This window comes from Petaurus breviceps, unplaced genomic scaffold (assembly GCF_028583685.1).
Source record: "Petaurus breviceps papuanus isolate PSGF00001 unplaced genomic scaffold, PetGlider_PUasm1.0 140, whole genome shotgun sequence".
Taxonomy (NCBI): domain Eukaryota; kingdom Metazoa; phylum Chordata; class Mammalia; order Diprotodontia; family Petauridae; genus Petaurus; species Petaurus breviceps.
This window is the reverse complement of record NW_027185698.1, coordinates 41,032,904-41,104,992: the sequence shown is the minus strand read 5'-3', so window position 1 is coordinate 41,104,992 and position 72,089 is coordinate 41,032,904. Positions and strand designations below refer to the sequence as shown.

At 42.3% G+C, this 72,089-nt stretch overlaps 1 protein-coding gene and 1 long non-coding RNA gene across 2 annotated transcripts; both read right to left on the bottom strand.

Moving 5' to 3' along the window:
- Positions 1 to 11,908: 11,908 nt before the first annotated feature.
- LRPAP1 (LDL receptor related protein associated protein 1) lies at positions 11,909 to 56,655 on the bottom strand. Its single transcript, XM_069070649.1, has 8 exons — positions 56,368 to 56,655; positions 42,180 to 42,324; positions 29,953 to 30,077; positions 27,912 to 28,032; positions 23,420 to 23,578; positions 18,125 to 18,207; positions 16,145 to 16,321; positions 11,909 to 12,439 (listed from the first exon to the last, which is right to left on the bottom strand). The coding sequence occupies exons 1-8, from the start codon at positions 56,638 to 56,640 to the stop codon at positions 12,374 to 12,376; spliced, it is 1,149 nt and encodes a 382-aa protein (XP_068926750.1). The 5' UTR covers positions 56,641 to 56,655; the 3' UTR covers positions 11,909 to 12,373.
- Positions 42,938 to 51,018, bottom strand: LOC138148031 (uncharacterized). The gene is made up of 2 exons (XR_011164969.1): positions 46,783 to 51,018; positions 42,938 to 43,304 (listed from the first exon to the last, which is right to left on the bottom strand). It is a non-coding gene; the product is annotated as an uncharacterized lncRNA (long non-coding RNA).
- Positions 56,656 to 72,089: the final 15,434 nt, after the last annotated feature.

Sequence of the window (72,089 nt, the reverse complement as noted above, 5' to 3'; positions counted from 1 at the left end):
GGTTAACTGATTTACCAAAGTCATACAGGCAAATCAGTTTGTCAATCAGTAATCATTTGTGAAGAAACCACAATGTGCCAGCCCCTGAACTAGATGCTGGGGATGGAAAGAAAGGTAAAAGACAGACTCTGTTCTTGAGGAGCTCCCAGTCTAATGGAGGAGACAAGCTAAAGACAGGAAGAATCTGAAATCATCAGCAGAGGTAAGGCCCTAGAGTTAAGGGGATTGGGAAATGCTTGCTAGAGAAGTTGGCTAGGATTCCATTCGAGGTCATCTCACTCCAAATCCTGCTCCCTCTCCACTGAGCTGCACTGTTGGGGAAATCACAGGGCCAGGGTGGTTAGAGCAGAGAGTGAATAATCAGCAAGGGAAAGACAGGCTGGCGTCAGATGGTGATGGGTTCTAAATGCCAAAACAGAAGTTTTTCTTTTATCGGAGGCAACGGGGAGCCTCTGAAGCTTCCTGCATAGGGAATAACATGGTCAGATCTATGCTTTAGGAATATCAATTTGGCAGAAAACACTGGTGAGGGGAGAGGCTGGATACAGGGAACCCAATTAGGAGCCTACTGCAGAGGTCTGGGTAATGAGGGCCTCCTCCAGGGTGGCTGTGGTCTGCATGGCGATAAGGGGGTGGGGGTGAGAAGTATTAAGAGGGGGAAAGCAAGACTTGGTAACTAACTGGAGAGGGGGCACGAATGTGAAGAATTAAGGAGAGTTCTGAGGCTGCAAAGCTGGGTAATTGGAAGCAGAAAGAAGTGGAAGGGTGAGTTTGTGGGGATGACTGCTGGCTGCTTCAGCAGAGGAAGGAGACCCATAATGAAGAAATCCCGCATCCCTCTAAGTGTCAACACAGTTACTGAATACCTACTATGTGCATAGCCCTGTACTTCAAAACAGAAAAAAAAATACCCATGATCAAGATTCACAAGGGAAATGTTTGTCAAGCTGGACATATCTTGTGGCCATTTATACATTTTTTCATATGCGTCAGGGACAGATTTGTTTTTGAACTGGATGCCTTGTTTCCTGCTTGTCAGTACTCAAAGAATTATCTACTCTTTTTTCCCCTGAAAAAACAGCAATTTCTGAACGCTGTGCCTGGTGAACATCTCAAGCACCATGTGTTGGTTTGGGGAGGGCTCGTCTCGATTCTCCTGGGGACGGTGCTGAAGACTGAGATGCAATGCTTGGGAATAGGGTATAGCTATACATTGTGTGTTCCAATATCCAGAATATTCCTGACTTTAACATTGAAGCAATTTTGGGTTTGCTTTTTCTTTCATTTATTTTATGTATTTATTCATGCAGAAGAAAAGATGGATATAGTGGAGGAAGCATGTCTATTACTGAGATTGAAATTGACATCAGGCAGTATTTTCCATAAAGTAAGGTAGGCCTCAGTTGTGCTCTGGGGGAGGGAAGGTACTTTGATGGAAAAAGAACCTAGATTAGGCAAGTATTTGAATTCTGTCAAAATTGTACTCATGAGAGGCAGCCTGCTTCAATGGAGATGACTGAACTGAGAGGCTGGAGAACCAGGAATTGGGAGACCTACTTTGCTATGTAACCTTGGGCATATGAGCTCTCCGAGTCTCAGTTTCCTCACCTAACTAGGGATAATCATTAATCCCTTTTCCTGCCTTATTCATAAAGTTCTTTTTCCCCCCGTGAGGCATTTGGGGTTAAGTGACTTGCCCAGGGTCACATAGCTAATAAGTGTCAAGTGTCTGAGGCTGGATTTGAACTCAGTACTTCCTGTCTCCAGGTCCAGAGCTCAACTATGCCAACCTCTTTGTCTTTGATATTTTTAGGCCTTAGATATTTGGCCCTACCAGATGCTCAGGCCAGAATAAGGGAGTGATCTCTTTGCATTTCTCTGAATACTCGTCCCCTGCATTAACAGTGTCTTTACTTGGGCACCAGACTCACTTCAACTTGACTCATGAATGCAAAATGCAGCCTGACATTATGACATCATAATGATGTGCTTTTGCTACCTGTGTGCGAATGCCTGGTAGGTAGTACGGTGGCAAGAATGCTGGGCCTGGAGTCAGGAAGTCTGGAGTTCAAACCCTGACTTCAACACTTATCAGCTGTGTGACCCTGGGCAAGTCACTTAACCTGTCTGCCTCAGTATCCTCACTAGTAAAGTGTGGATCATAATAGCATCCATCTCCCAAAGTTGTTTTAAGGATCTAATAAGATAGTATTTGAAAAGTGTTTAGCACATAGTAGGTACTTAATACTTGTTCCCTTCCCTTTCCCTTAAATGGCAAAATTAGTACATTGGATTTAGAGTCAAAGGACCTGGGTTCAAATCCCAGATCTCCTATTTTAAAGCCATGTGATTTTAGGTGTCACTTTCTCTCTTTAATTCTTGGTCTCCTTATCTATAAAATGACATGGATGGGCAAGATGGTTTCTCCATTCTCTACCAACTCTAAATATCATGATTCAATGTATCCTCGTCTGTTCCAAATTTCTGTCCACTTAGGACAATCTCTTAGGCAGATAACAGTGCATAAGAATTTGAGGACAGTGTGTTACAAAAGAGATAGCACTGAACCTGAGGTCAGAAGGTCTGTGTTCCAGCAGGTCTTTTTGATGGGTCATTCTCCTCTCTCTCGAGACTCAGTGTCTTCAGCTGTAAAATCAGGGGATTGGTTTAGTCAGCCACTAGGGTTTTTCCCAAGCTTTGGCAATCTTGGAGTCCATTTATACAAGCCTTTCCTACTATGCACTGAAGATAAGTCACTTTTGCGGTCTCCCTGGCATTTTGTGGTGAATGGTGTCTATGCTGTGTTCATTCTACTTGCTGAATCAATCCAGTCTAAGCTATCAGTTCTCTGCAGTCTGCAATGACTTGAATCACTTGGGTTTTGCTTCAAAGTAGAAAAATTCCAATCTCCTACAAAAGTTTCCTGAGTCAGCTAGAGATGTGTTAAAAAAATAAAAGTGTCCTGTCTTCCCAAATGATGAGTTTTAGGGAGGGTGAGGATACAGTAAGGTGTTCTAACAAGCTCACAGAAATGTTCTTTGAACAGAAACATGCTCTCTTTTCCCTCACTATTAGCTCTTTCTCATAAACCAGTGTGCAATCATGGACTTGGAAAATCTCACACCTCAGAGAGCATCTAGTCCAACAAGCATTTGAGAAGGAAGCCCTCTATAGCGTCCAAAGGGACCATTTGTGCAGCCATCCATGGCAGACCTTCACAGACGGGGAGCTTGTTACCACTGGAGGTAGCCCAATTCACTTCTTGTCAGGATTCTTTCCTGACAGTGAGCCCATCTCCCTGAAACTTCCCTCCCTCTTCTAGCCCTGTCTTCTGGGGCCAAGTGGACCAAGTTATCCTTGCTGCTTTCCACATGGCAGTCCTTCAGAGACTTGAAGTCTATGCTTCCCTGTCAAGTCTTTCCTCCTCCAGGCTAAGCATCCCCAAATCCTTCATTCAAAGCTGATAGAGAATTTCTTTCCATTAGCCTGAGTTCTTCCCACTAGCAACAAACAAGAAAGGATCAGGAAATGAATGATCATTATCTACTAACATACAAATATAGAGAAAGGACCACACATTCTTTCCCTGTCTTTCTCTACTGAGTTATCTTGGTTTAAAGATTTGAAATAAAGTGCTAGACTTGCAGGAAGATTCATCTTCATGAATTCAAATCCAGCCTCAGACACTTACTAGTTGTGTGACCCTGGGCAAGTCACTTAACCCTGTTTGCTTTGGTTCCCTCAAATGTACAATGAGCTGGAGAAGCTGGAGAAGGAGATGGCAAACCACTCCAGTAACTTTGCCAAGAAAACCCCCAAATGGAGTCATGACTAAAACAACACAATAAATGTGTGTATTTGTGCATCTGCATATTTGTCCAGATCCATGATTTAACTGTTGTGGGAAATTTCCTATACTAAATAAAGTGGATCACTTCTCCTCTTGAGGCTCCTTCTTGCTCTGGATTTTCCAGACCAGTGGCGGCAAGTTCAAACAGTAATCCCTACACAGTGATCCCTGCAGGTGGCCTACTGACTGCTTTTAAGGTATACTGTTATCTATGTTTTATTGTATTTTTATTCATTTTGTTAACTATTTCCCAGTTACATTTTCATCTTGTTTATCTGCCCAGCTGAATTCCAAGTTCACTGTGTGGATGAGACTGACAAGGCCCACTTATCCCAGAGCGAGAGCAAGAGTTGGACCCTATTGAGGAGGTGCTGGGGTTGAAGGGAGCTGAGACCATTTAGTCAAACCCAACCTACACCCCAAGAATTCACGCTGCCTACAGCTTTTGGTGTGGTCAGCTAGACTCTGGCCCCTCTTTCCTCTCCTCCCCTTGGGGCAGCCCATGCAAAATGAAGGGACCTGAGGCACTCACAAGCACTGAAGGCAGTCTGGCTAACTCTTTGGAGGATATATATATATATTTTTTGTCCTTAACTACTGGAAACCACCCCCTTATTTTCTACATTTCCTTCACACAAGGAGCTTGAACTTTCACCAGTTTTTCTCTCTCAACTAATGAAATTCTATAATGATCATGGAGAGTAAAGAACGATTTTTATTTCATTAAATACTCCCTCTGCCCTCCCATCACCACCTGGCAAGGGCCTTCTACCTAATCTCTTTCATTTCTTTTAAGCTTCATTAGTTTCTAATTCACTTCTCTCTATTTTAATTAAACAATAAACTTTGGCTCATTAATGAAAATTAAAGTGTTGATTAGGAAATGAACAATCAACAACAACTGTAACATAATTGTAGGGAAAAGGCTTCCTGACTCTTTTTCCACCTTCTTTCTCTGAGTGTCATCATTGTTCCTTGTGAAAAAGAAAGTTATAAGGTTCCCACATATTTGGTTAAGAACAGTAGGTGCCAGAGTTAACAGGAGGTCATCACGTGCAAGGTCCCAAGTACAAGTACTTCCTTAGCAGAGAAAATAGTAGGGTACCAGGCCCTGGAGAAAAGGGAGGAAACAGGAGCAGGAAAACAGAGGCTGTGGAGGATAAGACTTTGTACTTAATCCCCGATCAGTTTGAGAGCACAGGATTCAATGCCCTAAGTATGAAATTCATCAGGCCAAATTCAAGTGTTGTAGTGGCAGTAGAAAAAGCACTGGACAGTGGAGTCGGTCCTGAGTTTTATCTTTAAATTAGCTCTGTTTTGACTCTGAAAAAGCCAATTCACCTTTCTGAGCCCCAGTTTTCCCTATCTGTAAAATGTACATATTCTCCATTTCACAGAGGTGTTGTGGGAAAAGAGCTTTGTAAGCTTTAAAACACTTTATAAATAAGGGCAATTATTAGCTTAGCTCTTTTGAAAGCTGAACTACATTCAAATACTGGTTGAATGCGATGAATGCTGGGGTCTTTTCATCTTTATTTTGAGTCATGAATCCTCCTGGCAATCTGAAGCCTATAGGTCCCTTTTAGAAATAAGGGTTTTAAATGTACAAAATAAAATACCTATGTGTTTATAAATGTGATTACAAAGCAAACCAGTTATATTGAAATATAGTTATCAAAATTTTCTTTAAGTGTGTGGGCCCTCTCAAATCTATCTGTAGACCCCAGGTTAACTTGCGCCAGCAGACTGCAAGAACTATCAATTGCTGGTCAGATCTGTACAGCTGATAATGGTTCTGTTTAAATATCTGTGCTTCATAAGGGAAAGAACTCCCCTGAGAATCAGTCCTGTGGTCTGTCCCCTAAATCTGTTCTCCCAGCCTCTTCTGTACATTGTAGTAGACTTTTAAATCGTACATGAGCATGAAGCAATATGAAGGCAAACCGCCAATGTATACAGATCCTCCTTTTTGCTCATTAATTAGAAAAGATATGGAAAGAACAGATACCCCCCTGATAAAGCTCTTGGTTAAGGGAATATTGATACAATGGGCGCAGTCCAGGTAGAGGTATTGACAAGCTGGGTAAAAGAGTAACTTGGTTCATTTCTGCAGCCTTACTGCAAGGACAGTAGCTGAAGTGAAAGAAATTGGTTCCTTGAATTTCTATGATTGGGACATGGAATCTCCTTCTTCCACAGAGCTTGTTCATTTTCAAAGCAGCTATTATGTGGCAGAGAGGGCATTCACTGGTCTGGTGGTCTGTTTAATTTTACTGTGTGTCTTTGAGCCTATTCTCCTGAACATTCTTATCAAAGACTTGGATGAAGGCATATATGTGAGGGTCATCTAATTTACAGACATACAAAGGGAGAAAGGGTCAGTTAAAACACTGGATGAAAAAGTCTGGAGTAAAAAAAGATTTCAAGGGGCTAAAATGTTGGGAAAAAAATCAAGTAAGATGAAATGTAACATGGGTAAATGCAGTGCCACACTTGGGAGAGATATAGCAAGCTACATATGTTTAGGACGGGAGAAATATGGCTAGACAGTTACTTTTGGGAGAAAAAAAGATCTTTAGGATTTTATGGGATTGCAAACTCATGAGGAAGCTAAGAATGACAAGGCCGTTGAGAAAGTTAACTTGCTCTTATGTTTCATCAAATAGAAGGTCTGATGTCTAGAATACAAATAGTTGTCCTAGTCGGACAACAGAACGTTGTGTTTGGTTCTGGGCACATTTGACTAAAGACAGACTGGAGTGTGTCTGGAGTAAGAAAACAAATGATGAAGGGACTGGAGACCAAGCCATGCAAGAACTAACTGAGGGGATTAGAGACATTTAGGTTAAGGAAGAGAAGTCTGGGACAGTAAAATGTGGTCTATAGCCCTTCAGCTATTTGGAGACAGAACAGGCAAGGTGGGTTAGAGAATTGTTTTGCTTGGATTTAGAATGCAGAATTTAGATTTAGAATGCAATGGTGAAGGCTGCAGAGAGGCTGCCCCAAACAGAACTGCTTACCTTGGGTGGTAGTGGGTTCCTTCTCACTGAAAAGTCTTATTTATTTTTAGTTTTCAATATTCACTTTTATAAGAGTTTGAGTTTTACATTTTCTCCCTCTACTCCCCCTCCCCAAGACAGCACGCAATCTGGTACAGGCCATACATGTATAATCATATTGAACATATTGCCACATTAGTCATGTTGCAAAGAATTAGAACCAAAGGGAAAAACAAAAACAAAACAAAGAGAAAAATAGTATGCTTCCAGTTTCCATCATGAGTCTTTTGGAATTGTCTTAGATCATCGCATTGCTGAGAAGAGCCAAGTCTATCAAAGTTGGTCATCGTACAATGTACTGTTACTGTGCACAATGGTCACCTGGTTTTCTGCTCACTTCACTCAGCATCAGTTCATGCAAGTCTTTCCTCACTGGAAAGTCTTTAAGTGAGGGTGAGATGTCCCCTTGTCAGTGATGGTCTATGGGGGACACTAGAGGCCCTCTCTGGTCCAAATCAGAGATGATGGAATGTCAGAATTGGAAGGCACCTCGGAGGCCAGCTAGTTTAATTACTTTTTACAAACGGGAAGCTGAGCCCCAGAGAGGATGAATGACTTGTCCAAGCTCACATAGTAAGTGGCAGAGACAGGATTTGAACCCACGTCTCTTTCCTCTCTTCCAATCCAGTCTGTCATGCTATGAGCTAAATTCTAGTCCCAGTGCTGTATTGACTTGAGCAGTGTGACCATGAGCAAATCACTTCCATTCTGGGTTTGTAGTCTTTTCATCTGTAAAAAGTAGGGGTTGAACTAGATGGTCAGTAAGTTTCCTTCCAGCTTTGACATTCCATTTTTATATGGGCCCTTCCAAAACAGTCTGCCTCATCCCCTTCATCATACAAGACTTCTGTAGGAGGCCTGCTATGCACATGGCTGCTACTTCCTTATTCACTGTTTTAAGTTATAAAGGCATCACCCTCCAGGGATAAGGCTTTAGACCCCACCCATTTTATGGAAACTGCTCTCCCAAATGACCTTCTGACCTCCATATACCTAGTGCCTTTTCTTCTTTTAGTCCTCTGCAGCCTCGGGTATTGTGGCCCCTACCTAAGGGATGCTCTGTCTTCTCCCAGCTGCAGATGCCCCTCTTGGTTCTAGTCTTGCCTAACCATTCTTTCTCCAGTTTGCCATCTTCTTTGGCATCCCAATGCCTTTAAAGAAGGTGCCACCCACAGCTCTGTCCTTGGACCTTTTCTTCTCAGTAAGGTGTGCCATAGTTGTAAGGATGCTGGAGCCAGAAGGCTTGGGTCTGAACTACTGCTGTACCTGTGTGACCCAAGGCAAGTCTCCATCATCTTGGGGCTCAAATTCTCTATCAAATGAGAAAGTCCTTTACAGTTCCAAACCCTGTGGTTCCATGGCTTCAACTAGTACCTCTAGGTGAGTGATTTCCAAATCTTTCTAGACTTCTCTTAATTCACAGCTCCACAGAAGCAGATAACTTTACAAAACAAATCCCCTTAAGAAAAGGATGGTTCTGTAAAACTTGGACTCAAAAGGCCACACCCAAGGACCCAGATGGTCACAAGTGGCCTTAAGGCCACAGGTTCTCCACCCCTGACACACCTTTTATCGAGGCTCCCACATCCGAAACCTTGGGGCTATCTTTGTGTCTCCCTTTCCCCTCATATCTGATTGGGTGGCAAATCCTGTTGAGTCTATCTTCGCTCTATTGCACCCCCAACACCACTATCCTAACGTAGGCCCTTATTAGGATCTTAATCCTTATGGAGATCTCAGAGCTGCCTTGAGACAGCTAGGTGGCCCCATACATCCAGTGCTGGGCCTGGAGTTGGGAAGACTTGACTTGAAATCTGGACTTGGACATTCACTGGTTTGTAACGAACTCTACGCAAGTACACTGGTCTGCCCCAGTTTTCTCAACTACAAAACAGGGATGATAATAACTACTACTTCCCAGGCATGTCAGAATAGAAAAAAATTTGCAAATTGTCCAGCATATAGTAGGTGCTTAATAAATGCCTGTTTCCTTCTTTCTTTAACTCTACTTTTCCCCCAGAAATCCACTTTTATAATGCTTCCAAAATTACCTTTCCTACCTATAGGTCTGTTCGTGTCACTCCTCTATTTAAAAACCTTCAGTCTCATTATTTCTCAACTTCAAATATTTATTTGGCATTCAAGGCTCTCTACAATTTGGTGCTCTCCAATATTTACAACTTTCTCTCTCATTATTGCCTTCTCTCAGTGCTCTATGAACTATTCTGGCCAGAAGCAGCTCTAGAACACGCCCTGTGCTTTCCAGTCTCTACACCTTGGCTCAATGCTCCTTATGCCTGGAATATCCATCTTCTCCCTCCCTTTGCAGGTTGAGTTCTTAACTCATACTTTAAAACCCCAAGTGACATGCCCATTTCTTCACAAAACGTTCCCTGATCATCACAAGCTTCTTGTTTCTACCCGCCAAGATCTCACATCGCACCCTCCTGGAACTTTCTAATATTATATATTGTGGCTACTGGTGTCCTACACCTTTATTAAACCATGATGTGATCCTTGATCCTGTAAGTAAAGACAGTGTGGTCCAAGTACCAGTGTGGATGGCTGGAGATATCCGGGTTCAGATCTACCTCTGATATCAGCGCAGCTGTGGGAACGCTGGCTAATTTCCTCCCCTATCAAACTGGGATAATGACATCCCCGGTACTTACCCCGTAGTATTGTTAAGAGAATTAAATGAGAATATGTGTACAGCATTTTGTATACATGAGGTCACTATATAAATGTTAAGTGCTCTGTGCTAAGTGCTTAATGTTCATTGTATGTATATGTCTTCTATGGATATACATCACCACCCCCAACATATGCCCTAGTTGGCTGCCTTTTTGCTCCTCATTCTCCTGTCTCCTTCCAGATATCTCTCCTATCTCCAATTTTCTTCTGTATCAGAGCTAAGGGGCCACCTTTCCCAAGAAGTTTTAACTTTATCTATTTTGATTAGCATGGCAGCCAAATTCCTGACTTATCTTTTCCCCTTCAGGCAGTTTTGTAATCAACCCACAAGATTTTGTCACTTGCAGATTTTATGGTCTAGCTTCTCCTTTGAAGGTCCTTGATCATTGTAGCTTTGGAATACCCTAACTGATGCCATGCTGTGGCATACATCTGGTGGGTGCTCACAGAGTCTCTGGTAACTGTTATGGACTCACAAAAAGGGATTTCAAGAAGCTGGAGAACATGCAGAGAAGTTGTAACCAGGATATAAAGAGAACCTGAAATTGTGTCGCATAAAGGATCAAAGAATATGGAAAAATTTAGACTGGACAAGAAAAGACTTGGGAGGGAATATCTTGGTCCTCAAATGCTCGAAGCACCATCATATGGAAAAAGAGATCAGACTTATCCCACTTGGCCCAAACAGCAGAACTAAGACCAGTGGGTGCAAATTGCTTGGAGACAGATTTAGCTGAACAGAAGGAGTTCTAATAGGAGCTGACCCCAAATGGAACTGACTGAGGTCCCCATAAGTAGAACTCTTCAAGGAAAGACCAATCAACAGGGCTATTGTAGAATGGATTTTCTCTAGACTGAAGGTTGACATAGATCACCTCAGAGGCTCCCTCCCAGCTCTGGGATCCTATAAGTCAAATATGTGGTAGAGAAGACTGATGGGGTAGCCATCCTAGACACGTAATTCAGTTAAAATGGAGTTAATCAAGCATCTTTATGATTTGATTTCGAAAGTCAAGTTGAGAATTCCATGAAACAAGCAGTTCACAACTGATACTGATCACATGGCCTGTGTTAATAGAGTTCTCTAGCAGGTGCAAAGAAAGCTGTTATTTGGCCTTCTTCCACACAGAAGCTTTATGATACTCCTTTATGGGCTTGGGTCATCTCTACTCATGACCTTCCTGAAATTACTGGAATTTGGATCTCTATGTTACTCAAAACAATGGGCAGGCAGATAGATCTCAAGCCTCTTCATAACTCGAGAGAGATTTGGAATCGTTTTCACTTCCTTTTAACTTGAAGCAGAAAGTCTGTGTGTTGTCAAGAGAATGACTTCCATGGTATTCTCTGAAAATCTTGGTAGAGAAGACCTCTCTCGACTAGGATCTTTTAAATTTGCCTCCTTCCCATGCAGATGATGTATCTTGTGTTCTACAATACAATTCTACAGAGGTACAATAGATTATTGATGGCAGCAATGAAGAAAAGAGAAACAGAAGTCAGAGTGTCTGTCGAAAATACTGGAGTTATCTTGCAGCACAAACTCCGGGTTTCTGTTTCTGATCTTGACCAAGAGAGGCTCTTGGAGTCTATTAATGACGAGGGTCCACATGGTACAATGGAAAGAGCGCTGCCTTCGGAGTTGGGAGGAGTCTGAGGCTGAAGCCCGTCTCTGACATTTCCTACTTGGGCAGATCAATCAAGAAACATGAAGGGCTTACCACGCGCCAGGCACTGTGCTACACACTAGGGATGTGAAGAGGCAAAAGCTAGTTCCTGCCCTCAAGGAGCTTACAATCTGGTGGAGGATCATGAACAAGTTCTTCGATTTTTCTGAACCTGTTTCCTCATCTGTAAAATGGAGATAGTAACTGTAGTACTCGAAAGGGTTGCTGTGAGGCTCAATTAAGATCATGTATATAAAATGCTTTTTAAACTAAAGCAACGTATTCATGTTTTACTTGCTTTCTGCATCTCTACCATCGACCATTCTTTCTTTTTCATTCCATGGCTTACCAACCCCCACTTAAGAGAATACAGAACTCCAGCTCTGTATACAGCAGGCAATCAATTAATGTGTGCATGCACGTGCATGTGTGTGTATGTGTGTGTCTATTTACAAGCTTAAATACAGCAAGGCGAGTCATTGATACAGAGAGGGAAAATGATGGCCAAGGATTTCTTTTCCCTTACACAGATTCTCTAACAAGGTTAAGATGATGGGTGGGACTGGAAGGCGGCTAGAGAATTAGACAGTGAAGGGCAAGGAGGGGAGAGCTTCCAGAGAAAGACAAAGCCATTCACATCTTTTCTATCTTTCAGTTTAATTCAGTACAGTGATAAGATGGATCACAGAAGTCAATGCTGCACATGATGGTTATTTTTAAAAAAAGATCTGGTTTCAAAATAATGAAAAATCTGATAGTTTAAATACTTCAGTAGATTTTAATTTTTTCTACTTTATATAAAATTTCTAGTAATGAGTTCTAGACTTGAGGATGGATGCAAACTAATCAAGCTGCATTTACCTGTATGTACAATGTGAAAAGAACTTACAGAACAACATTCCCACCTCTCAGCTGGATGGCTGGGTAAAGTGGCACCTATGAATGCCTCCCTTAGTGATGGCACTGTGACTTCTCTGCAGAGGTGCCTTTACCTATGTTTTCTATATTAAAAGCACAGCATTTTAACAAATTCTTTTAGGATGAAAAGCTCTAGGAATAAATGTACTGATGCTCAATGTGACGCTGAGGCTCTCCAGGATACCTTAAAGTTCATTGTGTTGAAGACCTCTTGAGATTCTGGTGGACAAGTCTTGCAAGTGCTTCTTTACCTAAAGATGGAACATATTTTTTACTAGTTGGGCAGGCAATTATAAAGTCACTGGAGTGAGATCAGTGTGAGATATGCTGATAGAAACCAAAATGAAAACATATAAACTTTAACACGGATCTTGACTTCCACTCATGCATTTGACCTGAATGTGTTGTCAATATCACAAAAGCATTTCAGTAGAACTAAAAAACATCCACCGAATAATAAAAAACACAAAAGAAAAACAGGAAGCAAGTGAGACTGAGAATGGAAAGTAGAGACTGATGATGTGGAAAGGGCAGTGGTCCTAGAGTTAGGAACCTGGAACTTAGGTCCTTGAACTTAACAGCTGTGTGACTGGGGCCGGAGGGACGGTGGAAGGTGACTTTTCTGAGTCCCACTTTCTCCTTCTCCATAAAATGGAAAGTAATACTCACCCCTCCTTCCTCCTAACATCATTATGGGGAGGAGCCTTTGCAAATTCCAACATATTAGGGAACCGTGAGGTATTTGTACTTGGATCACCAGGCCATTTTGTTATTTTAAAAGCCAGGGAGGGGAATGGAAATGACAAAGTGCTTTCCTTACAACCGCTGTGTAAGTGAGGCGTTCTCACTTTCATTTTATAAAGTATCAAAATCTCGGGGAGCTGACATGACGGGCCTTGTGCTTTGGACTGAGGCCCCTGCTCTTGCCCCAGGGCTCCAAGGATTGGAAACAGTTTAGAGACAATGTCTTTCCTTGTAGATGTAGGGTTTCTTCCATTTAAAAAATGATCTTATAAACCAGTAGATTGCTTCTACTGAAGAGATACTATGATGAACATGTATTATTTAGATCTTCAGTCTCCATGTAGATATGTGGAAAAAGGCTTACTTGACTTAGCTGAAGTGTTTGGTTACCTTACTGCTCCTCTGCTAACATTTGTTAACTTTCATTTTCACAAGAGAACCGCTAAATTCAAGAGATGAATGACAGTAATCTTCAGACTTGTTATTTATAACACTAAATCTCTTTACAGAATAATACTTTGTGGTAACTACCATTAAATGATGGACACGTCCTACTACAATCCTTCAAGGGCCCATGGTTTAATCAATGTGTACCACCTCTACCAAAGCAACTTGCACTGCCTCCAAACTGTCTTGGTGAATTTCTGTGGCTAAAAATGTCATCACCTGGTGGTTGGGGCCAAGTCTCTACTCTTGGCTAAGGTGGTCCTTCAATGATAGGCCTATTATCCACTGCCTAATCTGCACTAAAAGCCTTTCCAGCTCAGTGGGAAGGTCCGGGGTTACTTCCACATCACCATGAGGCATCAGAGGGCTGGGGGTGGGCACAGACATGCTCTATGCAGGAAAGAGCCACTGCCTAATGCAAGAACGATATGGGGCTATCGTTCTTCTGGTGGTTGTCTGAACCCACATTTTCCAGATTGTACTTCCCTAAGCATCACCTATTACTCTTCTATCCATCTCTTTTAAGCTCAAAATGTCAAAGATTTCAATGTCCCCATCTCCATGAAGGCTTCTCTGATGCCCTCACTCAGAAGTGATCTGTCCTTCTTTCACGGGACTAGCATTTCCTCCTCTAGTTCATTTTTAACTTTTTCAATTAAAAATCAATTTTCTTTCCTTCTGCCAATGTGGGGGAGGGAGAGGGCCTCGCAACAAAGACACAGTTAAGTAAAATAAATCCCCACACTGGCCATCCAAGAACACTGTCTGACTGCACTCTGAGTCCACAGCCTCATCAGTCCCCCACAAGGTTCAAACTGTCCTGTGGCTAAATCACTTTGGGGAGTGATGGACTAGATTATCTCTATGGTTCTTTGAGCTCTAAAGTGGTTCTGATTCGGTAATCACCAAATCAATCCACTTCAGTCTCAGATAACCTACACTACATGCTACTGTTCCTAGAGGTAGAATTCTCCTTAATGCTAACATTCTCAGCTCCAGCTTCAGATGGACATGAAAACGATCCTGTCTTCTGCCTTTAGTGGACCTGGCCACCTCGCAGGCCTCAGACTACCAAAGTGGATGGCTAGACCTGCAATCTCATTTCATTCTCTATTTCCTTGAGTTAGTCTACCAGGAGTGGGGAACCTGTTGCTTTAAGGCCACATGGGGCCTTCTAGCAGCCTTTTGACTGAATACTCCTAGTCTACACATTTTCTGCAACAGCGTTCCAGTTTAGGCTCCCATACAGGACTGCAGCAATTGCCACAGCCAATGGGTGTCATGCAGCTCTTGCTGTGGTTCTTCCCTGTGGAGAACACTGGGGAGAAGGCTGATGTGTCTGGACATCTAATTCTTCTCTTGTAAATGTGGCCTTGGCTTCTTCTTTTATTTTTGCTTTTTGGAGGGGGGAAGGCAGGGCAGTTGGGGTTGAGTGACTTGCTCAAGTTCACATGGCTAGCAAGTGTTAAGTGTCTGAGGCCGGATTTGAACTTGGGTCCTCCTGACTCCAGGTTTAGTGCTCTAGTCACTGTGCTGCCCCATGGCCTTGGCTTCTTTTAAGGGTGAAGTCTGAGTTTTCCATTTAATCCAGATCTATCTACAGTAATGAAGCACTAGGGAAATGGGAACTTAGTAGATTCACTCAGTAAACTCTAATACAGGGAAGAAATGAAAATGCTGACATATCTCTAAAGTCAGATATGACCAGGCTCTCATACACACAAGCACATAAAATGTCCATGTGAAGGCCTAAGTCCACTGATCAGTTAATGGCCACCAGTGAAATATAAGTGCTTATACAGACTCATTAATTCTCATTCAGGAAACATTAAGCGCCTGCTGTGTGCACTTCACTGTACTGGGGAAGACACAAAGCATAGCTACTGCCCTCGTGTAACTTCCTAGTCTAATAGAGGGATAAAGTACAAGCTTATGTATCATACTTAGCCTAGTGGTTTCTGTTTGCTCTGCCTAGGGTCTTATTTTTTTAAACAACAGAATGGAAAAATCATTTAATAAGCAAGCCCCACTGTACAATATGCCACTCTGATATGCTGACAGCCCTTACTGAACACTAAGACATCAGGAGATGGCCATATCATTGTAGTAAGAACAGGAGTGTCGGTCAGGCGCAATCCTAGGAATCCAAAGAACAAGATGGCTTTTATGCTTGTTTATGAGTAAAGTGCTGGCCCTGCCTAGGCCCTCCTACTTGTGACTCATGTGCCAAGAGGGTGAAGAAGGCTGAATGTACTGGGAGAAGACCTGGACAGACACATGGCTTGGAAGCTGCGTGACCAGGGCTAAGTCACTTCCCCTTTTTAAAACTCCAGTTTCCTCTCTAATAGGAGAAACATGACTCTGCATGGGGATCATTCTTGCACAATCTACCTCATAGACCTTTTGTGACAAAGGCCCTACGTAAACGTAAGTGATCGTGATGAACAAGCTCTGGGGCAACTAGCAAGCTAATGGGCCTAGTATGTGGGCTCAGAGCATGTCTGCTGCCTGAGGACCAGCCATCAACAACAGGGGAGGGAAGGTGCTAAATTTTCAGTCACAGAAACTCACCAAGACCACTGACTAAAGTATGGGCTGTGATCTGTCCTGGGGAAGAGTATACCCATCGAAACAAAATTAGGAATCCCTGAAGTGCTAAAGAATTAACCCCAGCTGATTTCCAAGGCTTTTTTCCGGTTCCAGCCATCACGATCTTATTAAGTGATTAAACACCTACATCAAGCAGACACATGTGCACCACAAACCTTGTAGCCCAGCTCTTTAGTCTTCTCTTCTAACATGGCATACTTCTCCTTATTCCTGCTCAGATGTTCTTTATCGCCCATTCCCTCCACGTGCTTTAGTTTTTGATGAGAAATTTCCAGCTGTTTCTGATAATGATGATGCTTTTCAATTTTGGCTTCAAAGTGTTTAAGCTCCTCCTACAACACAGAGTTAATAAGAATAAAGAACTTCGTTTTTCTCTATTGCGTTCTTGACGCTAACCTGAGTCCCTGAAAAATGTTCCCAATAAACTTTTTAGCATTTTCCTAAGTAACTATATGCAGTGGCTTTGGATGTAAGACTTGTTCATGCCTGTTGTAGCAGGGGGAGGGTCTTAAGTTTTGGATCACTCAAGACATCACATCCCGTAAAACTGTTAACTCTTTACAGAAAAGACGACAGTGGCAGCTTCTCAAATGGCCAATGAATCTGCCACTCACATTTGTGTAACCTAAGCAAGCCATTAATCTCTCTGGGCTTCAGTGTCCTCATCTGTAAAATGAGAGAACTGGACTAGATGAACTTTCAGCTCTAAATTCACATTTTAAAAATAAAGTGATCAAAACTAACCCACTGGCTGTTTTAAATAAAAAGAAATTATCACTCGACTCTGCTTGAAGCCCAAGAGCACCAATGCCTAGGCACATGGAAGGTACTCAACAATACATACACACGTTCAATACCCGTGATTTTATTTGTGTGGGAATTTCCGCTGCCAATGAAGACTACAAGTCTAATCTACTTTCTGATATGATAAACCCTTGATTCGCCATCACCAGGCAAACAGAGTAACTTCAAGGAACCAGTACTGGGGAAAAAATCTGGAAAGTGACAGTGGAAATCAGCATGAGTCAAGCTGTAGAGAGGAACCCAAAGACAAAGATATAAGAAGTGCCAGAATGTGGTCACTGACCACAAGTCTTAAAAGACTCAGAGGATGCTGAGAACAGAATGACTGGGATGAGAGGGAAAGTAACTAGGGACATAAGATAAGGCGGCCTGAGGAGAGAGGTGCTTCATTCTCTGACCACGGTGGTCAACTATGGATTACTGTCAGGAATTTAAATTTAAATCCACTGAGTTTTTTAGATGAGTAAATTTACCTTCTTAAATCACCAGTTTACCTAATGTTCTTAACGTACATTTGTATTCAGTAGGGACCATGTGTTGGCATGAAAGAATCTATCACAGCAAAGAGGAAAGACCCCTGCAGTGGGAATGGATGAGCAAATTATTTTCCCTCTGTGGGCCTCAGTTTTCTCATTCGTACAACAAGAGGCTGGCCTAGATCAGAGGCTCCCAAATTTATTTGGCCTACCAACCCCTTTAAAAAAAATTACTCAGTGCCTCCCTGGAAATCTACTTTCTTTAACCTTTTTAATGTTTTTTTTTTTTTTTCAATTTGCTTCATTTCAAACTACCAGCACCCCCCAGGGGGTGGTATTGCCCACTTTGGGAACCTATGGTCACTAGATGGTTTCTAAGGCCTTTCCCTAACATTCTATGAAATTACAGAAATGAAGAGGGGTCACCAGATATTCCTTCCTCTCCTCTGTCATAGAAATGAAGGGAGACAAATGTATTTTAACTCATGCTTGCTCAGGAGGTGAGGAGAAGAATCTGGGATCAAGTATCTGTCTGCTATGTTACTTTTGGGGAAAAAAAAAGTTAACTTATCATTTTGGAAAGATACAAGATATGTAAAAAACACTGGGTAGAGTATATCTGGAGTGCTGTGTACAATTATTGGTGCTTCATTTTAGGTTCAATATGAAAAACTTTCTAATAATTACAGCTGTCCCAGGATGGAATGGGCAGTCTAAGAATGAGTAAGTCTCCTGTGAATGGAAGCATTCAAGTAGCAACTTGGGAGGAATTCTTATTGGGGTTGGGCTTGGGCTGGACAGCTTAACTTTGAGAACCCATGATTCTAGGCAAGAATTATTTTGAGCCTTTCTTACCCGGAATGAATCCAGTTCCTTCTGAGTAAAGTTTGCTGTTTTAGCCATGTCCCACAAATCAATTACTCTTGGTTCTTCAAACTCTAAAAGAAAATAAAAAATGTAAAAACTATGGCAGATGCTAACATGTGACTCTAACATTTTCAAATAAAGACATTTAAATGTATGATACAGAATACCTGAATTGATCCTAAAACAATCACATATCCCTTTGATTAAATCAGTGATTCTTCTTCCTTCATAGATTTTAATACATGGTTTTCATAAGAAAGCAAACAGGAATGCATCATTACAGAGTGTTTCCCCAAATAACCCTGTGAAGCAAGGAGTGCAAGTATCCTTTTTCCCCTTTTACAGAGGGGAATCCTTTATGGGTCTCAGTTTTCCCATCTGTAAAATGAGAGGGCTGGATTAAGTGGTCCCAAAGGCCTCGCCAAGCTCTAACATGTTATGAATCTAAATTTCATATGTCACTTAAATGAATCTCGAGTCAATATTTATTAAGTTTAAAGATATGCAATACACTGTGCTAAAAATGACTAAGTTCAGTTCTTAAGAAAATGACAATCCCAAAGTGGGTATGTGATCAGTGAGTAGATTATGCTAAGGGTAGAAAGTGCTAGAGGCCAGTGAGAAAAAGAGACATCACTTCCACCTAACTGGCTCAGGGAAGACTTCAGAGAGGAGGCAGCAATGCTGCCAGTACTAAAGAATAAGAAGGATTTCCCTAGGTAGAAAGGTGTGGAGGGAGTGTATTCGGGTAGGGGAGCAAGAGAAGGCAGCTACTGGTTCAGTTTGGTCTGAATGCAAAGTGGGTGAAGAGGAACAGTATGAAATAAGGCTGGGAAGGAAAAACGGAGGGCCTTAAATGCATTTGTATTTCATCCTAAATGAGCACGGGAGTGACACTGTCACATCTGTGAATCAGAACTATTTTTCTGTACTGGGGAATCTGGAGGCAGGGGGATCACTTAGGCTTCTCTTACTCCTGCAAAAGACAGAGCTGATGTGATGGAGGAGACTGTCAAAGGAGAGAGTGAAAAGAGGAGGGGCAAAGTCAGAACCCAAGGGAAACATCACAGAAATGAAGGAAACAGGAAATTTAGAGCAAAGGAATGTAGAAAACAATGTTAATTGTCAAGGGGGATGAGAAATAGCCATTCCGTTGGTGTTCTGGAAGTCTATGGTGACCTTGAAGAGAATGCTTTTGGTCGAGTCAGAAGATAAAAGGAGTTGGGGAGTGAACGAATCCTGAGAATGCAGAGGCATCAACCTTTTATGCTTCTCATCTAAAACATCTAACAAAAAAATACTTAGGCTTTTATAATAACCAGAGATGCAGGCCAGAAGGTGGCTGCTCAATTTCTTTTCCCTTCCATCCTCCTTTTCATGGATGTTTTTAAGAACTAACCTGCTTACCCTGCTATTTGTTGTTTCTTGTAGCTTACAATCATTAATATCCACCGAATGCCCCGACTTTAACGATGTTCAGTCACTGAGGTACCAGAAAATATCTTAGCTGCTCCATAAGAATAATCTTTATCCTACCACTATCTCATCAATTTTTTTCACCACAAACCTTAAAAAATGACTAAAACTTAAAAATTAGAAAATAATAATTTGGATGGAGCCAAGATGGCAGCATAGAGGAAGCACTCAGGTGAGATCTCCTAACATTCCCCTCCAAACAACTTTAAAATAACACGACAAATCAGCTTCTGGAGGGGCAGAGACAACAAAAGGTCTGGGTGAGACATCTTCCCAGCCCAAGACAACTTAGGAGGCTGGAAGGAGGGTCTGTGGCACTGGGGTAGGGGATGGTCCAGAGCACATATGGTTACAGAGGCAGCAGCAGCTTTGGGAACTCTCAGGCAGGATAAGGAAACTGGGCAACAAGTCATAGAGTACAGAGTACCCCTCTGCTAGTACTGAGCAATGTAGCTGCCCATATGCATTTCCAGGGTAGAGAGTGGGGCTTTTTGTTAAAAGGGAGCAGGAGCCCTTCCTGGGTAAAGACCAGAGTGAGACCAGGAAAGCAGTGACCACACTTCTCCCCAGATCATACATATTAGAAGCACCAGAAACTTCCAAACCCTCATGCTACTGAATAGCAGCAGAAAAAAAGCATGAAGCTTGGGGACACTGGTCTCTCCTCCCCAGGTGAGCAGAGACCAACTTTAACATAAAGTTAAAAGTCAAGAAATAGCATGGAAAATTGAGCAAACAACAACAACAAAAAGAAACTGACCACAGAAGACTATTATGGTGACAGAAAAGATCAAGATACAAACTCAAAGATAACAATATGAAAATTGCTACAAGTAAAGCTTCAAAGAAAAATGAAAGGGGCAGCCAGGTGGCTCAGCAAGTAAGAGCACCAGCTCCAGAGTCAGGAAGACCTGGGATCGAATCCGGGCTCAGATACTTAGCACCACACCCAGAAATAACTGGCCGTGTAACCTCGAGCAAGTTATTTAACCCCAATTGCTTTGAAAAAAAAAAAAAGAAAAATGAAAATTAGACACAAGACCAGTAAGAATGCCTGCAAGAGCTAAAAGGAAAATTTTTTTAAATCAAAAAAGAGAAGTAGAAGAAAACTTGGGAAGAAGAATGAGAGGAACACAAGAAAACTATGAAAAGAAAAGTAACAGCTTGGTAAAAGAGGTACAAAAGCCCACTAAAGAAAATAATTCCTTAAAAATTAGAATTGGACAAGTGGAAGCTAATGACTCTATGAGATACTAGGAAACAAGAAAACAAAGTCAAGAGAATAAAAAGTAGAAGAAAATATGAAATATCTCATTGGAAAAAAAACTGATCTGGAAAATATATCAAAGAGAGATAAATTAAGAATTATTGGGCTACCTGAAAGCCATAATCAAAAAATGACATCATATTTAAAACAAAAATTATCAAGGAAAACTGCCCCTATAGAACAAGAGAGTAAAACAGAAATCGAAAGAATCCACCAATCATTTCCTGAAAGAGATCACAAAACTCCCAGGAATAGTATAGCCAAAATCCAGAGCTACTAGATCAAGGAGAAAATACTGCAAATAGCCAGAAAGAAACTATTCAGATACCATGGAACCATAGTCAGCATCATATAAAATTTAGTAGCTTGCATATTAAAGAAAGGAGTGTAGGGACCTGGAATATGATTTTCCAGAAGACAAAGGAGCTGGGACTACAACTAAGAATAACCTTAACCAGAGGGTATAATCTTTCATGAGAAAAACAGACATTTAATGAAACAGAAGACCTGTGAGCATTCCTGAAGAAAAAAGTTGAACAGAAAATTTGACATTCAAGTACAATATTCAAGAAAAGCATAAAAAGGCAAATATAAGTGAGGAATCATAAAGGACTTATTAAACTTTTCACATTCCTATATGGGAAAATGATACATGTAAATTAGTATGGCAGTTAGAAGCCTACACAGAAAGAGGGCAGATGTGAGTTGACTGTGATGGGAAAATCTCAAAAATAAATATGGAGGGATGAACTGGGAGAAGAAGAATGGGGGAAATTATCTTACATTGAAGCAGCATATAAGGAAGATCTTTTACAGTGGAGGGGAAAATGGGGTTTCAAATGGGCAACACTTGAACAATAACAAGTTGTTCTCACTCTCATCTGAACTGGTTTAAAGAAAGAATATATATACATACTCAGTTTGGTATAGAAATCTATCTTAACTAAATGGGGAATAGGATGGGAAGGGGATAGGGAAGGTAGATTAAGAGAGGTAGCAGTCAGAAGCAAAACAGACTTTTGAGGAGGGTCAGGGCAAAAAGAGAGGACAAACAGAAGAAAAGAGGATGGAGGGAAATGTATAGTAAGCAAAGCTGTGAATATGATAAACTCACCCATAAAACAGAAGTGAATAGCAGGATGGATCAGAAAACAGAATCCAACAATATGTTGTTTACAAGAAACACATTCAAAACAAAGACAAAAAAAAAGTGCTGGAGGAGAATCTATTATGTTTTAGATGAAGAAAAAAAGGCAGGGGTAGCAATTATGATCTCTGACAAAGCAAAAAGACATCTAATTAAAAGAGATAATTAGGGAAACTACATTTTACTAAAAGGTATCATAGACAATGAAATAATATAAACACACACCAAATGGCACAGCAACCAAATTCTTGAAGGAAAAGTTAAATAAGTTATAGGAGGAAATAGGCAGTGTAACTATAATTGTGGTGGACTTCAACTTCCCCCTCTCAGAACTAGATAAATCTAACCATGAAATAAATAAGTTAAGGAGATGACTAGAATATTCTGAGTGATATTCAAGTGAAGAAAGGTTGGGGACCCACATTGGCTGAGACAACAACCACACTGATAAAATCAAAGTTCCTTGGCTCATTTCCTTAATGCTCTATGAACTGTTTTACATAATTTTCTCATCTGATCCTCAGGAAAGTCCTTTGTGGTATACTATTAAGGAAACTAAAGCTACATGAAATTAAGACTCGCAGAAGATCACAAAGCTAATAAACGTCAGAGGCAGAATTCAACCTTAGGTCTCCTAAACTGTACTTTCCATTACACCACACAAAATGCATTTAACCTAAAGTAAAAATTTTCTTGATCCAAAAATAAAATCTTGTTGCACTAACAATTAATTATTCAAAATTCATTATGCATGTTCTGTAAGTCCACTACTGAGCCAGGCACTCTGGGGTATAAATAATAAAAGGCCTAATCCTTGCTCTGGAAAAGATTAAGATCTAGGCAGAGGGACATAGGGTGAATCTAGTAACAGCTCTAAGAGCACTGTGAAACAATTTATTATGAATATAAGTGATGTGGAAGTTTTCAGAAAGCCAAGATGAGGAGAGGGTTATATTTAAAATGGGGAAAGAGGAGAGAAGGTACTCTACATGGGTGCATGGGGCAACCAACAAAGAATGGGAAGAGGGGAGGAAGAAAACACTCCTGCAGCAAGGCTGTGAGTCCAGATTAATTAAAACAGAGATCCTGGGAAGTGAGAGATAAGACCAGACAAATGGTGCAAGGCCATTGATACCAGGCTGAGAACACCAGACTTGCTCTAATACCTGAGAAGAGCCATCAGCTCCAAGTCTATTCTACATTGGCTCTGTGCCCCTGGCCCCTCGCCTGGAGTCCTGCAAACTGAAGGCACCACATAGTGTATTGGCTGTTGATGACGAAGATGATGATAATCATGAATAACTGTTGTACTGATCATTTTAACCTTGTTTGACTTGATACTTTTCTGTCATCACAGTACATTTCTGAGCTGAAATAAAACATGAAAGCTTACCACTATTTGCATCATAACCTTGATGACTGACTTTCCGTAAACGGTCAAACCCTTGGTTGATGCTTCGTAGTTTGTCTTTCAGTTCTGTGTGCTTGTTGTGAAGTACGTCCTCTTTGATGTGGCCCCCATCCAACGGAGTGATTACATTCTTGTGGCTTTCTGTTGAAAAAAACAGTAAAACAACAACTGACTCGGCTAGTTTATAAAGCACCCTCCTCCCAAGGGCTTTGTGAAGGAAACAGGAGGAGAGCTGTCCTCCCCGTGTGACAGAGGAAGGAGCTAAAGCTCAGACAGGTGTCTCTAACAGCCAGCTCTACTGAGCCAGAAGCAGGAATCGAACTTGGGTCTTCGAGTCTTGAGCTCAGTGCTTTACCCACTACAACAGACCAGAAAAACGAAACAAAAAGGAAACAATCTTCTCTCAGAGCTCCAATCACTTTACATGTCCCATCCCCTATCCATAAGGGGACTTCATAATTATTCTGCAGCTATCCTTCTCGGAAAGATGGCTTTATTTCTCCTTCAACAGTCTGCAGAAATCTTTAACAATCATCTTGTTTTGTTTCATACTCTTCATCTAATGGTTTATGGAATAGGACAGCCACCTTAAAATAAAACAGCTGGAAAACGACACTGTTACAAAAACAAATGTCTGCTAACTTTGTACAACTCGATGGTTAACTTTTATTTCAAGGCTGCCCCCCAATCCTTTCTTCAGCCCTGCTTATCAAACTGACCTTCTATCCGTCTGCCAGTGTCTACAATCTGCTCCGTTTGGCAGTTTGCGAGAGTGAAAAAACACAGATCTGTCACGTTGGATAGGCCACGCATCTAATAATAGTCTGGTAACATATAAAATTATGTTGGTCAAAAAATCTGAAAAAGTCTGTAATTTTCCACTTTTGTGAAGCAGAGACATGACCTGTCAAGATGACTAACTATAAAATGTCACAGAATATATCTAATCTGGTTTGTAGTGGAAAGACAGCCGACCAGGCGTCAGAAGGCCTGGATTCCAGCACTAGCTATGTCTTTTCACTTCCACAAACACTAAGCCCCGATTATGTGTGCCAAGTGTTGCATTCAGCACAGCACAAAGCTGGAAATGACAACAATCCCTGTCCTCAAGGAGCTTACACTCTATGAGGGGAGTTAGGGCACGTGCACAAAAAATGACACAAAGTAGAATGTGATATACAAAGAAATATAAGAGAATCCGAGAAGGAAGCAGCGTTTCTGTGCATGAGGTGGGAGGGTGGGGGAAGATTTCATGGAGGAGATCACACCTGCAGAGGGCCTCCACGGAAGGAAAGGAGTTCACTAGAGGCCATAGGGAGTGTAGGAGTTAGTAGGATGAAGTCTCAGGAAACAAGCCTTTGGCTGCAACATACAGCGTAAGAAGCGGAGCAGAGCGAAGTGAAGCTAGGTTAGTCAGGGTGTGGAGGCCCTGAAATGCCAGGCTAAGGACTTTGTATCTTATCCCACAGGCTATAAGGAAACACTAATGGGTTTTGGATGGAGGAGTTGTCTTATTCAAAGTATACATTAGGAGGATGAATTGGGCAACTGCGTGAAGAGAAGATTAGAGAGGCCGAGATGCCAGAGGCAGGAAGACTAGCGGAGGGGAGATTACAATATTCCAGGCAAGAGGTAATGAGGACCTGGACTGAGGAAGTGACATTGTGAATGGAGAGAAGGGGAAGGACAATAAACATTTACAAAGCACTTTAAAGTTTGCAAAGCACTTTACATACATTATCTCATTTAATATTTAACCTTGTGAAGTGCTATTTATCTTCATTTTACAGATGAGGAAACTGAGGCGCAGAGAGATTAAGTAACTTGCCCAGGGTGACACTTCTAAGTGTCAGAGGCAGGATTCAAATTCAGGTCTCTTGAGGCCATGTCCATTTCCCTCTCGGCTATACTATATTACCCTCAATGCGATGGGAGAGAGAGGATGGAAGAACAAGCAATGGGACTTGGCCCCTGGCTGGATGGGGGAGAGAGGGCAGGAGGGCAAGGGAGCCTGAGATACTCGGATCGTGGTGACAGGACAACATGTTAATAGTAATCAGTTATTTTGGGAAGATTAAGCTGAGGGAAGGCAGAATCTCCAGGAGGAAGAGCTGGTCAGCAGGGTTACATGCTAAAGAAAGGTCAAGACTAGGTCTGGTGGCCATGGGGAGAGAGTCCCAACAGTTATGAGACCAAGTGCTGAGGAAGTAAAAGCACCCAGGGTGGACAACCTTTTCTAGAGGCTTAGAAGTTCAGAGGAGAGAGATGCAGGCTTTAAGCTCCATTTGATTAGGACAGGACTTGAAAGGATGGGCAGAAATTCAACAGGTCAAGAGAAAGGAGATGCCAGACAAAGGGAAAAGCGTAAGCAAGACGTCCCAGAGGGGCAGCCTGGACGAGTACATGGGAGCTCACAGCAGACTGCAAATGTGCTTAGTGCCCTGAATGCCGGGCAAAGAGCTCTGAGCCTATTTGGCAGGCTGGCGGGAGCCACTCGAGTCTGCAGATTTTGTCCCTCCTATCCCTGTGTACACACAGTAGCTGCTTAATAAGCATATGTTCAATGGTGACTGTGGGTGAATTAGCTTTGTTTTTTTTAAAGTAAAGGGGAGATTATGAGTGCATTTGTAAGAAGAGAGAAAGGAGCAAGGAGAAAGGCTGCAGATGAGGGTAAATGGTGAAATGTCCAAAGGAGCAAGGCCCTAGGGATGGGATTCGGGGCCACCACAGAAGAGGCCAGAAGGACAGGGAGGCGCAGGTGCATAAAGCATGCTGCGGCATGGGCAAGGAGGGAGGAAGTCAAGGGAATGCACATAACGAAGGTGGAACCCTCCTACAGCTGGTCAAATGGCTTAGAGAGGCAGAGCGCCATCGTGCCAGTATGGCAGCCTTCTCCCCTCCATTCTCTCAGCCCCTTTTCCATCTTTCATGTGTGTACCAGACTGGTCTCTCCGCTGCAAAGCTCTGTTTACATCCTCTTCGCCTACATCTTCCCTACTGCCATGGCCCTTGGCCGTATGGCACCACCTTACCTTTCCAAACTTATCTGATACTAATCCTTCCCACATACTCTCTATGCTCCAACCAAGCTTTCTTCTTACTCCTTTTCCCTCCTCACCATCCTTCACCTGCTGAATTCCAATCCATCATTAAATACTCCCCCCCCGCCAAGAAGTCTTCCTGATCCCTCCTCATGCATACAGCCCTTTTATTTTTGTCCCTAATGGACTCACCACATGTTATAGTTAACTTTTTATAGGTCAAAATCTCCTTGTCAGGCCACAAGATTCCCTAATTAACTGCAGAGTTGAGTTTAGCACTTAAGTTCTTCATGGTATGGTGCCAGTTGACCTTTTCATATTTATTTTCCCATTCTCCTCTTTAGGCCCTCTACATTCCAAACAAACTGGTCTACCTGCTGTTCTCTGAACCTCGGCCTCCCATGGTGTCCCCTCTGCCTGGCGCACATTCTCTCTTCCCCTCATACCGTCTTTACCTTAACTCACAGCTTGACTCGCGTGCCACCTCCTGACCCCCCTAGATGTTAGGAGTCACTGCTTTCAACTATGTTGTCCTATCATAGTGCCTAGGATGTGACGAGAACTAGGTGAATTTAATTGTATTATTTATATGTATAAATATATTCCCATGTAGACTGTTAGGTCCTTGAGGGCAGAGATCATTTTGTTGTTGTCTGAGTACCTCTGCAGCAATGAGCAAAGCATGTGTCAGGGCCTAGCTGTCACCTCCAGGTAGATGGTTCCTAGATCTGAAGCCCTTGCTTCTCTGCTGAGTGCCAGGCTTGCAGCAACAGTGCCTTGTGGATATCTCTGGGAAGCCCTGGAAGTATTTCCAACTCAACAGATGCATGCCCTTTCCCTCTGGCCTCTCCACCTCCTGCACGGGGCACCACCAGCCCAGAGGTCACCCAGGTCCCACTGCTGGGACCATCCTTGATGTGTTCCCAGCTATGCTTATGTCTATCTCCCTCATTAAAAAGGGAGCTCCCTGAGGGCAGGGCCAGTTTTTGCCTGACTTTGTATCCTCAGCATTTAGCACAATGCCAGGCACATAGAAAGCACTTTAGAAAACACTTGCTGACTGGCTGGTCAGCAAATGAACGAATGACTGAGGACAAAGACTGTGTTGTGTCTAAAATGTGGATCTCTTCTAGTTCCTTGAATAGTCCTCTATATATTGTAGGTGCTTAAATAAACATTTATTGGAATCTATGATATCCTGGACTCAAGTAAATACAGTAATTTAAAAACAAAAACAAAAAAACTACCTAACAAAATATGTCCAAGGTGGAAACCCCGCATAATTATTCATAACATACTTTGGATCTATAGACAGTAAAAGCTCAGGAATCAAGATGTCAGATTTACAGTACTGCTTTAAGAACTTAGTAGAACACTGTTTGGAAAACAAAGATGTTTTCTGTTTATGAATATTTCAACATTATCAGGAGTACCTTCTGTTCTGCTCACAGTCTCTAAAAGGACATTATATTCATGAACTTTTTCTTTATGATGTTTAAATTCCCGCCACAGTTTATCCAGCTCCTCACTGGAAAATTTCCCAGAGGTTTTAGCCTAACAAGAAGAAAAAAAACAGAGATACTCAAGTTACAAGGTTAAATTCTGTTTGCATCAATAATAATAGTTTGCGTTTATACAGTGCTTTTCTCAGAACTATCCAATTCTAGGATTTAGAGATGGAAGGAACAATAATAATAATCTAATTTTAATTTGCATAACTTACTGTTAGTGATTTATTCTTTCATATGGCTCATGGTTTGTATTTCTTCTGTTGAAAACTGTCTGTTTCTATCTTTTAGTCACTTACTTATAGGTGACAATTCTTCATGTTATGTATTTGTGTCAGTTCCCTAGGGATCTTTATCTTTTAAATCAGACCTTTATTAGATATATTTGCTGTGAAGATTTTCCATTAATCCACTGTTCTTCCTTCTAGGGGCATGGATTTTGTTCATGCAAAAGCCTCTTTACTTTATGTAGTCATGCTTTACTTTGCTCCCTGAGCATCTCCTCTCTGCGTGGCTCTTTTTGAAATCTCTCTCGTTCACAAAGTAACTATTTCTCAGCTCATTTAAAAAGCAGAAGGAAAGGTGGAAATTGGATACAGTAAACTTCCTGGATTCATGGTCTACACCCATAAGATCTTATGTCAAAGGGCACTGTATTTGCAAGCACAGGATATTAGTTCAAATCTTGCCTTTAATAACCTTGGGAAAGTTACTCGACTATTCTGGGCCTCAATTTCCTCATCTGTAAAACAAGATGCTGCCTAGATAACCTCACATAGGCAGCAGTACTCCTAATCCTTCAACTCAGAGCCTTCACTGCATTAGCATCCAGACTACAAACTCCATGGCTGACCTTGAGGCTTCTTCCTGCAAACAAAACCCCAACCTTCATGAAAACGTTGGGAATCGTGTCTTAAATCCTGAGAATGACGTATGACGCCAAACAGAAAGTTTTTACCAGTAATTCTAATGACAAAGGATGTGAGTCAGACTCCCTGTGATGACTGCAGCCTTACAGCTGTGCCATAATGTAGAGCACCTCGACACAGGACGGCTCCTGAGGGATCGACATGAGACACGTGAGACAAAGCCAGGAAGGCTCCAGCGCTCTCTGCCCCGCCTTCCCCAGGGAGAGATGGAGCACAGTGCTCCCCATCAGATATCAATGTCCACTCGTCCTTCTCATTAAAAAAACACTGAGATGTCAGATGGAGGACAGGCTCCTCAATTCCACCGTGTGACAACAAGAGAAACAAAGTCACGTATATCCATGGTGAACTATGGTCTTTTTCCACACAATAAGTCGCCTTCCTTACTCTGCCATCCATCACGAGGTTCAGAGTTGGAAAGGTCTGTGGAAATGACCGGGTCTCACCCTGCTCACTGTGAACAAGAGAAAAGTTAGCCTCAACATGGGCCGTGACTCGGTCATGGTTAGCAACGAGCAGAGTCAGGACTTGAACTCAGCCCAAACCTGGGGCTTGTTTTCACTATTCCTCATCCCTCGAATGAACATTTCTGAAGCATTCACCATGTGCACAGAATCAGCACTAGCTGGATACAAAGAGAAAAACAACTTCTGCCCTCTAAGGAACTCACATTCTACTAAATGTAAATAATATGCGTGCGCATACACACACACATACACACACACACACAGACGTCATGAAGGCTTGTTTTGTGGAAGGAATAGCAAGCTCCCTCCAGCCTCTGTGTGGGGAGGACAGAATGAAGAGGGGAGATGAAGGAGGATGCCATTATGGGAATCCAGAGGAAAAGGGACAAAGGCAAGAGCTTTCATGGAGGCACACCTGCCCAGAGCCCTCCCTCTGCCTTACGTGCCATTGCCCTGTGGCCCATCAGGCCTAACCGCCTCCAAGGAGGCTGAGTGAGCCAGAGTAGGCACTTCATAAATGCTTGGCTTGGTGATGATGCCACAGCCTAATCCAACACCACCAAACTTTACCTTATTCCACAGTTTTTCCAGCCTTGGATCATCCAGCACATCGTTTTCTGTGCCATCATTGATGTAATTGGTATTTATCAGCTGAGCGTCCTTCTTCCCATCTAGTCCATACTTAGCCAAAATGACTAAAGAGAGAGAAGAGAGTTTTACAAATTAAATAACACTTTATATCCATGTGTATTTTCTTTTGATTCTTAAAGAGATTTAAAACGAGCTCATTTCATTCCTAACAGTACCAGCAGGTCCCATTTACATGGTCTACAAAGCATTTTACTTACAACAACATTGAGATGAGAGGAATGGAACAATCATCACCCCAACTTACAGGTTCTGAGAGGGCCAGACAATGGCACGTCTGAAGTAAATAGGTACAAACCCCGGGACACTGATGCCCCATCACTTGTTTAGCCCCAAGCACAATGTCCCGGTGGGGAGACAGGAAATCTTGTGTGACAGGTAGAGCTGTGCCATGCTGGGAAGCACCCTCGGTCTGGAGTCCGAGTGGCTGGCCCAGGCATCACCTCTGCTACACACCAGCCACGTATTCCTGACCCTGAGAACCTCAGGGTCCTCATCTGGTCAGTGGCTCTGGAGCCAGGGGATATTAACATTAGCTACCATTTATATTGGGCTTTAACTACTGAAAGCTTCTGTACGGCTATTCTTTTGTGGGACTCGATCCTCACAACTGTGGGAGATAGGTGCTGTTATTATCTTTGTTTTACAGATGAGGAAATCTGAGTCTGAGAAACGTTCAATGACTTTACAGAGTCATCCAGCTAATGACAGTCTGAGACAGGATTCAGACTCAGGTGTTCCTGACTCCAGCCCCAGCATTCTGTCCACTGACCCACTCAGCTGTCTATCTAACAAGGTTATCTTCTCCAACCCCTTCATTCTACAGAAAAGGAAACTGAGTCCCAGAGAGGTCAAGAGGTTTGCTCTGTCTGGTATACCACCTCCTCAGGGCTCATCTTCCTCCCACATTTGGTGCTAATCAAGCCAGATTCCTTGCTCTCCACTGTCCATACCAGTCTGTCTCTGGCCCTGGTGTTTTTATATAGGCTGCCCCTGTTCTCCCTCATCTTGGCCTCAGGGAAACCTTGGCTTCCTTCTGGGCTCAGAGGACACATATATCCCATCTCACTGAGAGCCAGCCGGTCCAGATTCCCCCAGTCGTGTGTGTCCTGCTTCTACCATACCAGTGCATTTCTTTCATGGCCATCCTGTACTGAGAGGATGGAGAGCTGTGGAGGAGAGTAGAGCAGGCTCTGAAGGCAGGATGCCTGAGGCTCACCTAACAGCCATGTGACCCCCAAGACTTCAGCATGTTCTGCCCTGATAGAGGAAATGTCCTCACCTGGTGTCTCCTTACACTAATAATAGAGAATCCTCTATGTTCTTGATTGTGACCCTTGTATCTCTCTCCCTGCCCTCCACGTAAGCTTCTTGAAGGCAAGCTTTATTTCTTTTCTGTCTCTGGAACCCTAGTACTGAGCACAATTCTGAACACAGAGTAGGACCTTCCTACCCTCATGCTGACTGATTCTGTCATTACTCCCAGATCTCTTTAGACTTACACAGGCTAAATCCAATCCTTTTTTCCACAAGAAGACTTGCCAAATCAACCAACAAATGTTTGTTCAGTGCCTCCTGTATTCAGAGCACTGTGTTAGGTTCTGGGGGAGATACGGAAGATAAAGAATTCACAGAGGAAGCAGCATTTAAGTGTGTGTGGGAAATGCCTGCAGACATCTAAAGATAACTGATTTCTACCTTGCTTGCTTTCCAAAATGGATTTATATACATATAAAATTACACAGGTTAAAAAACTAAAAGATGAGACAAATAGCTGCACTTGGCACCCGGGCCAGCTGATTACTGCAGGTGGGACCTGACTGCATAGCTGCACTTCCTGAAGGCTCAGGGAAGCCTGCCTGCTTAGTCAGTTCTCATCTGCCTCACAAAAGGAAGTTCAGACCCATTCAGGTGGATAAGCTTTCACAGTACATGCTGAACTCTAGGAGAAAAGCATTACACGGACCATTACATGAGCCACAATCCATCTCTTCCTTCCCAGCTTGGGGGCAGCTCCTACATTTCCAGTTCTCCCAGCTGGAAGGGCCTCCTCTCTCCCCAACCTGCCACCCTTCTCTGCTTGGATCCTCTCGGGCCCTGGCAACGGTCTAGCTCACATCCTTGTTGACCTTGTCTCATCTCCCTAGAAGATGGTAGAATGCTGGAGGACAAGGGCTGTGTGGCTTTTCACCTTCATAGGCCTACCACAAAAGTACCACACGAGTAGCAGGTGCTTAATAACGGCTGGGTGAATTGAGCTGAATACAAGGAGATATTGGTTAATATAACAAATGATACCTTCAGCTAGTGTCACAAAAGACTTAGAAAAATTCGTCAGATGGGCATTTTAAAGTATTGAACTCTCTAAAAGCTGAGGACACCACCTCAAAGCTTAATGCTGTGAGAACACTGACGTTAGGAGCTGAGAATTCAGTGGGGATGCGGCACATTCACATGATCCAATTTAACAGTGAACACAGAGGAATGCACAGCTAATGTGCCCATTAGGCTACTTCCCAAATCTCAGTATCCCCAGTGAGTTTTTGACAAGGGCTGGATCGTAGTCAATTAATAGTTGAATTAGCTGAGGGGTGCCCAAAGAGCTGACATTCTGTGTGTGTTGTTGATTAAAGAGGAATCCAGGTACTTCAGTGACCAGCCATATGGGAGGGAGGGAGGGCTGACATTCTATTGTGAACATTTAGAAGCCTGACTTGTACCCTTGCACAGATGATGGCTGGCGGTAGGTACAGGACTGCCTGTGGCTAAGAAATACTTCTATATAAAAGAAGTTTCACAAACTCATTTTGCCTACTGTTATTTCTGCATCAAACTAAGCAGTATTTAAGAAGTTCAACGAAGGTAGAGGGCATGGCCAAGGACACGCCTAAGAATAAATGGGAATCTGTCCATAAGTGCATTATATGGCTAGAGGTAGGCAGGTGCCCAAAAAATGTTCTGAGTCAAACCAAATCGACTTGACTGGTCCGAGGGAAAGCAGGGATAGAGAGGTTTGGGGGAAGGCAGTGCCGTGGAAAGGAGAGCAGATGCTGAGCCCACAAAAAGTGGGAAGTGAAAAGGAGCAAATGCCAGTGGAAGGTCAAAGGGGAAGCGGTGGGCAGGTCGTCTTGCTCTTGTAAAACGGCCTCATATATCTTAATTTCTTGGGCTAGAGATTTGTTTCGCTCTCCATTTTGCGGGTTCTGCAGCTCTAGAATTTGTTTATGGAGTCATTTTTTACAGGTATTTGGAGGGGTTTGGGGGAGAGCTCAAGCAGGTCCCTGCTTTTACTTTGCCATCTTGGCTCCAACCCACCTTCAGTTCAAATATCTTAACTTGTTAAGGTTAAAAGTTTCAGCAGAAACCTGATGACTAGTCTTCCATACTACGGTACTGCTACGACTTCCTTTATAAAGATGTTTGCAGGCTTCTCTCTCAGTAAACTTTTCTCCCAATCACTTTGATATCAACTTATTGGTTTCTTCTGACTTCTAGACATTTCAGTGTTATCCTAGCCTGTAACTATGGTTTCCACGCTTCCCTCTAAACCTGTCAGTTTATCTTCCAGCCCTGAATGGCTTTGGTAATTTTATTTCTCCATACCTGCTTGAGCCATAGAACACAGATGGAGAAAGTCATGAGTAGAGCTGACCTGGATGAAGAGAAATTCTTGCTACCTCACCTCAGTAGCACTTAGCAATCCTTTTCCTCACGGCTTTGTTGATTTTCTGGCACACATGCTGCCACTGCTGCTGTTATAATGACCACTCCACACACATCCTAGGCAGATGACTTTGCCTTTTACTTCATTGTAAAGACTGAAGTCAGCAAGAGCTTTCCTTTTCTCCACCTTGGAAGGGCAACAGGAGCTGGCCACTTTCTAATAATTCAAAGATCGTCACAGGGAAGGGAGTTTACATTTGTTCTCTTTGGCCCTGGAGGGCAGAGGCAGTGCCAAAGGGTAAGTTAAAGATGGATTTCAGTTTAACATAAGGAAAAACTCCCTAGCAGTCCAGACTGTCCAAAAATGGGATGGGATTCCTTGGGCAAGGATTCTGATCACATCAAAGTATGTGCTTCTATGTGCATCCTGTTTCTCTTTGAGTCAGAAGAGTCCTTTGTACTCAATCCTGCCTGCCCCCCTCTCCTCTCAGTCTTGAGAAGCTACACTGTACTGGAGAGAACACTTGCTTTTCAGTCACAGGGCACCGTTTCAAATCTCTGCTGTGCAACTTACTAGTGTAACATCGAGCAAGTAAGTCCCTAAACTCAGGGCCTGGTTCCTCTTGCATAAAATCTGGGGACTGCACTAAGACCTCCAAGGTTCCTTCTGGCTCTAAAGATATGCTCCTATGACCAATCCTCCCCTCAGCAGCATCTTTAGTTTGTCTCCTTTAATCTATTAAACTGCCCTTCCATTGGCTCCCTCACTTACCTTCATCTGCACTGGCTCCTGCCCTTATGAGTAACACAGAAAAGCTCCAGGACGGAGGCAGAGGGATGTCTATGGACTGATATATTTTTGGTCCTGCTGCTCAGAATCCTTGTCTGAGTCTTTCTGTCTTGGGCTCCTCTCCCCACATGCCTGCGGAAGCTGGGATCAGAGAGAGTCTTAAAGGGAGTCCAGGGAGTTAAAGGTGAGGCCTGGCAGATAGCCAGGGTGAAGGCCCTGAGATGGGGAGGACAGAAGAGCACAGCAAGCTGGTCAGAGGAGCCAGACTGCAGCCTGCAAGGAGCCTGGAAAGACTGGAAGGAGCCAGGTGGTGCACATCAGCAAATGCCAAGTGGGGAACTTCATACCTGACCCTGAAAGTAACAGCCCCTGGAGCCTAATGAGGAGGGAGCCCGACACGGTCAGACCTGTGCTTTAGGAAAGTTCCCCTGGCAGCCAGTGGAGGCTACACTGGCATGGGCAGAAAACTGAAGACGATGAGATCAGCTAGAAGGCCACTGTGATAGCCTCAGCAGGAGGTGAGAGGAGATCAGGGGATATCACCGGAGAGACACTGTGATGGCAGAGATGACAAGACTTGGCAAGAGGCTGGATGTGTGCGGTGTGGGAGGGGAGGACTGTACTCAGGTTGCCAGCCTGAGTCTCTGGAAGACACTCAATAGAACTGGAAAGCGGGGAAGACCAGAAGCTTTGGGGGAAAGATGAGTTCTGTTTCGGACATGCTGAGTTTAAATGCTAAAAGGACATCCAGTTTGGGATGTGGGACTACATAGAGTAGGGATTCTTAAACCTTTTTCTTTTTTAATCTCATGGACTCCCTCTAGCAGTCTGGAGAAGCCTATGAAACCTTTCTTCGAATTTTTTTTTAAGCAATTGGGGTTAAGTAACTTGCTCAAGGTTACACGGCCAGGTGTTTCTGGGTGTGGTGCTAAGTGTCTGAGCCCGGATTCGATCCCAGGTCATCCCAACTCTGGGGCCGGTGCTCTTACTCGCTGTGCTACCTGGCCGCCTCTTTTCTTCAAATTTTAAAAAATGCATAAAATAAAAAACAAAGAAGTACCAATCCCCCTCCCCCCCAAACCTAACAACAAATCATACTGAAGTATAGTCATGAAACTGTATTTCTTAAAAAGTTCACAGACCCCAGGTTAAGAACCCCTGACACAAAGAGAAAGGAGAAGGGCCCAAGACAGACTCTTGGGAGACACGTATGGATAGAGGATAAGGCCTGGATGAAAATCCAGCAAAGGAGAGTGAGAAAGCATGGTCAGACAGTTAGGAGAACCAGGAGAAAACAGCATTAGGAACCACAGTGTTGAAATAGTGTCCAGGAGATGGAGAGAACTGTTGTCAAAGGCTACAGAAAGATAAAAAAGGTTTAGGATTGGAAAAAAAAGACCATTAGATTTAGCAATTAGAGATAAACGGTAAATGTGGAAAGGGTGGTTTCAACTGAATGATGTGATGGAAGCAAGATTGCAGAGGGTCTAGAAGTCAGAGGAGGGAAAGGAGAGGCATATTACAGCTTCTTGAAAGCAAGCCAGCTCTTCTCCTGTTTAATTCTAAGACTGCCTCATTTTCCAAGACATCCTGACATCTAGATACATCACACACACACACACACACACACACACACACTCTCGGTCTAACTCCATGTCATAATCTGGATGACAGGGATCTTTGTTCAATGACTTCCCCCTTCGTGGACCCTTAGGCGATACTCCTGAGTAGTCACGGATCTCTTCTGAGAGCCAATGCAGTATGGCAGGGCTTGATGCACCCAGTACATCTGCTACAAACATCTGGAGATGTCACCATCCATAAAGCCTGCTTATTTGTTGCTAATACCCTATAGCAAAGATTCCAAGAAGCCATCAGCCAACAAGCATCTATTAAGCACCAACTGTATGCCAGGCACTCTACTGGGGATACCAAAAATAAACTTGAGGCTCAAAGATGTGATATTCACACCACTCCTGAGAGTTGGAAGTATGTTTGGGATCCAGGTCCCTTTTGACTTTTGGCTAGCATTCTTTCTACTACAATGCCTCACGAATCAATAAACACTTATTGTCCTCACTTCCTTTTGCTTCAGTACATCAGAAAAGGCTTGAATGATATCTTCCAGCCAACTGAGTGTCAGTCATGGTGTTTTCTCTTTCCCCTAAAGTATCCTCTTGCAAGCTATGTCTTGGGTTACAATATTATCTAATACATTTGGGCTATTGGAGACTTTTAATATTACAGCATCAAAGGACTTAAAATTGTAGGGGAGCTTAGAGCTGGCCTGGTCCTTGCTCCTTTTATGAAGAAGCTGAGGTGTGGCCAGTGTCACACTGTCACGGCCAGCCAGTAAGTGGCAAACCCCAAACCAAAGATTCAATGCCAGGCCTTCTAAGCCAATGATTTCTGTAATATGATGCTGCCCTGAATAACTCTCAATACCCTCCTTCTCTCTTGCTCCCTCTCCAGACTGACCCCAGAGAAAGCTTGGACCTGTAGCCCTCATTGACCGCCAAGTGTGAATGGTGGTTAAGCTCTTGGCCAAGTTTCCTCCTCCCTCTGTGCAGTGCTTCTCCAGGATGTGCAGATTTCCTAATGGGTAATGGAGAAGTTAACCAGATAGTTCTTGCCCCTTCGTTGTGCCCACTGGAAACATCCTCCTTTGGTTTTAGAGTAAATTGTTTTCGGTTTTGTTCATTTCATCTGTCGGTTGCCCTGTCGCTGCTTTGACTTGGCTGTTTTGTGGGCCTCCTTTATTAAGTTGTTAAACATGGTGGAAAACAAGCTCAATAAAACAATCTATTTCAGAACTACAGACGATAGGGAGTGTGATAGATGATACACATAATTAGGGCATTTAATCAAACTGAAATTGAGATTTTAATATCAGTAGCAAATACAGCGTCAGAGTCATTAGCTAGCTGTTACCAGAGTCATCAGCTCGGTTGGATAGCACTTGTGGCTTAAGATGGAGTGGTGGGAGGATTTACCTTGTATCCCCTAGAACAGATCTGCCAGGAGAGGCATCCGAGGAGTCCTGCTCACAAACACCACCTTCCAGACTCCCCCACATGTGGATTCTGAGTTCCATCTGAACTGAACTGTCACTGGAACACAATGACATGTACACAAATACGTATGATCTACGTGGGGGATTAAGGAGGCAATGGAGAGGTCAAGACAGCGCACTGTGACAAACGTGAAGAAGGAAGGGCGTTCCCTGGGGGAGGCACAGGTGGTCTTGGCCCTAACCCAGCACTTGTTCTGTGTGTCTAATGTACTTATTATGTATTATTGTGTATTCTGCTTATCTATCTGTTATGCCCCACCAGACTGTTAGTCTTGCAGAGCTCTGCACATAGCAGACTCTTAACAGATGTTTGCCAAATTGAATTTGCTGAACTGTATCAAAATAAACTCCTTTGAGAAGTCACAATTTCTTAGTAGGCCAGTGTACAAAACCCTGCAAGGTATCATGATATGAAGAAGAGGAATACAGAACAAACTTATTTCCTATCTGAAGAAAACGTCATTTTTAATGTACATACTTGGGAAATTAACCTAGGGATTTTTGATGATTTTCAATCTTCTAAATGAGAGACTTTTTGGAAGACAAAGGGCAGAAAAAAAGTTGGTTATGTAAATGATGCCAAAGAATAAGCTATTATTTTCCTTGAAAATGGCTTAATCCCAGTGATGAACTCTTGGCTAGGAAGAGAAGATACTTCATGAAGAACAGGAAGAAAAAGGGGGCTAGAGATTTGATCAAGATGAGTTTAAATTGGAAATGGAGGGCAAAGGAGAAAAATGCCCAGAAAAGATTAAGTATAATGTGGAAACAACAGGTATATGGCCAATAATTCACAGGATGGAAGGACTTTGAAGAGTGTCAGAAATAATATTTTATAGCCACATGGCAAGACATAGGACCTGGGTATTATACAAAATGAACTTGAGATTTTAATATAATAGGCAAATATGATCTCATAGGTCTATCAAAATTGGAAGATCTTGTGGCAATGGAAAGGTATGCTATATACACAGGTTCCTAATCTTTTTTTATGTCATAGACACCTCCTCATCCTCTCATAGTTTGGAGAAGTCTATGAAAATACTATCCTCAGAATAATATTTTTGAAAAAAAAAAAAAAGTTCTGGTTCCAGGTTATGAACTTTTTCTATAGATAAAAGGGCTTCCCAAAGGCACTTAATATCTTTTCATTGCATCCTTGTGTATGAGACATGTAAGCTGGGTGGTACTAGAGGAAAGCCAGGTCATTGGAAAACACAATGAACTTAGAGGTAGTGGACCTCAGTGTGAATCTTGCTTCTGATACTTTGGAACTCTAAGTGTGGACAAGCATTTCACCTCTGAACATCAGTTGCCTTAACTACAAGATGAAGATTAAATTTGTACTATCTTCCTCATAGGTTGTTGGAAAAAAAACTGGTTTACAAACCATAAAGCATTATTATGTCAGTAATCACTGCTACAGTTGAGCGAATTCCTAACTGGCCATGGGACCAGAACCCAAAAGTACTGATGATGATACTGATGGCATTAATCTGGAAGGGGGCTGTCTCTGGCAGCATGTCACAGAGCTGTCCTTGGCCCTCTTCTGTTCAATACTTTGACAACTTGAAATCACAGATGACATGCTTATCCCTTATCAACTGTTTATGTAACAACCAACAGCTAAAAATGGATCAGGATCCCACAAGATCCTCACAGTCTTGAAAGGATATTCACAAGATGGCTACATATAACAATCAAATTTTATAGTGATAAATGTAAAGTCCTGCACTCATGTTAAAAAAAAATCAAATAAATGTACACTGTAAGATGAGGAGATATATAGCCTAACATTCTCTGACTCATAATAATTAATTTTAAGGTTTTATAAACTTCTTTGCACATATTCATTGGTTCTTTACAACATTCCTGAGGCAGGCACTACAGGCATTATCATCACTGTTTTACTGAATCCAGTAACTGAATAAGAAACTGAATCCAAGGGAAAGCTATAGCTGGATGTGCCCCTAAAGGGGAGAAAGGGGCAATCTTTCTTTTGGCTCTGCTCCCTTTACAACCTACTATAAGACAAGGGATTCCTCTAAAAGTGTTTCAAAAGGGCAGTCTGTGTTCCCTCCCTCCCCGCCAAAGTGTAACACATGCCTTGGGCAAAGGGGCCAGACTGTACAACTAGCTTCACTGCAAGTACACCTGTCCAGATAATCAGGGTCTCCCTTTACTTGACCCAGTGACATTTAATATAACTTTCACCTAGAACATAGTGCATGCCAAGTATAATCACAGAATAAATAAAACCTGCTTACTACATATATGCACTAACTTCAAAACATGTCAATTTGCAAAGGACTCAACAAAAATGGCTGCTGTTTTTTAAGGGAAAAGTGCCTGAGTCTCCCAACCCTCCCAAAACATCATCAGTGTCACGGTCCCTCACAATGAGGAAACCGCACTTACTGAACATAAAAAACGTTCAGGAATTACTGACGTAGCTCAGCCCCTTCAGAGTTTCCTTACAATTAGAAGTGTCAGAAAACAGGAGACTTTTTCATGAAATGAGCTTCTTATCACTAGATTTGCTCAGTAGAAGTATTACTAGCTCTAGGCAGGGGTGACTTCCAGCAATAAATTTCATTGGCTCAATTGACCTAGATGGGAACAAAAATTGTATCTTTATATCAATATACTCAATCCCCTTTATGATCCGATATTTTATTTTAAGCACTCAAAAGCATTGTTCTGAGAAGGAAGGAAACAAGCATTTATTAAACACTTACTATGCTAAGTACTTTATGAACATCTTACTTGGTCCCTATGACAGCCCTGGGAAGCAGGTGCTATTTTTATACCCATTTTACAAATGAAGAAACTGAGAGGTAAGGTGAGGTGACTTGCCCAGGATCACACAACTAGTAAGTGTCTGAGGCCCCAGAACTCTGGTCTTCCTGACTCAAGGCCCTAGCTATTGCACCACCTACCTGCCTCAGGGGTCCACAGGCTTTTCCAGACTGTCAAAGACATTTATGACGCCAAAAAGGTCAAGAACATTGGCTCTAAGGGAAATTACAGGAAATTCTTGGTTTTGTTAGGATTTCTCAGTTTGCTTTCAAATCTAAACATCCACGACTTTCCAGCACACTCAAATATATATTCTTAGGCACCTGACCTCCCGTGTCCCTTTCTACAACTATGTGATTTTATAATAATAGGCTTTTATAGTGGTTTTCTCATAAACCCCTTATAGGACAGGGAGAACAAGTATTAATATCCAGATTTTATAAATGATGAAACTGAGGCCCACAGAGGCCCAAGTGGCCATTCTTAGTACTGGGATTTCAAACTTGAGTCTTCTTACTCTAAGTGCAGAGTCCTCTTTATTATTCAGTGAGTTTACTTTTTCCTTCCTACCAAAAAGTGCCTTGACACGTGAAGTCACTCTTCTCTGGGTCCTTCCCTGCAGGGCTTCCTCCTTTGTACCCCCTCTAACCAAGAAATGCTCTTCTCTGGGACTCAACAATGCTGCTCACAAAACAATGATCATGCTTTCAGAGGCACATAGATGTGTCAGTGCTAACGTTTTCTGATGATGTAATCTGAGGCTGTTCCTGGCTTAAAGTGTGCCCAGCTTCTGTTGGCCAGGAAGCCAAGGGTCAAACCAAATCCTGACCATGGTGACCAGTAGGTGTTAACAGCCCACTGCTTAACTCGTGGTTTGTGAAGCTAAGCTTCCTATCCAGAGGCCAGTATAGTTAGCTAGCACAATGTGGCCAAGAAGAGGGTGGGAAGGTGGATTGGCCCATGTAGACAATTGTTTAACCACATCTGAAGAAAGTAAAGAAGCTTAGTTTTGGAATGGATGTCTGAGGTTATGTAGTTCGGTTTCCTGCCCACACAGGGATCCTCTCTTATAGTATCCCTCATAGCCAGCCAGCTGGAATGCCTCCAGTGACAGGAATTTTACTACCTGATAAGCCAACCCATTCTACTGATCCAGATGTCAGAAAGGTAAATATGTATTACAAGAGATACTTTTTTTTCCTTATAAATGAGATTAAAACTGGAGCACTTGAACTTTTACCAATTGGGCCTTAGCCAAGGGAGTGCTAGTAAAGCCTTAACAAAGGGCTCTCAAAAAAAAAAAAAAGACCTACAGCACATTTTCAAAACCAAACAATCAACAAACAAAACAACAAATGAAACCCCAACTTGTAATTGTTCGCTGACTTCTAGGGTGTAAGGGCTCACACTGAAAATCAGCTCTTACAGAGAGGTCCAGGTTGACTGCAGCCCACTGGCCCCAGTTCTGGCCCAGAATAAGTCTAACCTCATTTCCACATTATAGTCCTTCAACTATCTGAAGATGGCTAATCTTTCTCTTCTCTAAATCAGCCATCTCAAACGCCTCCAGCTGTTCCCCTAATGACAAGATTCCCAGAGCCCTGACTCCCCTGTTCATCCCCTCTGAGCACAGACAACATTCTTCTGATACTGTGGTGCCCAGAAGCAAAGACAGCAGGGACGATATTCTGACTAGGATGGAGGACAGGGAGGTCTGGACATACTCCTCCTGTGAAGGCAGCTGAGAGGCTAGCAGTGGCACTTTCTGAATTAGAAATAACAGGTCAGCAAGATGTGCATTCCTCCTAAGAAACCCCTTTGTACCATTGAAATTGCGGATAAGTTTTGCTTCCTTTTCTCCATCATCATCTAGTCCTTCAGCCTTCATTTTTTTCCAGTTGAGTTCATCCTTTTCTTGCATCTTCAGATCAACATTGAGCTCTGACATTTTTATGGGAGAAAAATGAAGCTGTGAAATGAGAACACAGAAAGATTTGATAACTAGCTGTAGTTCAACCAGATACGCAATATGTTTGGCACTGCTGCTAAACTATGCTAGCTTGGGAGAAAATTGATAGTGGATGAAATTTTATAACAGATATTGAAAGATCAGAAGAAAAATATGAATTTACTGTCACAGACAATACAATTCAAAAGCACCTAGACACTGTAGTGGTTGAAGCAAAACAAATATGTAATAGAAAATAAAACCAGGATATTGGAAAAGATGCCATCTGACAACTCTCCTCACATCCTAAACTAACAGCATCAGATAAGCTGGCCTTCTAGGGAAGATCTCCAGACCCACCCCAAAGTGATGGCTGTGTGGCTACATTCACAAGTATGGGGTTCAAGTGGACAACTTCTCTTCTAACATTTTCAAGGAGAGTTATTGGTATGGAATAATTCTGTTGACTTGCAGAAGGCAATTTAGCTGTTAATTTTCTAGGTCACTACTAACTCTTCACATATAGGCTGAGCTGGCTGCTGTATCAGAGAAATGTAGGAAGCAGACTCTTTCTTGAATTTGATTCCATTCCATTTGAAATGAGGAAGAGGGTACATATAGTGATAGCTCCTGATTAGTCAGTTACCTGGCATTTATTAAGCTCTTACTATGGACACAGTCCTACTGTGCTAAGCACTGGGGATGCAGAGAAAGGTAAAAGACAGTCCCTGCTCTCCAGGGAACGACAACATCCAAACAGTTATGCACCAACGGGAGCTCAGCTCAGAGGAACAGCTCTTAAGATGAAGGCCTAGGAAAGGCTCTGGAAGGGTTTTGTTTACCCAACAAAATCAGTGGTCTTTAAAGGGAGGGTGCATGCTCCCTGTTCCACAGCAAGCCTAGGATCCCTTCCTTCACGTTCCTGGCTCTTCTCAGGTAAGGATGAATTCCAGCTCTCCTCCACTGCTGATGAGGCAAATTCCCTCACAGCCTGTTGGCTCCTAGAAGACAAGAAGCCCATTTGGCACACGTCTCTCTTCCTGCTGTTGCTTAGCAGCGTCTCATCCCTCCCACCTTGCAGGTGCATACAGACACTCACAGAAGGACTTTGTGCAGGTGTGGTTCAGATGAGATGTACTGAAATGTGACAAGGCTCATTTCTTCTCTGAGGGGACTACTGGCTTTGTATGTCCACAGTGATCATAAGCATTTACTCAGTGAATGAAGGAGGGTACAACTGTGAAGCCTTGCTGCAGATTCTACCTCTGGGGCTAAACCCAGAAGAGCACAGGCTCTGGTGCCAGAAGACCTGGCTTTGCTACCTACTGTCCTTGAGACCTTGGGCAAGTCACTGCAACTCTAGGTGGTCTCAGTTTCTTCATCTGTAAGATGAGGGTCTCAGACCACATGACCTCTGAGATCTCCTCTAGTTCTAAATCCCTGAGTCTTTGATGGCTCTTTCCACTTTGGGAAGTGAATTATCACTCCCTCTCCTGAAGAAGTTACTAATCTAGTCTTCTACACTTCACAGGCCATTATGATCATCGTACTGACACATTAAAAACACCGACCCTTTCTGTTTGTGCCCTGCTGTTCTCTCCAGTCATTCAAAGGCCAGTTTTTAACATAGGGTTCTCAAAATGGTCCCCAACTGAAACACAACAAAGCCGAAATTGGGGCGAGGCACAGTGAAAAGAGCAAATGATCAAGGTGACAACTGGGCCATTGAGAGGTACCTCACAGGGCACACAGTACAATGTAAGAAGTACTGGAATGGAGGGGAAGATGCCCTGGCTTCAAATCTTGGATCTGCCTCTTACTTCTATGTGACCCTCAGCAAGGCCTCTGTTTCCTTATCTGTAAAGTAAGGGAGGATGGATGAATGGATTTCTAGGTTCTTTTCATCTCTAAACCTATGATTCTATAATTTCCCTGGGCCTCAGTTTCTGCAAAAATAAGGGGTTGAGACAGATGATCTTTGACTTCTAAATCCCATAAGTCTATGAGAGTAGCAAAATAAAGAAATGTCACATTTCATTCGTATCCACTGTTACAATGCCTGATAATGGCATAAATCCATTAAATAATAAAATATTAGCTTGTCACTGTGTCTTGTATTTATTTTAATGCCACAGAATGTGCTGGAGATCACCTGGTTGATAGCTTTCAGGGATCCTCTCCATTGCTGGAGACTGTGGAGCCTTCTCACCCAAGGGCTGCATGAAGATCAATATGGCGTCTATAGCACATGCAGTCATTGTCTCCCTCTACTTTGAAAGACTACATCTAGAACACTGGGAGTCCTCCTGGTGAGCTTGCTGAGCCTTGGCCTTTTAGCACAGCCACTGGCCAGTCTGCCTCTCAGCTCTTTTCTTGAAAAAGGCATGGCTCTTGTATCAAGGCAAATGCTTGAGTTACTGGTGCAGCAATTTTTGTGAATGCTGAGTGGCACAGCATTATATAAAGCCCAAGATAACAATGTGACATTATGTTTGTACTCATGAATATATTTTGGTGATTGCCAGTGCAATCCTAAATCTCTGTTCTAAATAAACCAAAGCAGATAGAGAAAACATTTTTGTTTTGTTTTTAATCAAGAACTGAGATTTATCTTGGTTTCCTTTTGTCTGTAGCAACCAAGACTTCCTGTCTCTATTAACAATTTTCCCTGGATTTGCCCACTTCGATCTTCCACATCCTGCTCCATCTGCAGAGGGCCGTCTGCTGCTGCCGCCTCTGCAGAAGTAGGGAAAGCTGATACCTGACTGAATCAATGCATAAATATTTATTGAGTATCTACAATGCAGAAAGCACAGCTATGCATTAGGAAGAATAAAAAGCGGCAGGAGACACAATTCCCTGCTCTTCTGGCATTTAAGATCTAGCTGGAGCGATAAAATATATACAGCTGAAAAACACTAACAACACAAAGCAGTAAATGAGAATAAGGATGCACTTCCTACTGCTAAAAGCAACTGTGGCAGGCATCCTTTCTTGTGTTGATGATGGGTTCACTGCCTGACTAGAAGCAACCTTAAGAAGCCATTAGATCTCTTGGTCAGTTACTGTGAACAGCATCTAGCCCATCCTGCCTTGGTCAGCATTCACCAACATTTAAATGGCCAAACTGAAATGATCCTGGTTAAAAGGCAATTCATTTAGCTAGCTGTAGCAATGCTTTAGTGCTCTCCTCCCCTTAGGAGAGGGCTGCCAGGATTCAATGAGGTCTCCTTAAACTCAGAGAGGGGATACACTGAAGTTCTTCAAGAAAGGAAGAAGCTGGTGGGTAAAATTGGCTCTTACCCTTTTTTTTGGAGGGAGGAAGGAAGGGCAATTGGGGTTAAGTGACTTGCCCAAGGTCACATGGCTAGTAAGTGTGAAGTGTCTGATGCCGCATTTGAACTCAGGACCCTCCAGGGCCAGTGCTCTGTTCACTGGGCCACCTAGCTGCTCTGCTCTTACCCTCTTACTAACTTCTTGCCTTCTCTAACATACTCTGAGGCCTCACACAAGTTACAGAAATGTTTTAAAGTTCAACTCCATGTCGTTCCTCTCACAAACCTTGTCCTTGCTCACTGTGAATTCCAGGCACACGTTCCGTAATTCTCTAGTGCACTGGCCGCATGTCCCAGAGCTCAGGGCAGAGCTGGCTGTGTGTCTGCCTTAGCCCTCTACACCCCGACACTCACTCTCTGAACAAATAAACCTTGTAGTCTCCCTAGTACTGCACCGAATGTTGCTTTGTGAGTGCTGAATAAAGGGCTGTTGTTGACTTTTAAAAGACCTATTCATGTTTCTACGGCTTCTTAGGATTATGGAACAAGGTCGCATCTATTTTTTCATTTCATACTCACAGGAACCCCATGAGGGAGGCAATACAGGTATCATCTCCACTTTGTAGACAGGAAACATGAGGCTGAGGTGAAGTAACTCACTGAACGTCACTGGGCTAGCAGTAAGGGATGATGCCAGGATGTAAACATCTGCCTCCAAATCTCGGTCTCTTAAATGGTACTGCACTGCTATTCCATGAGAAATGCAAGAGCAGTGCTCAAAGGCATCTGAGTTCAGTGGGGAAAGAGGTCACCTGCAGATGGGATCTTCAGGAACGGTTTTGCTAGAGGAGGAAGAACCTGGGTTGGGCCTTAGAGAAGCAGGGTTTGTACAGCAGAGGGGCTATCCTAGGCAGGAAAATGCAACACAGGCTCGGGAAACGGGCAATGGGTCAAGCTGAATCTGACAGAGTTGCCAAGTATAAAACCTATCCAGGCTCTCAATAGGGCCTTCAAATGACTTTCATTCTGGTTTGCAAAAGCCTCCAAATCTTGTTCCTTGACAGATAAACAGACTTGCAATAAGGAAGCCCAGTTCATTTCAATTTCCTGTTCTCATCCTAATTCCCCATATATTAGAAAAAAAAAATGCTGGGTTTAAAAAAATTATTTTTATTAGCATCTCTGTAATTAAATAACATCTTACCTGATGACCTACATATGCAATTTAGTTTTGTGAATTCTGGACATGAGAAGTGGAGTCTGCAGTTCATCTACCAGGACGTGAGGAACAAAGCAGGCAGCAGCTGTGAGGCTGGCAAACACTGACGAGAGCCAGCTCCTACACTAGGGAGGATCATTCAGGAGCTACAGAGGAGGCCTTTTCCTGATAGGGTCACTGACGTTAGGGAAACATAAAGGGAGAAGGGGATGACTTCACTCCTCCTTTTGAACATCAGGATCTTCCTTTGGAACATTCTGGAGCTGGAAGAGACCTTGGCTGCTATTTAATCTGACCAAAACCCCAGAGAACACCTCCTTTGACATATCTGACTAACTGCAGTGTGGCAGTGAGAGGGAACTCCCTGCCTCCAGAGACTACCTATTCTCTGCTCTTGGAGAACAGCCCTAAATGTTGGAAAGTCCTTCCTTCTATCAAGCCTGAATTTGTCTCTTTGATTACTGCTGCTCTGGTTGGCCCCAAAGAGTCAAAAAGAACAAGTCTGATCTCTTTTCCATGCTATAACTTTCACATCTGTAAGAACAACTATCACAGCATCTCTAAGTCTTCTTCAGAATCAATCTTCTCCAGACTCTCCTCAATTTCTGTCTAGATCTTTGTCTCTTCAACTCTGCCCCTGAGGTAGAAGCAAGTTTCAATATTGAGATTTCACTATCAGTTAAATGAAAGACTCCCTACAGCTTCAGTACTCAGGCCGATCGATTCTAGCCTTCAGCCAAGCAGAAACACTGTGAGACTTCCGGGACAACTCAACCTACTCCTTCTCAACCTTGTATTTCAGCGGCACTGCTTTCCCTGCTGGGCTAACATCATCTACGTTTTTAACCTTATTTCATGCTGCTACTTCACAGCCATACTGTATTCCTCATCTATCCTTAACTTACTACATTTGCATGTATTATTAGTCATGTATGAAAGAGACTCACCTGCAACGCTACCTACACACAAATTCAGGGTTGGAAGGGACCTTGGAGGCCATCTAGTTCCATGTCCTCATTTTAAAGTTGAAGAAATTGAGGATCAGGAAGTTAAGTAACTTGCCCAAAGTTTCACAGGTAGGACTGAGTCCAGGTTATCTGACTTTCCACTGTATAATTACTGTCAAAGTCCTTTATTTACATTAGGCACCAATGTGGGTGGTAGCTGTTCCATCTAACTTTTATTGATTCACTGTCCTGTTGCCTAAGTTACAAGAGGCCTCTTTCTTCTCCCGTCTGCCATGCCACTCTGATTTCTTCTAACACTTTCTGTCAGCCAGAAGATCTTTGTACAAATACCACCTCAAATATTTACTAGTTGTGGGATCATAAGTAAGTCAGGGACCTCACAGAGCCTTGGTTTCCTCATATAAAACAGGGATAATAACAGCTGCACTATCTCACAAAGATATGAAGAAGGTGCTTTTGCAAACCTTGAAATGTTAAGGGAATGAGTTCTTATTATTCAACCAATCTTCTGTGACAATTTCTAGGCAGCATCCTAGACATACTCCAGTCCTTCCATGTCCCTGTACTAAGCTGTGACACTCAGAACATGAAACATATCAAACAGACTGGTCTGAGCAAGACAAAGTACAGCAGTGCTGTCATCTCCTGTGTCCTGGAAGCTAGACTGCTCTTAATGTGGCATCATTTATGGAAATTAAAGAATTTTAGAGTCTTACATGACTCCAGCCCAATCTTTTCATTTCACATCAAAGTCTCAAGAGTTCAAGTGATCTGCCCAAGGTCATATAAATTAGTGGTAAAGCTGGAAATGGAACTTCTGGTTTCCTAGCACCTAGTATGGTGTTTTTTTTTTTTCCATTATAACATACTACCACTCATTTCTGAGATTTAAAAAGAAAATTTAACTTAACACTGATCTTAAAATCCCACTCTGATTTACTTCTCAGAAAATGATCATTAAAGAACTACGGTAGTTTAAAGATGACAAAGTTATGCTACTTGGCAAAGACATTATAATAACTGCCTCTTATAACTAAGAACATTTTGGTTACATGCAAAAGGATAAAGTTCTCAAATAGTTAAAATTTAACTGTATAGCATTCATTCATTTTTTCCTTACCTCTACTTAATTAAAAGTTAAAATATGTTAGAAGTTAAAAGAACTAGTTAATATAAACAAGATAATGTAAAAAGAGTTCGTCAAACATTAAATACAAAGTAAAATAGCTGTAACTATTAGGATAAAGTAGTAAAAGGAAAAAAAAAATTAACCCCCCCCCACCTCCGAAAATGACTGTTAAATTTCTTCCCCTCAATCATCAAATTCTATCAGTGGATATCTCTAAGGTCTCTTTAAGCTCAAGATATTATAATACTGTAAGTGCATCAGTATAATTTCCATAAGGGCTTTAAAACACAATTTAATTCTATGGAGAGAGGGGAACAGCCTTCCTATGCATTATGTATTTTCTTTACTAAAGAATGATGATGATGATATCTAGAATTGATATAGCACTTTAAGGTTTGCAAAGTGTTTTATAAATATTATCTCATATGATCCTCAAAACAATTCCAGGAGGTAGCTGCTATTATTATCCCCATTTTATAGATGAGGAAACTGAGGGAGAGCGAGGTTAAGTGATTTGTCCCTAGGACTTGAACTCATCTTCCTACTCCCTGATCCAGTGCTCTATCCACTGGGCCACCCAGCTGCTGCTTGATATTATTTAGAAGATGTTATTCTGAGTACTGTCCTAGCATTCACTTTCCACTATTCTCTCTTGTCCACTGCCAGAGTCACAGCACTGTTGAATTCTAGAGTGGGAAGGGCATGTGGTACTCTTCAAACAGATGAGCCACATGGTAATGTGTTGAGTATAAGTGGCATGCATCGTCACTATTTGGGAGATGAGTGGAAAGGCACTGGACGGGGGGTTAGGAAACCTGGATTCTGGTCCTAGATTCACCTTCACATTGCTGTGTGAGCTGAATCTCACATTCCACATCTGGAGAATCAGCATTTTGAGGATGGATGACCTTTAAGTTTTTTCCAGCTTTAACATTTTATCATTCTATAATTATAAATTAAAAATGAAAATAACAAGAATGGAAAAGAGCTTTTCCTTTGGACAACTCTAAGAGGTGCCTACAGTTCATCCAAAAAGACTCCTCTAGCATTTTGGACCTCCGTTTCTCACAAAGGCTCTAACACTCTTCCTAGTTCTGAAGCTGATGAAAAATGCTCCAAGATGCCATCTTTTCCATGAAGCCTTCCTGGATTCTCAGGATTCCCTCTCTACCCTAATACTGTATTCTGTTGGCACTTTTCTAATGCCCTTATCCAGGGCTGGTGAGACAACCCACCTGAAGCTGCAAAACACCCTGGGGGAGAAAATAGGAGGCAGCATGTGCTCATCTAGGCAAACCGCCTTTCTGCATACCCAGGTGGAGAGAGCCCTAAAGCCTGATCCCCAGAGCTCTGGGTGCAGCACCCTCACAGATGCTTCTGTGGGGGGCTGCAGCCCAACTCCTCAGCAGTCACAAGGTAAAAGGAAATTCTCATATCAAAGTCCTTGTAATTGTCAAATGGTCCAAAATCAGAAGTGGATCTGGTTCTACCAGTGGAAGTGACATAAGAGGATGGATTCCCATGCGCTTTGCTGCTGTACCCTGAGGACTCTGGGAACTTTCCATCTAACTTGCAGCTCAGAATTCCTATCTATGGTCTTTCCCCCCATTAAAATGTGAGCTCCCTGAGTGCAGGGGCTGACTCTGCTTTTCTGTATGAATCCACTGTTTAGCACATAACAAGTGTTTAACAAATGCTTTTTCATTTATTTAGAACACAGTGGATTCCAGTTACCTATTGTTTGTGTCTCATCCCTTTACGAAGCTATAAACTTGCAGCCAGGATCTTCATTTCACTTAAACTATTGCATCTTCCCTTTTTACCAAGCCCAACACAGGAACAAGACTAAAAAAATGACTGCTGAACACTGCATCAGACCCTCTGAGAGTCTTCTTAATCTGAGTACCTGGTCATAGCTGCCTGTGCGTCAGTCCTCAAATTTAATACTGAAGTTCTGTCTCTAATTTTCTGACTCAGGCTTATTTTTGCTATCTGACCATTTAGCTTAGATTTTTCAACTGTGAAATGGGAATATAATGACATCCCACACAAAAGAACAACTGAATCAACATATGATTGAGTCAACAAATTATGATACCAGAAATGCTTAATAAAGAGCATTCTGAGATTAATCTCAACTGCTCTGGGGAGCTTTATGCTCAGCAAAGGAAAATCTATACCTTTCACACATTTTATGTGGAGAGATTTCAAGTATGTCTTCCAATGTCATGTTGTCCTTTAATATTTTTTTAATTAGCTGCATAAGAAATAAGAAATGCTCAAAGAGACTTTGTGCTTCTTGGCCCTACGTTCTGTAGACAAGGGTAAATCCAGGGCATTCCTTAGCAGGTCTTGCTGCATTGCTACTTTTACCTTAGGCTGCCAGACATCTTAAAATTAATACTTAAAACTAAGACAAGGATCGCTACTGCAAAGTCCATTTAAAATCACCTAAGGAGAATAAATAAGTCTTAAAGGCAAAATATATGAACTGAACCTATGTAAAGATGCTATAGGAGACCTCTGAATTGCATTGCAAAAGCTCTGGCTTGGCATTACTTCTTGAAAAAACAGGGTGTCTGAGTGGAAGAGACACTGGACTGGATTCTGAAAACCTGGGCCCTAGTCTCAAGTCTGCCAGCTACATGACTACAGTCAAATAATTCCTATCACTGCTCATCAATCATTGCTTTCCCCTTTGTAAAATGGAGTCCCCCTTGCAGGGTGTTGTGTGCAAAGGGCTCTATAAGCCGTAAGGCACTACAGAAATATGACAAATCATCATGACTATTCTTCCCTATACTGCTGAATCACCAGCTCTTAAGCCAATGAGGATGAGGCTTGCAACACAGAATCCTGAGCAAAAGTCACTAATTTAAATCATTTGATATCCTTTAAATCAGGAACTTTGCCTTCTCCCAAATGTTGCAAAGAATTATTTGTGAAAACTATGATTTATGAAGCCATGATGGCATTCTGTAGTAGTGCTAATTAAAACCTCAAATAATTCCTGGCCTAGTCCCATAAAACAAAAAATCATTTTAAATATGTCTGCACTACATTCATCCTTTGGGTACTTAAGTACCACGACAAGAATCGAATTCCCCAAATTCCATGAAGGTAGCACAAAGGAAAGAAAGATCCAAGTGACAAGTCCATCAGTCCCTTCATGCCCCCAACACTTAAACTACTTGCATTATTACTGTATGATGCAGATACACGGAACATTCTGTAAAGTTGCTCTGCCAAATGTTACAACTTTTTGCCTGGGATTATCCTGATTTTATAAGTACAGTTTCTTCAACCAGACTGTAAACTCAAGGTGACCATGTCATCTTCTCATATACCACCCACAATGCTGAGTAGAGGGCTAAGTACACAACAGCCCAGGACTGTTCAGTCAGCCAGCTGTCTCTGAATCTTTGTGACCCCATGGATCACAGCATGCTAGGCCCTGCTCTCCTCCACTATCTCCCAAAGTCCGGCCAAACTCATTCACTCGTTTCCACGACACTATCTATCCATCTCATCTTCTGGCATCTCCTTTTCCTTCTGCCTTCAATCTTTCCCAACATCCGGATCTTTTCTAATGAGTCTCATCTTCTCATTATGTAGCCAAAATATTTGATATTCAATCAATATTTGTTTAATTGAATAATACCTGCACATAACAGGTATTCAGTACATGTGGCTGGTTGCTAACTTCATTCAATTTAACTCCTCTGGAAGCAGGGCCCTCCGCTCCATACTGCAATGGTGCTTTGTAAATGTGTTGTGATACCCAAAGGCCTTCCCTACAAACAGTAAAACCACAGTGGAATGCACAAAGGTCTCAATAAATTGTTGCTGAATAAATACAAGAATGAACCATGGCCTTGAATACTATGAATCATTACTATTAATACTTTCAATGTGTCCAAGACCAAGCTAGGTGCTGGCATGCCACAGTGTAGATCCTCCCAGCCCTACAGACCTCGGCACCTAGAGCACTACCTTTTCCTGAAGCCTCGCAGCCATTAGTGCTTCCCTCTTGTATGAATTCTCTTTAAATTGACTCTGTGTGTATTTATGTACCTCTCTGTCTCCCTCTGGAATCCAAACTTCTCAATACACTGACTGTATTTGTATCTCCAGGGCCTATATCACAGTGACTGGCATACAGTAGGCTCTCAGTAGATACTTGTTGATTGACTGACAGATAGATGGATTTAGAAGCATCTCTGGCTAAGATAATTCCTCACCTGAAAAGCTGTTGCTAAGAAGACAGACACAGTGTTGACCACCAGCCACAAAGTCAAAGGCTTTTCAGCATGGTAAGCCTGCTGGACTCCTCAAGCCCAGTTACCAGTCTGCTCTGCCCACCATTATGGAGGGCGTGTGATGGATAGAAAAGCAGAATAAAGTATAGTTGCTGGCACCAAGTGCCCTATAATCTCATCTATAAAAGACACATCCAGTCACGGCATGACAAACTGCTATCATATTAAGAAAGAGGAGAAATCAACGTAGTCTTAGCTGGCTTCATGGAAGAGGTGGGGTTTAAATGGGCCTGAAGAAAAGAGAAACTGGGTAAATGAATGACAGCCATAACTGGAGTTTATACAGTGCTGTAAAGTTTGCAGAGTGCTTGACATCAGTGATCTCATTTGAGCCTCAAAACCATCTCAGTAAGAATACGGGGACACACTGCAGGAACAGCAATGAGAAGCTCACTGGCCTAGGAATCAGGAAAGGTGTGCCCACAGCAGCTGTCCCTAAGGCCCCTCCCAGCTCTTCCATGCTATGATTTCTTTCATTCTTTCATGTGGGGAGCATGGGGTAAGAGATGACTGTAGAGTGGAGCCTGGGATTTTTGACTGAGGAGCTAGGATCTGAGGTAATCATTAGCTCCGCACAAGGTCACCTTACTGTGACCCAAATCTATCTTGCTTATCCATAGTTGCACAAAGGAGGGTAAGTGCAGCCCAGAGGGGCCAAGTGTGTTGAGTACAAGGTCCCAAAGGAGGATTCTACCTTTGTTCTCAAGGTTTCCCTCTAACTGCCACAGCCTTCTCACTTAGCACTGCTTATACAGGCTGCCTTTCAAGGACCAACGAGAATCTCCCCGCCCCAGCTCACATTCCCCCCTCTATGGCCCAAACACAGAACCTCACAGAGCTTGATTATGAACTGCTTTGTATCTTTCTCTAACTCTATTTATGTGGTCTCTTCCCCCTTCCCCCACCAACACCTGGCACACTGCTGGATCTGTGATAAGTTTAGTAGGAAGGGCATTCAGTTTGCAGTCAGAAGCCCTGGGTCATGTCCAGCCCCAGTTCTGAGCTCCTATGCCAGCTGCGCATGACTTTCAGAGATCACATCTGTGGGCCCCTCTCCTCTCTACAAAACGGTGGCAATACTTGCACACTACCCATGCAAAGGGGTATATAAATATGAGCTCATAACTAGTTTAAATGCCTTCCTATTTCTGATTGCATTTGATCCTATGGTTTCTTTGTAGTTAAGATTCTCCTGACATCAAAACACCATAGTTTTGACTTCTCAGAGCCTTACTTTTCTCATTGGTAAAAGGGGAATAATAATCTTTGCAATGCCAGCCTCACAAGAGAGCTTGCGACAAGCCTCCAGATCAAGAACAATGGAGAGGTGCTATTGTTTGAATGGAACGGGTGGCCCTGGGAGGGTCCGCCCTTTTTATTAGACTCTAGTAACCAAGAACTAGAGGTTTTCAAGAAAGCTGATGATGACCTGTTGGGTCATGTGGTTATAGAATGGGTCGTCCTCAGTCAGGTAAAAGGTGTACCAGGGAGCCTCTGGAGTCCCTTTCACCTCTGAGATTCTGTGGTTTTCCACAATTGATTATATCTTGGTCCCACATCAATATAAATTCAAACTTTTGATCTTTGTTGCTTTCTCTCTTCTATTTACAATAAAGTCCTTTACTTATAAACTCCACAGACTCTGCCCTGTGCTGCTCTCATTCTTCAAAGCATCCAGGGCTCTTTCAGTGAGAAGCCCTAAAGCTGGGACCAGCTCTGCCAGCAACAGGCTGTATGACCTTAGGCAAGTCTTCTGCCCGAGAACCTCAGTTCACAACATCTCTAGAATAAGCGGCTAGGCTAGCTGGTGTCTAGGGCCCCACCAGCTGACATTCCAGAATTCTTTTGTGTTTAGGTAAGACATAGTCTTGGATCGAACCTACAGAAAGCCACAATACATGATGAGTAAACAAAAGAAGCACAAAGAAGGTCTAGAACACCAGAAGATGGGGGGGGGGGGAGAGGGAGAGAAGACTTTCTGGAGGAGGGGGTGGTACCAGAGTGGCAGACTTGGTAACAGAGGAAAGGGCCAGTTTGATCACAGGAATGTAATAAACTTGATTTAATCGTACATGAGAAGTGAGGGACAGGAAGGAGTCAAAGACAGTTCCAAAGTTTTGACGTGGGAAACTGGATAAAATGGTGGTTCTGCAGAGAGAACAGTGAAGTCTAAATGAGAAGCAGCTTTAAAGGATAAGATAAGCAGCTTGGTTTGGCATGTGCTGAATTTGAGGTCCTGGTGGGAAGTCTGTCCAGTGGGGCAGTTCAGGGGCTCAGAAGAGAGTCCAGACTAGAGACAGATCTGAGAGGGATTAACGCTGTTAGGAGAGAAGGAACAGAGTACAGAGAAGAGGCAGACCTTTGGGAAGAGAAGGAGCCAATGAAGAGGCAGGGGGGACACTTGATGAATGTGATGTTTCTGAAGTGGAGATTAGATAGTGGTCAACAAAGCCAAAAGCTGAGAAGAGACTGAGGACAGGAATGAAAAAAGGTCCCCTGCATCTGATGGGTTCATGTCCTGGAGCTAAGATGGCCAAACAACTCAAGAAGTCTCAGCTGCATGGCAAGCAGGTCTGAAGTGTTTAATTCCTGGCTCTTCCCACTGGCACTCGGCACAGTGCCTGGCACACAGTAGTCGCTTAATGTTTAGTGACTCGCTGACTGACTCAGTATAAAGCATACTACAGTTACATAGTCAGAAGACCTGGGTAAAAGCCCTACCCTTGTCACCCTCTGTGTGGCCTCCCGCAAAGTCACTTCCTTTCGCTGAGATAATTCCCACTTCTGCAAAATGAGGGAGTTGGGTTTTAAGGTCCCCTCCTGCTCTAAATGCTTTTGACCCTTGGACCTGGGTTCCAGTTCTGTCTTTGCTATTGCCTGTGTGACCTTGGGCAAGTAATTTCCCTCTCTGAGCCTCAGTTTCTTCCTCTGTAAAACGGGCTAGGGAATGTCTAAGGTCTCCACTAGATCCTATGAGCCCTGTCCAGGGTTCAGGTCCGGATTCTCCTCCTCGCTGGGTGATCCTGGACTGGTCCCTCGCCCTCTCTACGCCCTGCGACGTTACGGCGGCGGTCACCTCGGTGGCCCAGCCGCTTTGGATGGGGCCTGGAATGTAGCTGGCGCTTAATAAATGCTTACAAACCAACCGACTCACCCGCTTCGCCTTCTCCCAGAGCTGGTTCAGCTTCTCCATCCGGAACTCGGTCCCGGGCTCGCGTTTCGGGGGAGCTCCGGGCTCATTCTTCTCTCTCGAGTACTTGCCCCCGTGCGCCCAGCTGCTCGATGGCGCCCACAGCAACCCCAGCCCCAGGACCAGCAGCAGCCGCAGGGGCAACTTCCCAGCCAAGGCCGGCATCCTACGCCTCCACGCCGCCGCCATCTTCCTTCCCTCTAAATCCACGCTCCGCTCCAGGAACCGCCCAGGCATGACCACCGGGGAGCCCCTGCGCGCGCAGCCCTCTGGGACTGGTAGTTCAATCCACGTCACCAACAAACAGGAAGGCCACCGGGAAACTACATAACCCAAGATGCCGAGCGGAATAGTGTCCTCCACTGCCACCGAGCCTGGTAGGTTGCCTAGGTGACCAAAGCATCAGCTAGCGAGGGGCGGGACGCCAAGGCTGCAGTAGCTATGGTAACCACCGTGGGGGTGGAGCTACAAATAGGTGCTTGACCATTCATAGTAGGAAGAAGTTTGTTGTTGCTATTTATTGTTGTTTTATAGGAGAATCTGTGGATGAACCACGCCTCCAGCCCATTCTTCAGAGCTCACTTCATATTACTGTTAAAAGTGACCTGTAGGGGGCATATTGGTCATGCCCCTGCACGTGGGCAGAAGGGAAATTCTTTGTCTTTAGTTCTAAAGTTTTCAAAGTACTTTCCTCTCAATAATTTTCTGCGGCCATAATAATATTACCAGCTGACATTTCATGAAGGGCAGACCTCTCATCCCTTACCTAAATTTGTGTGCAAGTTTATGCATGAGTAGGAAAGGAGGTGGACCTGGTCCAGCTCAGAGGGAAGAACGTCAAATGGTCAGTATTCTTGAGATACTAAAAGAACAAGAAAGGAGGCCTCTATGATGTTGAGTGTATACTTTATGGAGAATTTATAAATTGCAAAATGAGAATTAGAGGACATGGGTGTGTGTTGTAACCTGTGATGGACAATGGATTCACAGAAGGATATTGGTTTACCCCATTTTTATCTTTGTAGATATCTCATTTGTAGAAATATCTCATAAGTCCATGAGGTATAGTTACCTGGTTTTACCGGTGAGGCAACAGTGGTAAAGAGAAGCGAAATTGATGAGGTCTGGGGTGTTGGGACCCTGAGAACGCCAAGGGTCACCTGGAACGAATTCCCACACTCAAGCCGTCTTTCAGTCAAGAGGTAGCTTACTGTAACGCCAGTAGGAGCAGGTGAAGTTCCTTTTGGGGGAATTTGCACTCGAATAGGAGTGAAACTAGAGTTTTTATAGAAAAGGGGAATGGGAAAGGAATACCAGGGATGCTAATTAGGTAATCTAAGGGTGCTGGTGTCTTTGGCAGCTATGGATGGGAAAGTGTAGGGAGTGGAGTATTACACGACATTGAGGGAGTAGTCAGAGGCACGAACCTTGGGGATCTGGCAGGAGGAAGAGTCCTTGGGCCAGCCAGGAACAAAAATCCTCGGGCCAGGCACCCCTCTGTCTGTTCTGATAAGGGAATTACAGAGTCAAGCTTGCAACAAGGGAAAAGCTTCTCACGGGGGCGGGGGTGGAGAGCGCATACTTTTTGAGGTCCAGGTCCCACTACCCTATCAAAATGACCTTTTACAAATAGTAAGACCAAAATCCACATCCGTTAATATTCCCACTGATCTCATCAGAAAAGTCACTAAGTACTGGGAAGCAGTTAAGCTAACAGTGGAAAACATAAGCTTTCCAAAATTCTAATTTTCACTTGAAAAATCAGATTTTATAATTGGCAACAAATACTGTCATTTGTTTTCCTTGAAGAAACAGGCTTAACTTCTTTCATTTTTAAGAAAATGTCTGCCAGATACTTGTCTGAATAGCCATAGTTTGTCAGTTGTTCTTTCAAGTAAAAAAAGGTTTTCCATGAAAATGTGTCTAGTTTAGCTTTCAATTCAAAAGTATGAGCTTTTCCTTGAGCTAATTATTGTACTACAGTATGTAGCAGAAGTGCTTTATGGGTACTTCTGATTTTGTCACACAATATTAAAAATATAGGTTCTCAAGGTTGAGATTTAATAAAAGTAATATTTTTTAATTGCTTCATTAAGGAAGCTCTTAAGTTTAAATGGGCATTTAAAAAATTTATTTGCTTTTTCTTCCTTCCTTCCTTCCTTCCTTCCTTCCTTCCTTCCTTCCTTCCTTCCTTCCTTCCTTCCTTCCTTCCTTCCTTCCTTCCTTCCTTCCTTCCTTCCTTCCTTCCCTTCTTTTGTGGCAGTGAAGAATGTGATGATTACTAGTACAGTTTAGTGTTATGCATGCTAAGGTACTAACAGTTTTAACCATCGTGGCTTTTGTAACATCAATGCTAACGTCAACACTTTGACTATTTCAGCACCACTTGTGTTTGTTACCAAACATTTATATAAAATTCTTCTTTGATGATGAGTTAGTGCCATTTGAGGAATACAAGCCAAACAAGTCTAGCCACACCTTCAGATTCATCCATTTGTAAAACAAAAATAATTATTCTGCAGATGAGATATTAACTATGCTCTGTGTTTGTAGCTAAACCTTTAATTTACAAGTCATGTAGTTTTTGGAAAACTTCACTTTTACTAAGTTCATATGAACAAGAATGAAAAAGGCAAATATTGTCTTAATATTATTAGAAAAATAATTTTGACTTTGCAGGCCCATTGAAAGGCCCATTGAACTACTAGTCTAGGCTGTCAGGATCTTTTTGAATACTAATTTTATTATCTAATTTGTTAACCATCCCTTCCAGCTTTTTGCCATATGAAAATTTAATAAGGATGCCAACTATATCTTTATTCAAACCATTAATCAAAGTGTTAATCGGTTACAGGGCCAAACACAGATCCCTAAAGACACTCTATTAGAGTCCTCTTTCCACAGTGACCTTGAACCATAAGTGACTACCCTTTGGTGTGAAGATTCAACCATTTCTGAAGGTGGCTAAATATTATGATCTAGGCCTCATCTCTCAATCTTGAATGCAAGAATAGCATGAAAATTTTTGTCAAATGCTTTACTGATATCTAGGTAAACCATATCTATAGCATTATCTTAATCTGCTAATCTAGTTAACGTGTCAGAAGAGGAAATGAGGTTGGTTTAGTGTAATCTGTTTTCAATGAAGCTGTGATGGTTCTTTGTGGATGGCTCTCCAACCATCTTTTAAATGAATACATTCTACAGTTTTTTCTTCCAGGATTTTAAGTCAAACTCCCTGGTGTATAATTTGCAGGATCTAGGAAAATTTCTTTTATGTTAGGGATGACCTAAGCATGTTTTTAGTCTGAGCTGAAGGCACTGTTGAAAAGGGACATATTTAAAATATGAGAGAGAAAAATGAGATATGATTGGTAGGACAAATGAAGAGAAGAGACAGGAAGAGATGGGATCAAGGATACAAATAGTATTATTTAGCTTTAGTAAGGAGGAAAGTTGCCTCTTTATCTAAGACTGGAGAAAAAGGTGAGAAGATGGGTTTTGAGGTATGGAGATGTGACTATATAGATTCATTCTACTAAGTAAAGTTAGATTCAAGGTTATCTACTGGGAGCTAGGGAGGAGGGGTTGGAGTTGGGGGCTTAAGGGAGATTTGGAAGAGACATTGTAGGGAATGTGGGAGAATAAATAAGAGATGAATAAAAAGAATTGTTATGTAGCGACAAGGACCTAAGTGAGTTTAGGTAGCGTATTTTTTTTTTTATCAGATATAGTCATCACATTTTCAGGATTTCCTCCAACAATATTCTGTAGCTCTGGAGCTGGTAGAGAGGTGTGGAAGAAAAATGCTAGGAATTACTGCAAGTTGAGAGTTATCTGGGTTGGAACACAGGATATGTAACAGAGGCAAAGGACCCATGGGTAGAGAAAAGGGAATTATGAATGGTCAAAGTTTTAAACACAAAGAATAAAGCACTAATGATGGAGTTTCAATCAGCCTTTTGATGGGCACAGGATTTTTGAATATGGTGCTTTCCTGGCCTATGAATTCATATTACATAGGCATTCATCTAATGAAAACAATCAGAGATTGTTAAAGCTAGAGAAGACCTTAGCTATCTGGCCTAATTGAGGCCAAGATATTTACCTAAGGTTCTGCCATCATGACCCCAGGTGTCCTGATTCTTAGGGTTGGGGTTATTCCACTATATGTGGTAGTTGTTTCTTCTTTTTATAAAGTCAATTTTAACATGAAGAACAAACGTGGCCTTTTCTATTGTTTTGTTGAGATCTAACCTTGTTCAGACTCTATTGTCCCAAAGTCTTACAGTCCATAAAGATAATATAGTTCATGTCTAAAAGAGACTAGACCTGTTTCTCTTTGCCTTTGAGTGCAGAACAAGAATCAATGGGTAGAAATTACATGGAGGAAAATTTTGTACTCATCTCACAATAGACTGCCTTGATAGTCAGTGAGCTTCTCAGCATTTGAAGTGGTCAAGGAGAGGTGTTGAGTCCTCTGTCAGGGGTACTGCAGAGAAGAGTCCTACATGGAGTGGAAAGTTTAGACTAGATGCCCTCTGAGGTCCCTTCCAGCTCAGAATTTCTATGAACCTAGGAATTCTAGCATCAATTACAACAGTAACCCATGACAAAGATTTACGGATTAGAGATACCATCTGATCATAGACTTGGATATAATCTGAAAGGACCTTGATAAAATGATAGTCATATCTATGCCAGACTTTAACATACTGATTTTTGGGGTGGCCAGGTAGCACAGTGAGTAAGAGCACTGGCCCCAGAGTTGGGATGACCTAGGATCAAATCCAGGCTCAGACACTTAGCACCCACCCAGAAACACCTGGCCGTTAGAGAATTAGAGTCAATAAACAATTATTAAGTGTTTACTATGTGCTAGACAAAGTGCTAAGCACTGGGGATACACAAAAAACTTGCCAGCCCCTGCTTTCAAGGAGCTTACAATCTAATGGAAGAAGTCAACATATAAAAAAAGCACTGATAAACAATTGGGGAAAGGAGATGGTGCCCAGCTTGGAGGCATCAAGTCCTGTAGCCAAGGTGGGGAATGATCTGACTTCCATTTTATTGACTCAAAACTTTAATTCAGTATCAAAAATATTTACTAACAGCTTACTGCTTATACAGTACTGTATTTGTAAAAGGGATCCAGAAAGATCTATACAGAACTTCATTTGGGTCCAAAGAATCAACTTCACAGGACGGGAGAATCTGGTTAGATAACGGCAATCGGAAGAAATTTGGGGTTTTAGGGGACTGCAAATTACATATGAGGCAACATTGTGACCTGGCAGCTTCCAAAGCTAACATAATTAAGAGAGGCTGTATTAAGAGAAGTCTGGTGTTAGGATGAAAACTGTAAATGGTCTTCCCTGCATTCTAACCTGATCAGATGACATGTGAAATATTGTATTCAGTTCTGAGTGCTACATTTTAGCTGCCATCAATAAGCTAGAGCAGGTGTGGAGAACCTGTCTTTGGGTCCTCAAGTGGATTCAGTTAAAGGGCTAGAGTGCATGAGAAAGATTCCAATTTCTGCTTGATGTCATGAAAAACTTCCTAACCATTGAAGCTGTCCAAAAGGTTAATATGCTGCTTCTAGTGTGTAATGGCAAGCACAGAAGTAGTTCACACCTTGTTTCAGCTATTGAATTAACACCTTGTTTCAATTTGTTAAGAAACAGAACATGTGAACTCTACAACTTGTGAACCCTAGAACTTGTGAACTCCTGAGGAGGAGCTAATGACTATATAAGGAGAGTCCCAGGCTGGAGACAGCAGAACTGAGGAGAGGACTCTTGTGGGGAGCGGAGCCAAGATGACAGAGTAGAAACAGGACTTCGGAGAGGCTCCCGTTTCCACCTCCTCCAATACATGTCAAAAATAACAGTAAACAAACGTTAGAGCTACAAAACCCACAAAGTGACAGAGAGAAGCTAACTTCCTGCTGAAGACAGCCAGGCAGGCTGGCAGGAAGGGTCCAGCACAGCTTGCTGGGAGCTGAACCCAGCCCTGCATGAGCTTGAGGTTTTAGACTCAGGGTGGCCTGCCCAGCCATGGCTGGAGGGATGTGGGAGAGTGGACCACTGGCAGCTCTGGTGGTTTCCAGAATTATCAACCCATAAATTCCAAAGAAAAAGTGAGAGGTCAGTGGACTTGGGGAACAGGAAGTGTGGAAGTGTGGAAGTGTGGTACAGCCTCTGCCCCTGGAGAGAGAAGCGACTGAGGCATGGCGGCCTCAGCTGCATGGCTACTTCAGAGCTCCTGGCCTGCAGATTGTAGGGGGACCAAGCAACCAGTCTGAGGGGTAATCACTCTTGCTTTAACCTGCTTGGATCTGGATCTCTGTCCTGGGTGGAGGTCCTGGGGTGCGTGACCAGTGTGCCGGAGCCAGTGGAGACTTCTGAGAGGGCACCCAACGAATAGCTCCAGCAGCTGAGAAAACCTCAGCAATTTGGGACAAAGCTCTCCTCTCTGAAAGCAGAGTTCTACTGTGGCAAAAAGCTCAAGTATCAAGTGATTGAGTGGCAACAGGAGCCAGCAGGGGAAGGGGGCAATCACAGTGGTCCAACTTTGGATTCCTTTTTTGGGGACAAAAAGGATAAAGGCATGGAGCAGGAGGAAAACAATGAAGTCAGAACTCCTGTACCAAAAGTTACCAAGAAAAATATGAACTGGTTAGAGGCCATAGAGGAGCTTAAGAAGGATTTTGAACACCAAATATGAGAAGTAGAGGAAAAATTGGGAAGAGAAATGGGAATGATGCAAGAAAATCATGAAAAGGGATCAACAACCTGACTGAAGAAAATAACACCTTAAAAATAGACTAACTCATCTGGAAAAAGAAGCTCAAAAAGGCAAAGAGGTGAAGAATGCCTTAAAGAGTCAAATTTGCCAGATGGAAAAAGAATATCAAAAGCTCACTGAAGAGAATCATTCCTTCAGAATTAGACTGGAACAAATGGAAGCTAGTGACTTTATGAGAAATCAAGATACTATTAAACAGATCCAAACAAATGACAAAATAGAAGGCAATGTGAAATATCTCATTGGAAAAACCTCTGACCTGGAAAATAGGTCCAGGAGAGATAATTTTAAAATTATTGGACTATCTGAAAGCCATGATCAAATAAAGAACTTAGAAATCATCCTTTAAGAAATTCTCAAGGAAAATTGCCCTGAAGTTTTAGAATCAGAGGGCAAAATAGAGATTGAAAGAATCCACTGATCACCTCCTGAAAAAGATCCCAAAAAGAAAATTCCTAGGAATATTATAGCCAGCTTCCAGAATTCCCAGATCAAGGAGAAAATATTAGAAGTAGCCAAGAAGAAACAATTTGAATATTGTGGAAACACAATCAGGATAACACAGGATCTGGAACCTTCTACACTGAGGGATCAAAGGGCTTGGAATATGATATTCTGGAGGTCAAAGGAGCTTGGATTAAAACCAAGAATCACCTACCCAGCAAAACTGAGTATCGTGTTTCAGGGGACAATATGGTCATTCAATGGAATAGAGGACTTTCAAGCATTCATGATGAAAAAACCAGAGTTGAAAAGAAAATTTTATATTCAGACACAAAAAACAAGAGAAGCATGAGAAAGTAAACAGGGGAAAGAAATCATAAGGCCCTTATCAAAGTTGGACTATTTACATTCCTACATGGAAAAATGATTATTGTAACTTATGAAACTTTTCTCATTATGAGAATAGTTGAAGGGAATATAAATGTATATATCTATGTATACATACATATATACATGTATATAGGAGGGCATATGGGCATATGAATACATATGTGACTGTGTGTATATATGTGTACAGGTATACATAGACAAAGGGCACAGGACCAATTGAATGGGAAGGGATGATACTTAAAAGGTGAAATTGAGAGGTTAGAGAGGAATATAATGAGAGGAGATGGGGAGAGACAGAATGGGATAAATTATCTCATATAGAAGAGACAAGGGAAAACTGTTACAATGGAGGGGAAGAACAGGAAGGAAAAAGGGAATGAGTCAACCTTACCATTGTTGAATTTGACTTAGGGAGGGAATGACACACACACTAAATAGGGTATTCATCCTACAGGAGAGTAGGGGAGAAGGGGATAAGAGGGGGGATGATGGAGGGGAGGGCAGGTTGTGGGGGAGGGATGTTAGAAGCACATACTTTTGAAAAGGGACAGGGTCAAAGTAGAGAATAGAACAAGTGGGGGGTGGAATAGGATGGAGGGAAATATAGTCAGTCTTTCACAATATATCCACTATGGAAATGTTTTGCATAGCTGCACATGTACAACCTATATTGAATTTCTTATCTTCCCAGTAAGGGTGGATGAAGAGGGAGGAAGGGAAAGAATCTGGAATTCAAAGTTTTAAAATCAAATGTTTAAAATATATATATAATTTTTTTCATGCAACTGGGAAATAAGTTATAGTCACTGGGGCATAGAGATCCATCTTGCCCTACTGGAAAGTTGGAGGGGGATTGGGGGAGGTTATAGGAGAGAGCATATTGGGGGAGGGGGTATTCAGTGGGATCACTGTTTTGGGGTGGTGGGTAGGGGAAAGATGGGAGAAAATTTGTAACTCAAAATCTTGTGGAAATGAATGATGTAAACTAAAAATAAACATAAAATTTAATTAAAAAAAGACTCTTGTGGTGGCAGAGTCAAGAAGGAGATAACTTGTGGTATCCCAGCACTCTGTCTTCTCTGTCTGTGTTGATGTTTGTGTATGATACTTTGTACAGAAGCCCTGGGATCTTACTGGAATCCCTGAAAGAGGATTTTCTGATTGTATGTGTACAGAAGTCCTGGAGGAGGGTTTTAGAGGTCCTGGGACTTTACTGATGATTTGTGCTCACCTCATGAATCTTGTTTGTGGGTCTCTGTTGATTTTTATGTTGATGAGTTGTGTTGAGGTCTCAGACCTTGTTGGTGGGTCTGAGTTGATTTCACAGGCAGATAGTGAATTGTTGATGGTGCTGGCAATGTGAATGAATATTATTGTGGCTCTGTTAAGCTTTGTCTTCCCAGAAATGGGGACTGTGAAGGACATGAGGTGGACTGGACACTGTGAACTTCAGCATGGAATTGGAACTGGATGAAGAACTGGACAAGGAGCTGGACAAGCAATTGGGAGCTGCCTGCCTTTGAACCCAGGTGACAGTTGGAGCTGGAACCATGGAAGAGGAACCATGGAAGCTGAGAGCCAGCCTTGAGTCAAGCTCAAAGAAGACTTTACTTGGATACTGTGTACTTACTGAGAAGATTATGATTTACTGTGACCTAGGGGTGGATGACCTGTGTATTTTCCATTACCCCTTAAGAGGTTACTGAGTAGTGACTGATGATTGAGTAGTAACTAATGATTGAATACTGACTGATGACTGAATAGTGACTGATTTGTAACTTAGTGTGCCCCATGAGTGGAGAGCTTTGGCTATTGTATTTGTGAGGCCTCCTTAAGGATGATTGAATGATTGAGTTACCAAATGATTGTACTTTTTTGAAAACTATTGTGACCACTTTGGTGAAAACTATGTGGCCATTTTATTTATGTCATTGTTAATGCTGTATTTTGATTTTCTGTGATAAGTTGTAACATTGTGAATGCTGTACCTTGATTCCCTGTGAACATTTTGCTCTGATTTGTTATGGAATAAATAGAGTGTTCACTATACTATGTAATCATAACCTTGAAAGCTGTTCACAGAAGCAGTCCTCTGGAAAGCTGCTTGTGCTTTACTTTACATAGGGGTGGATAGGTGTCCTCTTGTTGGAGGTCTTCAAGCAGAGCCTGCATGATCATTTGTTGTTTATGATTTAACATAGATTCTTTTCATGTACAGTTTCTGCCAAATGGTCAACTGAGGTACTGTCTAGCTTTAAAATTCTATGATTCTGTATCTAGAGTAGGGGACTAGAGATGATATAAGGATAGAATCAAGGAATTGTGGATAAATAGCCTGGAGAAGAGAAGAGTCTGGGAGGGACAGGATAGGTATCTTCATATATTTAAAAACTTCATGTGTAAGAGGGATATAGATGTATTTTTGTTTATTTATTTTTTGCTTTTTGCAGGGGGGAAGGCAGGGCAATTGGGGTTAAGTGACTTGCCCAAGGTCACACAGCTAGTAAGTCTGAGGCCGGATTTGAACTCAGGTCCTTCTGACTCCAGGGCTGGTGCTCTATTCACTGCACCACCTAGCCACCTATATAGATGTATTTTTAATGTAGCTTAGCACAGTACCCATCATGGTTGTTATTCGGTTGTTTCAGTCATGTCTGACTCTTTGTGAACCCATTTGGGAGTTTTCTTGGCCAAGGTACTGGAGTGGTTTTCCATTTCCTTTTCCAGCTTGTTTTACAGATGAAGAAACTGACCTTCTCCAGCTCATTTTACAGATAAGGGAACTGAGGCAAACAGGTTAAGTGACTTGCCCTGGGTCACAAAGCTAGTAAGTGTCTGAGGTCAAATTTGAACTCATGTCTTCCTGACTCCAGGCATGGCACTCTCTCCACTGCACCACCTAGCTACCCATAGATGTATTTTACTTGGCTTCAGAGGGCAGAACTTGAGCTAGGACCAGTGAAGAAGAAAGGAATGAGAATAAGCATTTATGTAGTGCCTACTATGTACCATGTCCTGTGTTTACATATATTCTCTGTCTTCGTGACACTTTACAGCTTAGGAGGGAGCATTGATACATACATCAAATAATTATGATGCAAAATAATGCATGATAAATGCATTAGAGAGTATTTTGTTGACTGGGGCTTAAATTGCCTGGAAAAGCTGGGGTGAGTGGGTGGATATGTACAATAACTGATCCAAAGATGCCACCTTGGGGAACCTACAGAGCCCCAACTAGCCTTGGGATTTCTGTTATTTTCTCTTTTTGCTTTTTTTGGGGGGGGGGGAGGGCAGTTGGGGTTAGTGACTTGCCCAAGGTCACACAGCTAGCTTTTGTTTTAAGTGTCTGAGGTCAGATTTGAACTCAGGTCCTACTGACTTCAGGGCTGGTGCTCTATTCACTGTGCCACCTACCCACCCCGATTCCTCTTATTTTGTTGAACGTTGGCTGAGGAGGAGAGACCACCTTGGACTAGTGGCCCAGGCCTTTTTTCCCTAAGGAAAAAAACAAAGAAATTTTTGCTTCAGTTATTTCTGTCCTTGAACGACTTACTTATTAAATGGGGAGATTTGACCTTCTGTTTCTAATTGAACTATTCAAGTGATGGTTCTGTGGAGGAGATCAAGAATTGTAATGGTAGCAAGAGGTTTGATAGGAGGACTACAGCGGAGGAACTATGAGAAACCAGAAGTAAAGTAAAGGGTTTTCTTTGAGTGTGACTGGGAATAGGCATAATGGTCAAAATTGCTGACATTTGTAGAACACTTGGGTCAGAGAAGGAGCCTGCTCCCACCATTCTACAGTTCTATGCATCCCCTACTAATATTATGTTTTCAAAGCTGCATTTCTGCTACTCTGTTTATCTTCAAGGTGGCCTCAAGTCTCCAAGTGTGGGCAGCAGCTGTAATGAAAACGTATAAAACCAAGTGCTTTGTGAAGCCCGAGTTAATGACAAATGTCATAACAACAACAGTTTTCATTTATTTACATCTGGGAAAGGGGGTGATTTTCATGTTCAGGTCTTAATTGGTCTGAAAAATTTCATCTCTCCCTCTGCTCCCCTTCTCTTTTCAGTTAAAAGCACTTTAGAGAGCAAGTTTATAAAATAAACTCTAGCCTTGTCAGGCTGACCCCAGAAGAAAATGAACATCTTATTGTTGGCAGGCTAAAAATGAGCCCAACTTTCTTTCTGGCCAAGCAGTTTTCAAAAATAGATTCCTGGCTTATTCATGGAATGGTGGGTTTAAAGACCAAAAAGAATTGTTGTAGGGCCAGATGGTTGAGCCGGTGTTGGAAACAACCTGGGCCTTCAAAGAAGACTGAATGCAAATGTTACCAAGTACCTTTTTTTTTTTTTTAAATTGAGGACATGAGCCGAATAAAACAAATTCTTGGCTCATGTGTACTCAGTAGGAAGGGTACATTTAGGATACCATAGGATACTTACTTGCTGTTCCCTCATCTTGGAATTTTGTCTCTTGTATCTCTTTGCATTGGCTGTCTCCCATTGACTAGAATGAGCTCCTTCCTCATCTCTGCCTCTTAAAGACTCTAGCTTCATCAATCAACCAATCAATAAGCATTTATTGAGCAACTGCTATGTCCTAATCTAACCTAATTTTACAGATGAAGAAACTGCAGCCCAGAGAGGTTATGATATCCACATTTGTTGTATGGCTTCTTTCAGCTCTGCCATTATTTTTTATGTTCTAAGATTTGATTTTAGCTGTAACATTCTCCAGGTTTTGTTCTGTGGGCCAATTCTGGCTCTGACATTTTATATCACTATCCTTTCTCTTGCCGCCTCTCTTCCAAAAGGGGCGATTAACTTGTCCCTTTGTACCCTCCTACTTAGTAATTCACATGTGAAAACGCCCACCATCTGAAACTTGGCAGAGAACAGCAATTATTTAAAATACATAAAAAAATACCATTTGACTTTATATTAGAGTTCAGTTTCCTCCACTTTCCGACTCCTCCCACCTCACTCCCCCTCCCCACAAGAGATACAATTTTGGATACTTTATTTGTATGAATCTTGCTTTGAAAACCAAAGGTATAATTTAAATTGAATTTTTAATACTAGTCTATTTGGTTTAGGATTTATAAAACTGGTTATCCACAGGTAACATCATAAGAAGGAACCTAAGATTACTGCTGAGTTTCCTTTACAAAGCATTTTATAGAGTCTTTGTCACCTGAGTGCTTAAACTCCAATAGACACTCAGAGTTATATTCCAATAAGCAATTGACCTTGGGAAGAAATGACTGAAAATATATTGATCTATATAGATCTACAGATTTAGATCCATGGATCAGTCATATACTAATGAGGTTAGTGGAGAGTTAAGAGAGTGACGTACTCAACAACAGCAACACAGTTGTTGGAGCCCGATGACCAGAGTTTTTGCTCCCTGTTCTACCTTTCTTCCTTGTGCTATTGTCAGAGGATCCTTCAGTCAAAGTCATTTCTCTTGTTGAACCTATTTTATGATCTTAATATATGAAGAGTAGATGTTTTGTTGAAAAATTCCTTTAAACTTGCATTTTGTTCTACTGACTCAAATGCTTTTTAATAGTCCACAAAGCTCAAAAATTTTGGATTCTTAGTCTGTTACATAGCTCTAAAGATTTTATCTGCTGTGCAGTATAAATTGTGAAAGCTTGCCTCTTTCTCACATTTTCTCTAACGAATGTCCTTCATACATGTATATGTTGTTTTCATAAAGATTTTGTATAGATGAGAAAGTAGCCATATGGGTTAGTAGTTATTAATGTCATCTGATTGTCTTTTTTTCTACCTAAGAAATGACACCTGTGATTTTTTTTCTATCTACTTAGTATCTTTTTCTCAGCTATCTTGATCCCTCAACACTTTGTTATCTTAAGCATAGACCTCTTCCATGAATAATTAACTTTTTTTTAATTTTTAAAAATTAATTTTTTTTAATTTTTAGAAATTGTATTTTTCCATTTCATCATGTAGCACACCAGGGTACGTAAAATTAGAGGCCAAATATAATATAGAAATCCTGACAGATCTTTTCCACTTTTCTTTTTTTATTATTGTCCACTTAGTCTTATTCTTAAATATTCTAAAAATGACCTGGTTTAATTGGATCTCCAAGTTTTCTGTAAAACTCCTTCCTCCTCATTTTTTAGTTTTATTTTTTTATATATTTTTTTAAGCAATTGGGGTTAAGTAACTTGCTCAAGGCTACACAGCCAGGTGTTTCTGGGTGTGATGCTGAGTATCTGAGCCCGGATTTGATCCAGGTCATCCCGACACTGGAGCCGGTGCTCTTACTCGCTGTGCTACCTGGCCGCCCCCATTTTTTAGTTTTATGATGTGATATTCTTCATAATATTCAAAGTCCTCCCCTGATGACATTTTGGAATAAATTTATATTTTGAACCTATGTTGCTCTTGTCTGTCATTTGGTAAGCGGATCAAGTTTTGTTGTTGTTTTTAATTTGTTTTCTTTGTTGTGTCATTTGGTATACATTGGTCAATCTTCTGTAGGAAATGAATAGTCATGAATTGGTTCATTCCCTTATAATTTTCCAGTTTTTCAGTCTCAATAGCTCATTTAAATAAGTTAGGATGGGGTTGTTTTAATTTTATGTCATAGCTTATTTTTATTGACTATTCTCATTTGAGTTTGGTTTTGATCTTTGTTTTAATAATTCATTAGACTGACTTTACTGAGAAAACTGCTCATAAATGACTCCCACATTGGTAACTAGTTGCTTCCTACACGTTAAGATATAGTCAGTTTAGAAGCACGACCTTCCCGCGGCTCCGGCTTCCACCCTCCCCAATCCATGTAAAAAGGGGACTCTAAACAAACTTTGGAGCTGCAGAACCCACAAAATGACACAGAGAAGCTAACCTCCAGCTGAGAACAGCCCGGCAGGCTGGCAGGAATCGGCCAGCACAGCGCTCTGGGAGCTGAGCCCAGCCCCACCGAGGCTTTAGCCCCAGGGCGGGCCTGACCAGCCGCCAGCCAGAGGGACTCCAGATCAGCAGCAGCTGTGGCTGTTTCCAGATTTATCAATACATAGATGCGAAGGACAAGGTGAGAGGCCAGTGCAGTCTGGACTTTGGGACCCAGGAAGTGGGAGTGCGTGGCTTTTACCCCCGGAGCGAGAAACCGCTGAGACCCAGCACAGCCTGCCAGCACCACATGGCGGCTTCAGCTCCTGGCCTGCAGACTGTAGGGGGACCAAGCACCAGTCTGAGGGGTAGTCAATCTTGCTTTAACCTGCTTGGATCTGGATTGCAGTCTAGGGTGGAGGTTCTGGGGTATGTGTCCAGCTTGCCAGAGCGTGTGGAGACCTCAGAGAGGGCACCCATCTAATACCTCAGGCAGCTGAGAAAACCCCAGCGTTTGGGACGAAAACTCCCCTGTCTGGTGGCAGAGTCCTACTGTGGCAAAAAGCCCAAAAGTCAAATAATTGAGTGGCAAAATGAGCAGGCAAAGGAAACAAAGCAGACAGAAGATTCCAACGTTACACTCCTATTTTGGGGATAAGAAGGAGCAAGGCATGGAACAGCAGGAAAACAGTGAAGTCAGAACTCCTGCACTAAATGCTTCAAAGGAAAATACAAGCTGGTTACAGGCCATAGAGAACCTTAAGAAGCAGATAAGAGAAGTGGAGGAAAAATTGGGAAGAGAAATGAGAACAATGCAAGAAAATTATGAAATGAGAGTCAACAGCCTGACTGAAGAAAATAATACCTTAAAAAACAGACTGACTAAAATGGCAAAGGAGGCTCAAAAAGGCAATGAGGAGAAGAATGCCTTAAAAAGTCGAATTTGCCAGATGGAAACAGAATCTCAAAATCTCACTGAGGAGAATCATTGTTTCAGAATTAGATTGGAGCAAATGGAAGCTAATGACTTTATGAGAAATCAAGATGCTGTTAAACAGATCCAAACAAATGAAAGAATAGAAGGCAATGTGAAATATCTCATGGGAAAAACCACTGACCTGGAAAATAGATCCAGGAGAGATAATTTAAAAATTATTGGAC

Excerpts from the sequence above, each read along its gene's own strand:
- LRPAP1 (XM_069070649.1), bottom strand. The coding sequence starts at position 56,640 with ATGCCTGGGCGGTTCCTGGAGCGGAGCGTGGATTTAGAGGGAAGGAAG. Across the intron at positions 42,325-56,367 it reads TCTGGGAGAAGGCGAAGCGG|CTTCATTTTTCTCCCATAAA; the intron begins GTGAGTCGGTTG and ends CTCATTTCACAG. Across the intron at positions 16,322-18,124 it reads AGGAACTGGATTCATTCCGG|GAGGAGCTTAAACACTTTGA; the intron begins GTAAGAAAGGCT and ends TCTGTGTTGTAG.